Below are 52,689 nucleotides of genomic sequence, written 5' to 3'. Positions count from 1 at the left end.
GTGGTGGTGGGTGCCTGTAATCCCAGCTACTCAGGAGGCTGAGGGAGGAGACTTGCTTGAATCCAGGAGGCAGAGGTTGCACTGAGCCGAGATCGCCATTGCACTGCAGCCTGGGCAACAAGAGAGAAACTCCATCTCAGAAAACAAAACAAAAGAAAACAGTGAGCCCAGCCAGGGGCTCATGTCTGCTTCCAGTGGGGATGAGCAATTAACAGAGGGAGGCCCAGTCTCCATCTGGACCCACGTCACCTCTCAGCCTTCAGGCCCACCTGTGCTACCCATTAAGCTAGCCCTTCCCACATTTGGGGACCTGCAGCCCCCAGATGTGGAATCTTCCTTCATCCCGCCATCCTAGGCCTTGGGATCAGCAGGTGGGTGGCCAAGGACAGAAATTATAAGACCTAGAGCCAGACGTGGTACACATGCCTACAGTCCCTCCCGCCCTAGAGGCTGAGGGGGGAGGATCTCCTGAGCCAGGAGTTTGAAGCCGCTGTGAGCATTAGCTTGGGCTACAAAGCAAGACCCGGTCTCTAAAAAATAAATTTAAAAAATTAATTAAAGAAACAATAAGACCTAGGAGAAAGTGACCTTTAAACCTCCATACTAGTCTGACCATGCACCCTCACCAATAAAAATGATATACGCATCATTACCTTCAGATTCCAAGTGTCCACGACTGTGTGAATACATTACTTGCATTGTAAAACATTCACGTAAGATCGGCATTTAAAAAGAACGGGCTTTAAATGCTAAGTATAAAATTCTCCTCCCCGCTCCAGTGGGTCATCCTGTAGATCCCATTGTCGAGGCCAGTGTCAGCGGGCCAGCGCTCCACTCCCAGCTATGATGGAGCCCCTCCCCTCTGACCCATCCCCCAGCCCCAAGTTCCAAACTTCCTTCGTACCAAAGAACCCCTCCCACTCCCCCCGAGAACTCTCTCACTATGAAGACCATACTTTTCCTGATCCCAGCTGTTTTGGGGTTTTTTTGAGACGGAGTCTCGCTCTTTGTCGCCCAGACTGGAGTGCAGTGGCGGGATCTCAGCTCACTGCAACTCTGCCTCCCGGGTTCAAGCGATTCTCCTGCCTCAGCCTCCTGAGTAGCTGGGATTACAGGTATCTGCCACCATGCCTGGCTAATATTTGCATTTTTATTAGAGACAGGGTTTCACCATGTTGGCCAGACTGTTCTCGAACTCCTGACCTCAAGTGATCAGCCCGCCTCTGCCTCCCAAAGTGCTGGGATTATAGGTGCGAGCCACGGTGTGGCCTGTCTCAGCTCTTCTTCACCAGCTGGGGAGGCAAGCCTGGGGTGCCCAGGGTGCCTCAACAGGGGTCATCTCCCATCCTCTGCAGGGCCACCCTGGGAGAGGAATTGGTCTTGCTTGTAGCACAGGAACAGAGCAGGCTGGCTGAGGACCAGATAGCAGAAGGTCTGGGCTTTGTAGAAGACAAAGCTTCCTTCACGATGCAGAAGGAGAATGAATGCTGCTTCCATGGGCTGGGCGACCTGGGTTTGAATCCGTCTCTGGGATGAGCGACTGACTGCGGGGCGCACAGCAGGTGTTCGACACGCACAGCCCTGACTGCACATACTGCTCCACAACAAGGGGGGCTCTGCCTGGCCCTGGCTGCAGGACCTCGGCAGGGGCTGGGGGGCCACTCTTGCTCACGCCCTGGTGGCCCGAGATGCCATCGCTCCTCAGGGTGGAGAAGGTGGGCAAGCCCTGGGAATTCTACATCTCCAGGGGGAGGTGGAGGTTGCAGTGAGCCGAGATCACACCACCATACTCCAGCCTGGGCAACAGAGTGTGACTCCGTCTCAAAAAGAAAAAGAAAAACCAGGATCTTGTCCCAACTCCTGAGCCTTCCCTGTCCTTTCCCACAAGGGCTCTGGTCCTGGTGGCTGCAGGAGTGGGAGGAGGGGACATGCGGGGGTCTAGGAAAGGCCACCCTCCCTCTGTGACACTCTGCCAAACCAGGAAGGGCATAGGAGAAACCTGGTCTGCATGCTGGACCCTGACTCCAGAGAGCAGAACCCGTAGCTGGCTCAGCCTCGGGTCCCCTGCCTCTGTGAAGCTGGCCCCACTCCAGATGGCCACTGTGCCTGATGCCCGGCATCTGACCCTCTGTCCTCCCTGCCAGGGGCCAGAACAGAGGCCTCAGGAACAGGCAAGGCGCCGTGCACGGAGCTGACCCCGTGCCTCAGTCCGGGCCTCGTAACAGGAAGCGAGAGGCCAATGCCAGTAAATGAGGCCCGAGAGATGAGAGGCCTCAATGCCGCCCGAAGTTGGAGGACAAGTTCCTGGAAGGAGGAGGAAGCTGCCGCAGTAGATAACACCAGACCCCAGCACTCGTCCCAGCTGTCAGGAGCCCATGTGGCTGCAGGCTGGTGGGCCCAGGAGGGAGCAGGTGCGGCAGAAGGCACAAGGGGGTGCCCTGGTCTCAGCCTGAGCTGGAGGCACCTGGAAAGCAGTAGGGGGGGTTCCTGAGGGTCCCCCCAGCTCAATCCTCAAGTCTCCATTCCCCTGTCCACACACACCACAGCCTCCACCCCTCTCTAAAGATAGAAGGGGGTGCTATGCGCGGTGGCTCACGCCTGAAATCCCAGCACTTTGGGAGGCCAAGGTGGATGGATCACTTGAGGTGAGGCGTTCAAGACCAGCCTGAGCAACATGGTGAAATGCTGTCTCTACTAAAAATACAAAAATTAGCTGGGTGTGGTGGCAGGCGCCTAAAATCTCAGCTACTTAGGAGGCTGAGGCAGAGAATCGCTTGAACCCAGGAGGTGGAGGTTGCAGTGAGCCGAGATCGCACCTTTGCACTCCAGCCTGGGTGACACATGTGACTCCATCTCAAAAAAAAAAAAAAGAAAGAAAAAGAAAAGCCGGCCAGCTGCAGTGGCTCATGCCTGTAATCCCAGCACTTTGGGAGGCCAAGTTGGGAGGACTGCTTGAGGACAAGAGTTTGAGACCAGCCTGGGCAACACAGTGAGACCTCATGTCTACAAAAAAATAAAATAAGGCCAGGCGCGGTGGCTCACGCCTATAATCCCAGCACTTTGGGAGGCCGAGGCAGGTGGATCACGAGGTCAAGAGATTGAGAGCATCCTGGTCAACAAGGTGAAACCCCGTCTCTACTAAAAATACAAAAATTGGCTGGGCATGGTGGTGTGTGCCTGTAGACCCAGCTACTTGGGAGGCTGAGGCAGGAGAATTGCTTGAACCCAGGAGGTGGAGGTTGTGGTGAGCTGAGATCATGCCATTACACTCCAGTCTGGGTAACAACAGTGAAACTCCGTCTCCAAAAATAAATAAATAAAATAAAATAAGTTAGCCGAGCATGGTGGCATGTCCCTGCTACTCTGGAGATTGAGGCCAGAGAACTCCTTGAGCCCAGGAGAGGCTGCAATGAGCTGTGATCACTCCACTGCACTCCAGCCTGAGCAAGAGAGTCAGACCCTGTCTCAAATAGCAACCACAACAAAAGACAAACCACAGCAAAGGGGGAAATATATTTTTTTAAAAAGAGTCCCTCTGTTGCCAGGCTGGAGTGCAGTAGTGTGATCTCAGCTCAGTGCAGCCTCTGCCTCCTGGGTTCAAGTGATTCTCCTACCTCATCCTCCCCAGTAGCTGGGATTACAGGCATGTGCCGCCATGCCTGACTAATTTTTGTATTTTTACTAGAGATGGAGTTTTCACCATGTTGGCCAGGCTGCTTTTGAACTCCTGACCTCACGTGATCAGCCTGCCTCAGCCTCCCAAAGTGCTGGGATTATAGGTGTGAGCCACCATGCCTGGCCCTGGGGGGAAACGTTTGCAACACACAGAACCCACAAAGGTCAGTATGCTACACATACAAAGCAGCCTCCCCAGTCAATACGAAAAGACCAGAATGGGCCCTTCACAAAGAGGAATTAAAATGGCTAAAACATAAGAAACAGCACTCTCCTTCGGCAGTTAACAGAACAAGCAGGGTTGGGTGCAGTGGCTCAGGCCTAGAATCCCAGCACCTTGGGAGGCTGAGGCAGGCAGATTGCTTGAGCTCAGGAGTTCAGGCTGCAATGAGCTGTTATTGCATCACTGCATGGCAGCCTGGGTGACAGAGCAAGACTCAGTCTCTTAAAAAAAAAAAAGAGGCCGGCACAGTAGCTCATACTTGTAATCCCACCACTTTGGGAGGCTGAAGGCAGGGAGATCACCTGGGGTCAGGAGTTCAAGACCAGCCTGGCCAACATTGTGAAACTCTCATCTCTACTAAAAATACAAAAATTAGCTGGGCGTGGTGGCAGGTGCCTGTAATGTCAACTACTCAGGAGGCTAATAATTGCTTGAACCCGGGAGACGGAGGTTGCAGTGAGCCAAGATTGCGTCACTACACTCCAGCCTGCGAGACAGAGCAAGAGACTCCATCAAAAAAAAAAGAAAGATCAGATTAAAATTGCCAGTGTGAGGAGATAACGCCACATAACACAGGACAGGTAAGACTGAGAAGCCTGATGACGCCCAATGTCCCTAAGGTGGACAAGTGTGGGAGGGTGGGCGAGGAGGACATTCCCAGCACTTTGGGAAAGGCTTTGGCCCACCTAGTAAGGCCGTCGATGAGTGACCCCAGAGTCAGTGGCCCCCACTGCTAGGCGTCTGCCCTCTGGAAGCAGGCACCTGTGCCCCAGCAGACAGGAATAAGACCGCCCACCAGGACCACTGCCCACGGCCAGACTGGAAACAAAAACCTGAATGTCCCTAAACAGGCAGAATGGAGAAATAAACTGCTCTAGGAACCCGGTGGAAAAGTACCCGGCAGCAGAGAATAAACGACAGCCACCGAGAGGGTGAGACTCACAAACAGTACCGGCCTAAAGAAGCCAGACAAAAGGAGACACCCTGATTCCACTGCTGCAAAGTTCACACACAGCCACACTCAACACTCAACTGCTATCAAGGGGATACACCCATGGTGGCAAAATCAAGAAGAAAAGTAAGTCCTGGTCATAAAAGTCAGGGCAGGCCAAGCCTGCCCTGTAATCCTAGAGCTTTGGGAGGCAGAGGTGGGAAGACCACTTGAGTCCAGGAGTTCGAAACCAGCCTGGGCAACATAGCTAGACTCTGTCTCTAAAAAAAAAAAAAATATATATATATATATATATATATATATATATATAAAGGACAGAGAGAGAGAGAGAGAGGAAGAAAGGAAGGAAGGAAGGGGAGAGAGAGAGAAAGAGAAAGAAAGAGAGAAAGATGTCAGGGCAGCAGTAACTTTTGCAGAGGGAGGGGTTGTGAATAGGAAGGAAGCTTCTGGAATCCTGGCCAATGGTTTTTTTGTGTGATGGAGTCTTGCTCTGTCACTAGGCTGAAGTGCAGTGGCTTGATCTTGGCTCACTGCAACCTCCATCTCCTAGGTTCAAGCAATTCTGCCTCAGCCTCCTGAGTAGCTGGGATTACTCCCAGCTACTGCCCGTAGCTCCCACCACCGTGCCCGGCTAATTTGTTGTATTTTTGGTAGAGACAGGGTTTCACCATGTTGGCCAGGCTGGTCTCGAACACCTGACCTCAGGTGATCCACCTGCCTCAGCCTCCCAAAATGCTGGGATTACAGGGCTTGAACCAGTGTGCCTGGCCCATGGTCAATTTCTTGATCTGAGTGGCTTAGGCATGGGAGTTCATTTTATATGTATTTATTTGTAACACTGTACAAATAAGCTTCATGCACATTTTTGTATGAGTGGTAAATTTCTTATTTTTTTAAACAAGTAAGTGTATTTGAGCAGCCATTGTGTTTGGCACCGGGGATGTGCCACGCACAGCTCCTGCCTGGCCATGGCGAGCTGATGGAGTGCAGGTGAACACCCTGCGGGTGCCCCTTGGGGTCATGCACAGGGTCTCCCCAGCTCTGTAGCCTCCTGCTCTGCACCTGGCTGGGGAACAGCCCCACGCCCCCCTCACTTGCCCAGTCTCATACCCTCCTGGCACCTCAATGGATTTCCCGAGATGGTGCTGAAGGTGAACCTGGAAAGGGACATCTTTCCCACTGTGGGGCTCCCAGCCGGGGAGGGAGTACAGGGGCTTGGAGGAGCTCCCTTCTTTCCCCTCCCACCCTCCCACCATCACACATGATCTTGACACCCAGTGGCCCCCACGTGGGCCAAGTGCATGCCCACTGTGGGCCTGGCCAGGCCCCCAGACCCAGAACCCTGTCCCTTGCCACCTGGCCCCCCAGACTGGGAATGATGATGGCAGTGCCAACAGCTCCCCTCTGGCTTCCAGGCTAGTGGGGCTGAGCCTAGCCTAGGGCCCTATAGATCCTGCAGGCTTAGGGCCAAGAGGATGGGATGGAAAGGACATTTATTTCCCCCCCTTCCCCCCACCTGTTTACCAGGACCCAGGGCTGCTATCTCCAGCTGCGATCTCCTGCCTCCCTTTATCTCGGCGGGGCCAGCCCCCGGTTCCCAGCAGCAGCCTCCCCAGCGCGCACTTCCTGCCAGCAGCCCAGCGTTACAGGAATCCGCACACTGAACTCAGCGTGAGAGTGTGTACCCACACCCCAGCCCTGTGCCTGGGCGGATGCCAGGGAGCCAGGGGCGCCGTGAAAGGCAGCCCACCTGGGGCTTGCTTCTGCGCAGGGGTCTCATGCGATGCGCCCACACTGCCCGGGGTCCCCGGGCAGTGGATGGTAAACCACATGTCCCTCCCGCGTCAGTCATCTGGCTGGTGTTTACTGAGTCCCGTGGGCCCAGCGCTGCCTAGGCCCCCAGCGCACACCAAAGAACGAGGGTGCCCAGGCCCCACACGCACAGCATCGGCCACACGGAGACGTCAGAGGAGTAAACACGCAGCTGTGATCCAACCGTGGGCAGTGGGAAGAAAAGGTGCTCTAGGCACCGCGGGAGGAGGACCACCTCCGTCCTCCACGGGGCTGGGCCAGGAGGGCTTCATGGAGAATGAGGTGTCTCAGCTAAGATCTGAAGACTGAGAACGTCTTCAGGCACCAGGTGCCGGTGGTTGGGGGTTTCCAGGCAGAATGCAGGTGCAGAAGTCATCTTTGGGTAAGAGAGAGGCCAGCACATTCGGGAACAGAAGTGTTGCAAGCCGGCATGGGGCGGGGAGGTGTCTGGGAGACAGAAGGGCTGGATCCCACAGAGGCCAGGGAGGAAGCCCCGCCAACGGGCCCCACTGCACCCTCAGATAGAGGAACTCAGAAGCTTGGGAAGGGCAGGGCTGCAGGGGTCAGTCCTGGAGGACGGGGGCTCAGAAGAGGAGGGAGCAACTGGCGCGTGGGGGCGGGGCCAGCCTGCATTGGGGCAGGAGATGACCCCATGACCTCCAGTGACAGTGACCCTTCTGGTGAGAATGTCAAGAAGAACTGCAGAGAGGGGGAGGGAAGAGGTCAGTGTTGTGACAGGGGTGGGCCAAGTAGAGTTGGCTTAACAGAGAGCTTTGGGCTTCTCATCCCAGCCTGGGAACTGTGGCCTGCCCCAGCTTAACAGCAAGATAACTCAGGTCTCAGTTGCAGCCAGGGTCACACGTACACACACACACACACACGTGCACACATACATATACACACATGCACACACACGTACACACGCGCACAGAGACACACACATACATGTACACACATGCGCGCGCGCACACACGCAGGGGCCCACACCACCCCGTAGAGGCCAAGTGGTGGTCAAGGGGTCCACCCGCCACAGGCCTCACTGCACCTTTCCCTATGAGAACCCACCCCTCCTGCTCCTCCACACCGTCAGCTCCCACTGGGACAAGGCAGGGTTGGCCCAGGTGACCTGGCAGAATGACACTGTTCTGCCTCAGGTTCCCCCAGGGGGAGGCCACCTATCTGGGGAGACAGCTCTGCTTTGGAGGGAGAAAGGCCCTGTGGGTGACCAGCTACGCCTCCTGGGCAGGGTCCTCAGGTCTCTATGACCCCAACCTCCCTGCCCATCCTCCCACTGAAGGCTGCCGGAGCATGACGCGAAGCTGCAGAGGGCAGGCTCTGCGGATGGCAAACAGGAGGTCATTCTGTGATTCTGCCATTGCTGGGAGGGGCTTGGGGTCCATCTGTTTGTCCCCTTTCTCCCCTGAGAGCTGCTATCCCGGCTCCCAGCCCCTGCCCGCCAGCCCATCCACCTCCCTTCCTTCCCACAGAGGCCTCCGTTCCCCGCCCCCTACTTCCCAGCAGAAGTTCTGGAGCCAGACAATGAGATAAGGGGCTTGTTTTCTAAGGGCAGGAATTCTGTGCAGATTGTGGGACAGGCCCAGAAGGACTCTAGGGAGTGGGGGCAGCAAGCCTGTCCGTCAGATGGGGGTCCTTGGGACCACAGACCCTGAGGGGACTTGTGAGTCCCACCCAGCTGAAGGAGGAGAGACGGAGAGCCCCTGAGAGGCCACCCAGCCCCAATGTCGCTCTGGGGCTCCATCCCCACCCCTACTCACTTCCCCAGCCATGCTGGCCCTCAAGGCGGAAAATGTAATAACTCCTCTCTACCCCGAGCCCAGCCCCTGCTATTCCCTTTGTCCAAAGTCGGCTCCATCTTCTAAACTCAGCCTAATCACTGCTTCCTCCAGGAAGCCTGCCCTGCTCCCTCACTGCCATCCTCTCACCGCCAGCATCTCATTCTCCACTCCTGGGACCTGAGCTCTAGAGGGCAGGCCACCTCTGCTTGCCCTAAGTCCCCAGGCCCAACCCGGAGCTGGCCTGTCGTAGAGGCCTGGGCGTGACTGAGGTAGGATGGATGTCCTCCTCACCAAGGGCCACCCTCACCAGATGCTTGGCCCAGCAGCTGTAGCCCCAGAAAGAGGAGCCGAGGAATGGCTGTGCTCCCTGTGTGAGGGAAGGGCACCCCACAGTCCGGGCTGAGTCAGAGTACACCCCAAAGCCCCGGGGCCCTCAGGGTTCCAAGCGGGAATCAGTAACGACAGTGACAGTAACAGCCACAGCTGGGCAGGTTGCCGTGGCTCACGCCTGTAATCCCAGCACTTTGTGGGGCTGAAGAAGGAGAATCACTTGAGTTCAGGAGCTTGAGACCAGCCCGGGCAACGCAGCAAGACCCCGTCTATACCGAAAATACAGAAAAATTAGCCAGGCATAGTAGCACTAGCCTGTAGTCCCAACTATTTGGGAGGCTGAGGCGGAGGTTCCCCCAAGCCCAGGAGGTCAAGACTGCAGTGAGCTGTAATCACACCACTGTACTCCAGCTTGGGGGACAGAGTGACACCCTATCTTAAGAAATTAAAAAGCACCCACAGCTCGGTGACCACACTGGGCTATGGCAAGCCAGGCACTGGGTGAGCACCAAACACATATGAATTCACTGAATCCTCACCACAGCCCACTCCGAGGAAACTGAGGCACAAAGAGGCTATGTGGCTTGTCCAAGGCCATACAGCTGGCAAGTGAAGGGCTTGAACTTCAGCACCACGCCGCCCCCATAAAGGCAGCCAGCTCAGGGGCAGGGGCCTATGGAGGAGGGGCTCTCCATGCACCCTTTTAGCAGTCTCCCGTTAGGCTGGGACCCGGATGGAGCCATCACCCTGTCTCCCTGCTTGGCACTTGGACAATGAATGGCACACCGCAGGTGCTCAACAAATCCATACTGAAAACGGTAAATGGTGGGAAGCTGTGTTTTAGGGGCAGCATGACACGGATTCCGGGATGGCCTCTGGAGACAGCCGCCCCAACCCCAACCAATTCCTACTCACGTGGCCTCTGGCTGTCCAATAGCTCCCGCGTCTCCCGTTCCCCATCTGCAAGGCGGGGATAGCAATAGTACTGTCTCCTAGAGTTGGTGGGAAGTTTCACTGAGCTAAGATTTGCAAAGGGCCTGGGACAGAGTCCGGCACACAGCAAATGCCACATGAGCGCCTTCCCTATAAAAGCTTACCCGGGGCCAGGCGCGGTGGCTCACGCCTGTAATCCCAGCAGTTTGGGAGGCCGAGACAGATGGGTCACCTGAGGTCAGGAGTTCAAAAGCAGCCTGATCAATATGGTGAAACTGCATCTCCACTAAAAATACAAAAATTAGCCGGGCGTCGTGGCGCACGCCTGTAGTCCCCACTACTCGGGAGGCTGAGACAGAATTGCTTATACCGGTGAGGCAGAGGTTGCCATGAGTCAAGATAGCGCCACTGCACTCCAGCCTGGGCGACAGAGCGAGACTCCGTCTCAAAACAAAAACAAAACAGCCAGGTGCGGCGGCTGACGCCTGTAATCCCAGCACTTTGGGAGGCCGAGGCGGGCGGATCACGAGGTCAAGAGATCGAGATTATCCTGGCCAACATGGTGAAACCCCGTCTCTACTAAAAATACAAAAATTAGCCGGGTGCGGTGGCGTGCGCCTGTGGTCCCAGCTACTCGGGAGGCTGAGAGGCGGAAGAATCTCTTGAACCCAGGAGGTGGAGGTTGCTGTGAGCCGAGATTTCTCCACTGCACTCCAGCCTGGCGACAGAGCAAGATTCCGTCTCAAAACAAACAAAAAACACACAAAAAAGCTCGCCTGGCCTCGGTTTCCCTTCAATGAGCAGAACCTTAGGGTCTACGGTTCGACGCAGCGTGAACTACAACTCCCAGTGTGCCACGTAGCCGTTCGCAGATACTCGCGCATGCCCGCCACCGCGAGAGCTCGCAAACTACAACTCCCAGCGTGCTGCAGGGCCGTTCGCAGAGGCTTGCGCATGCCCGCCGCGAGGCAGCACAAACTACAACTCCCAGAGTGCTGCGAACCCAGCTTCCCGGACCCTTGGTCCGGGTCAGCCGCTTCCCAGATCCAGGAATTCTGGCCGCACCCACCGTGCTTTCTGTGGAGTAGAGTTAGCAACTTCTGCCGAGGTAGAGAGCCGGGCGCTGCCTGCTCCATGCTCCGCAGACTGGTCCGAGCGGCGGCCCGGGTACATGGGGCGCTCTGGGCGCGGGCGTCGCGGCCCACGTGGTGGGTGGACCTGCACAGCCACACGGTGGGGGATGACATAGACAGCGAAGACCGGCGTGAAGGCCGGGGGTCGTGGAGGCGACATCACAGCGCTGTCCGTGGTGGCGTAGGACTAGGTGGCTCTGCTGGAGCTTAAAACCCATTTATTCCTGATGTTCCATTTTTGGAAAGCTAAGCATGTAGAAGGTATTTATGTCCTGCTGCTCAAGATCATCGCCAAGGTCTAATGGCAGAAATTCAAAAAACTGCAGCCTCCAGCATAAATGGGTTTAATGAGCTCTTGCCACAGGGTAGCTTGCCCTTTGCGTGTGCGCTGCTCAGTCATCCGATTTAGAAATGCACGGTGGCTCAAGCCTGTAATCTCAGCACTTTGAGAGGCCGAGGTGGGCGGATCACCTGAGGTCAGGAGTTGGAGACCAGCCTAGCCAATATGGTGAAACCCCATCTCTACTAAAAATACAAAATTTAGCTGGGCATGGTGGCAGTTGCCTGTAATCCCAGCTACTGAGAAGGCTGAGGCAGGAGAATCACTTGAACCCGGGAGGCAGAGGTTGCAGTGAGTCAGATCACCCCACTGCACTCCAGCCTGGGCAACAGAGCAAGCCTCCATCTCAAAAAAAAAAAAAGAAAAAAGAAAAGAAATACAGATTCGCAGGTCCCACACAGGGCCCACTGAGGAGAACCTGCATTCCTACAGTCTCGTCAGGTGGTTGGGTGCACCCTGCATTGTCATCCAGCTATCCCCTGCCCCTGAGATGGGTGATGTCCCGTATTGCAGAGGAGGACTCTGAGAGGTGGAGGGAGGCACTCCAGGCCCCATACCTAGTAAATGGCAGAACCCAGGTTTGAACCCGGGTCTACTGAGTGTGAAACCCACAAGGCTGCCTGAGAGCATCAAGCTCAGCCTCTGACGACACTGGGTGGCAGCTGGATACGTGCTCAGTCAAAATGGTTCACTCCCTAGGTTATTAGGGAGTGTTCTCCTGCACTGCACAGAAGGCAAACGGGAAATAGATGTAGAAAGGGGGAGGCCCTACAGGCTGCACCTCGCAGGGAGGGGTTCTCATAACCTAGGGAGTGTCTCAGGGTACAGTGACCCCCAGCCCCAGCCCTGGGTTGTGAGTTGCCGTAGTGAACCACTTTGACTGCAGGGGTGTGCACACCCCTCAGTGGGGCCAGGACAAGCCATGGGGTTGCCAGTGGAGCCCCGAGGGCCTGTCTGCTAAGGGGTTAAGGGATGGCTGGGGCTGAGCATGTATCCAGCTGCCACCCAGTGTTGCCAGAGGCTGAGCTCGATGCTCCCAGGCAGCCTCGAGGGTTAACAAGTCACTGCCACCGAGGAGAGGCTGGGAGGCCCTTGAGTTGATGGAATCTACAGTGGTGCCCTGGGAAGCAGAGGATGGGGAGAGGCCTGTGGCTCATGGGGAAGGTTGAGGAGGAGCCCTCTTGCAGGCTGAGTGGAAGCCCCCCAGGCAGGGAAGGGAGTGCCAGCTCACCAGGCAGGGGACCTTCAGGCTTCAGGAGCAGAAGCTGACTGGTGAGGAAGGTCTTCAGGGTGCAGGTGGGGATGTGGGTGAAGCCTGTGGGAGGCTCTGGGGATGGCAGGGGCAGGGAGGGCAGAGGCCAGGTCCTGCCAGCCCTGAGTGCCATGCCAGGGACTTGATTTCACAGTTGGGGGGGGCTGCAGTGGGCTTTACAGCAAGAGCAGGAGCCCTCCTTGCCCTCCAGTTGTACCCTCATGCCCTGTCCAGCCTTCCAGTCACCCCTCCTGATGAGGAGAGGAAGTCAGCAGAGAAACCACAGGCCCCACCTGCAAAGGGCTGAAAGGAAAGGAAGTGAGACAGGTGTGAGGTCTGCCAGGGACTGGGTCAAACCACAAGAGAGGTTCTTAGGGGGAGTGGGGAGGCAATGGCCCAGGGGCGGTGGGCGCAGAGTTGACTGAGGGGTCTGAGGAGCTGCATGTGTGGTTGCCAAGCCCAGAGTATGCAGCGGAGGACAGGGCTCCAAGCCCACTTGGCTGCTCACTGGAGCTTCAGGCCAGGGGTCTCACCTGGGCTCCGGGTGCGCTCCAGCCCATGTGACACAGGGAAAGCACCGAAGCGTGGATGGATGGTGCTGCTGGCCTGAGTGTGTGAGCACAGCAGCGTCCCTGTCCCTCCGAGGAGCTGCAGAGAAGGCTGCAGAGCTGGAGGGCTGGAGTGGACCCTCTGTGCCCTCCAACACCATGGCCAACCTCATCTCTGGTAAGCACAGGGTGACTTTTGTCTGCCTGGTGAGTCCTCAGTGCACATGTGTGCTGTGACACTCATGGACCACATCCCTGCATTTCTGTCCAGTTCAGCTGGTGGGGAGTCCTGGAAGAAGGGAGTGGGGGCTGCAGCTCTGCTCCTCCCCAGCTCCTCTTCTGAGGGCCCCCAGGGCCTCTGGGCCAGTGCCAGGCACCTCTCCAAACAACCCTGGCTCTGGGTTCCTGCAGCCACACCTTCCTCTCGCCCCTTGGCCTGTCTGGGCTTCCCTGCTCCTGCCTCCTTCTGTAAACCGCCCCAGGATTAAACACTTGCAATTTCCCAGTGTGCGTGTGCGTGTGGTATCTGTTTCCAGCCGGGGCCTGACGACTGCAGGTGCCTCAGCTACTTGTTCCCCAAGAGGCAGCATTGCAGCTTCTCCAGCGGGTGATACTCTGCGGAGGGGCCTCGGGGCTCAGGTGTGCAGGCTGGGTGTGGCCCCGCCATTCCCAGCACAGGGCAGCCATCCTAGACATGTGTGTTTCATGGGATGGTTTTCTGGCACGTGGCACTGAGGTGTCTCGAAGATGCTGTTTCCTCGCTGGCCTCAGGCACTTGTGAGCTGGCCGTGGCCTTAGGGCTTAGCCTGGCCACACTGAGCAGGGGCACGTGGCTTCCAGACTCAGTGCCAAGAACTGCCCTCCTTCTGTCTCAGTGCTGTGTCACTGCTGGCACTGGGGCTCCCAGCTCCTCCTCCCAGGAGTGCCACCTCCACGTCTATGAGCACGATGGGGCGGTTCAGGTCAGGAGCAGGCACCACTCACCTGGGGCCCTGGACATCCTCGCAGGCTGCTCAGGTGCGAACCCACTTCCCAGGCACCAGGCTGGGACCTGCAGAGAGGAGAAAGAGACAGCCACCGAGAAGCTAGTTGGAATGGTGGCCTCTCCAGGGGAGGAGGGAAAGAGACCAGAGCCCCAGATTTGCCACGTGGGGGCGGCAGCGGCTCCGGCTGGCCCCAGGATGGCCGGCAGACATGTGGGAGGGTGCTTGGTCCCTGCTGCCCTCTAGTGGGCACCTGGAGCATTCCCGTGCTCCCGAGGGAGCCAGACAGCAGCATCTGAAGAGTTAACAGGGGAGAGGATCCCAGTGCCCCCCAGCTGAGACGTCTGTCCCAGAACCGAGGAAAGGCTCCAAGGCCCAGGGCTGGGGGGAGTAGGCACAGGACTCAGAATAGGGCTCCTTACTCCAGAGAAGCCCCCCATTCCACCAGGAGGTGCCCCTGGTCCCCTCAGCCCTCATTCCCTCCCCAACCCACAGATCGCAGGGGTGCTCCCACCCCCTCCCAGCCCTGCCCTGCAGCACCCTGGACCTGGCTGAGCCGGAAAGGATGATCACACGGGCATCCGGAGCCCCTGCCAGCAGGTCGGCCAGCTCAGTTGCCTGGAGAACTGACACGGCAGCTGGGGGCTGGGTCCTCTTCATCGACACCTATGCCAGCTAGGCCTGGCCACCACTGTGCACCCCCCACCAGCCTGATCCTCTTCCTGTGCCCCTGGCCCCATCCTGGGGTTCAGCCCCCTCTGATTTGTGCCATGGCACCCATCAGCCGCCAGACCTGTCACAGGAAGGACACGCATGGTCCTAGGCTGAGACACAAAGGGAATTACTGGCCCAGGTGAGAACCCCTAGTCCCTGGACCAGCCCAACAGCAGAGATGCCCCCACCCCCAAGCTCTGAGAACCTCCCAGAGCAGCACCGGAGCCTGCTGGCCTGGCCTGGCCTGGCCTGGAGACATGCGCCCCACAAGGCTCCTGTGAGTCCTTCCACCTGCTCCTTGCCACCTGGGAACCAGGTGAGGAGGCCGCAGCATCAGAGCTCTGCTGTTCGCCAGACACTAGTTAGGCAGCAGCTATCTCTCCAAGCCTTGTGTCCCTCACCAGTGAAATGGGAGCAGTGGCATCTCCTTCATAAATTTGTCATGCAGCCTAAGTGAGGAGACATGTATTTACCCTTGGCCCATGGCCAGCATTTGGCCCATGGTCAGTGCCTGATGAAACTGAGTTAAATATGCACCCCCAGCCCCTCCCAGAGCACGGCACGGAGGCTCCGGCACCACGGCCTGACTACTCGGGGGCCCCAATCTCCAGAGCCAGTCACTAGCCAGGTCTCCTGACCCCTTGTGATTCCCCAGGCAGCCAAGCCCAGACCCCTCCTCCCTCCACACTTCCCTCTATCCTGGCCCCTCTGACTCTGCCTGCACCTCCTCCCCAGGTGCACCTCCTGGTCCAGACCTACGGGGCCCACATCCCGGAGCACTGTGACTCTGTGATAGAGGGAGACCCGTCTCTAAAAGAAATAAATAGCCCAGGTGTGGTGGCTCATGCCTGTAATCCCAGCACTTTGGGAGGCTGAGGTGAGTGAATCACTTGAGATCAGGAGTTTGACACCAGCCTGGCCAAATGTGTATATTAGAAAGGGGAATAAACCCCGTCTCTACTAAAAATACAAAAATTAGCTGGGCATAGTGGCATGCATCTGTAATCCCAGCTATTCTGGAGGCTGAGGGAGAATTGCTTGAACCCGGGAGGCAGAGGTTGCAGTGAGCCAAGATTGTGCCACTGCACTCCAGCCTGGGCAACAGAGTGAGACTGTCTCAAAGTAAATAAATAAAATAAAATATTCTAGGCTGGGTGTGGTGGTTCATGCCTGTAATCCCAGCACTTTGGGAGTTCGAAGTAGGCAGATTGCTTGAACCCAGGAGTTCAAGATCAGCCTGGCAACATAGCAAAACTCTGTTTCTACTAAAAAGTACAAAAATTAGCCAGATGTGGCAGCATGCACCTGTAGACTGAGCTACATGGGAGACTGAGGTGGGAGGATCGCTTGAGCCCAAGAGGTAGAGGTTGCAGTGAGCTGAGATTGTGCCACTGCACTCCAGCCTGGGTGACACAGAGAGACCCCATCTCAAAAAAATAAAAAATAAAATATTCAAGAAATTATAAGGCAAGATAAAAAATTTGTAAGGAAACTTGAAACTATAAGAAGGCCACATAGAAATTCTAGAACTGAAATATATGATAAGAACCTAGTGGCTAGGTTTAATAGTAGACGAGACACAGCTGGAGAGAGAATTAGTGAAGAGGGAGATAAATCAAGAGAAAATATCCAGACAATCAAAAAGTGGTTCTTTGAAAATGGTAATAAAATTGATAAACCACTAATAAGACTGATCAAGAACAAGAGAAAGGAAGTATAAATAATTTGTAATAATATTAAAAAGAATAAAGAGGCTGGGCATGGTGGCTCACACCTATAATCCCAGCACTTTGGCAGGCCAAGGTGGGTGGATCACCTGAGGTCAGAAATTCAACACCAGCCTGGCCAACATGGGAAAACCCTGTTTCTACTAAACATACAAAAATTATCTGGGCCTGGTGGTGTGCACCTGTAATCCCATCTACTCAGGGGGGGACTGAAGCAGGAGAATTGCTTGAACCTGGCGGGTAGAGGTTGCAGTGAACTGAGATTCTGCCACTGCACTCCAGCCTGGGCAACAGCTAGATTCCGTCTCAAAAATAATAACAATAATAAAATAAAAAATAAAAATTACCTGTATTTTTATCATGCCAGAATAACCATTAATATTTTTTTGTTTATTTCATTCTGGATATGTATATATGTATATGAATCTGTGTGTGTATTAAAGACGGGAGATATACAATCACATCAGTGCTTTGGAAAGCCCTTAAGAGGAATCCCAGAAGGAGGATTAATTTTAAAATGGTAAAGTAGAGACTTCAGCTTAAGAGTGTTAACTTTGAGATCCCAGGAAGAGGTGGTTAAGAAGCTGCCAGGAATACAAGCACCGAGCTCAGGAGAGGGCTTGGACTTGTGGCACAGCTGTGAGAAACCACAGCATTGGGGAAATCCTGGACTTCAGTGAGAGTAAGGAGAGAAGAGAAGAGTCCATGTGGCAGACAAACGGGAGCCTCCCTCTGTCCCTCCATCTCTTAGAAGAATCCAGATCCATACTCTGGGAAGATCCAGTATACAGGGGTTCCCCGGACCCCAGAACTGCTCTCCTGTGCTTGAGAAGGTGGTAACTCAGACAATCAAAAGAAAGCCAGCAACTCTAAACCCCTGTAATCCCATGTCTCCCATGTGGCCCTGTCTGCGGCAAGCACCAGCAAAAGTGTACTTTATACACACACACACACACACACTGGGATTACAGGTGTGAGCCACTGCACCGGGCCAAATAGTGCATTATATTGGTTATCCATTGCTGCATAACAAATGACTCCAAAACATAGTACCTTAAAGCAACAGTCATTATTTCCCATAGCATTGTGGGTTAGGAATCGGCGAGTGGGCTGGGTGTGGTGGCTCATGCATATCTGTAGTCAATCCGAGAAACTTGGGAGGCCGAGGCAGGCAGACTGCTGGAGCCCAGAAGTTTGAGACCAGCCTGGCCAACATGGTGAAACTCCATTTCTACTAAAAATACAAAAATTACCTGGTGGTGGCGGCGCTTGTAATCCCAGCTACTCGGGAGGCTGAGGCAGGAGAATCACTTGAACCCAGGAGGTGGAGGTGGCAGTGAGCCAAGATTGCACCACTGCACTCCAGCCTGGGCAACAGAGTGAAAGCTCTGTCTCAAAAAAAAAAAAAAGGTAACCAGGCGTGGTGGCTCATACCTGTGGTCCCAGCTACTGGAGAGGCTCAGGTGGGAAGATCTCTTGAGCCCAGAAGGGCAGTGCCTCAGTGAGCTGAGATCGAGCCACTGCTTTCCAGCTTAGATGACAGAATGAGACCCTGTCTCAAAAAAAATGAAGGTGGGGAGAGGCACAATTTGGGAGTGGCTTACAGCTGGAAAGTTCTGGCATGGAGTTTCTCATGAGGTTGCAGTCAAGACCTCAGCGAGAACAGCATTATCTGCGTTATCTCTTGCAGGTGGTGCGCTCACACAGCTGTAACACTGCTGCTGCTGCTGTTGGCAGAGGCCTCAGTCCTGTCCGTGTGAGCATCTCCTCAGGGCTTCCTGAGTGTCTCCATGGTCTGATGGCTGGCTTCTCCTAGGGTGAGCAGTCTCAGAGACCAAGGCAGGAGCTACCTTTTTATGACCTCCTCACCTGCGCCACTTCCTACTTGACACCCAAGTCAGCTTTGACTCAGTGTGGCAAGGCCTACAGAGGGCTGAACACCAGGAGATGAGGACCAATGGGGGCTCTCCGGGGGGCTGCCTACTACATTTATAAATGCTGGTTGGGCATAGGGCCTGAGCTCATGAGAGGTCCCTGTCCTCACAGAAGTCAGGCCCCTGGTGGGGGCACCCACCAGGTGATGCAGATAAACCTGCCAGAGTGGGCTGCAAGTGGGCCCAGGATCGAGCGGACCTGGGACATCCCTGGAGAAAGGGCTTTGCTGTGGTGAGAGGAGGAAGAGCCTTCAATGCTGGGGACAGGAGCCTCCAAGTCAGGGCTTGTCTCTGGCTTGTCTCGTCTCTTTCTCTGGCACATGCAGTCATGTACACACACTTGCCCAGAACACCTCTGGATGGACAGACGTTCACATAGCTGGTGACAGTGTTTACTCTCCTTTGCACTGTTTGTGACACATGGGCATGTGTTGCCTATTTTGAAAAGTTCTAAGAAAAATCAGAGAAAGAGGCCCACTTGGGCCAGTGAATCCAACTGTGGGAACCACCATTGCAAGGAGATTTGGTGCACAGGCTGTCTCCTCTTACTGTAAATAATGCAGCCCCATTTGAGCCTGATATCATGTTGTCTATTCTCGGTGACCTTGAACCATGCACTGTCTCTTCCCTGGGAGGAAGCATTCATCTGCCTGTTAATCCCAGCTGCAAAGCCTGACACTCAGAGACCTGTGAAAACAGACAGAACCCATGGGCCAATCACTGTGGAAACTAGCCAGAGAGTGAGGGAGTCAACTGGCCAATCAGAGAGTCAGGAACACTGACTGGCCAATCAGAGCATGAGGGGCATCAACTGGCCAATCAGATAGTGGAGTCAATTAGCCAATCAGAGGGTGAGTGACATGGCTGGCCAATCAGAGTGAAATAGTTGACTAGCCCCTCAAGAGTAAGGGAGTCTACTAGCCAACCAGAGAGTGACGGTCAGCCAATCAGAGGATGAGGATGTGGCTGGCCAATCAGGGAGTGAAGGAGTCTCCTGACCTGGCTGAGTTCCACACCCACCAGAACATGTGGAGGCTAGATGGGAGGGTCTGCTCTGGAGGGGAAAGGGCAAGCCGCGCATCCTCCCCCAACACACACTCTCAGGGAACTCTGGTGGTCCCAGCAGCCCCTGGTGTGTCTTCTCCAGTGTCATATCCCCAGAGCCCAAGTCCATCTGCGTGAGAGGCCTGAAGTTAGGCTGTCACCCCTCACTTCCCAGGAAATTCCCAGGAGAAGCCTCCTCAACAGAGGCTGGGAGCCAGGAGGAGAGGAAGAGTCCCCCACACCTTTCCTCCCAAACTGAGAGGACATGCCCACAAAACCAGCCCCCGATTCCAACACGGAGACCCAGGGAAACCCCCATCCCTGTGCTGACCTGGGAATAAGAAGTAGTCCTGCTCTGTTCGCAGATGACTTCACGGTGGACACAAACACGCACGCGATGCTCACGCACACTCGTTCACCGAACACCTCTGGATGGACAGCTGGTGACAGCGTTTGCTCGCCTTTGCGCTGTTTGTGATAGATGGGCATATGTTACCTATTTTTACAAGTTCTAAGAAAAGCCGGGCATGGTGGCTCACGCCTGTAATCCCAGCACTTTGGGAGGTCAAGAGATCGAGACCATCCTGGTCAACGTGGTGAAACCCCGTCTCTACTAAAAATACAAAAAATTAGCTGGGCATGGTGGCGTGTGCCTGTAATCCCAGCTACTCGGGAGGCTGAGGTAGAATTGCCTGAACCCAGGAGGCGGAGAATGCGGTGAGCCGAGATCACGCCATTGCACTCCAGCCTGGGTAACAACAGCGAAACTCTGTCTAAAAAAAAAAAAGTTCTAAGAAAAATAAAAGGCATATATGGCACACAGCACAAGTGATTCATGTAAGGACAAACTGGCACAATGTTCCCACATGGAATGGTAAACTTTAAAACACCAGGAGGAAGAGGAGGCCCCACTCACCCCCCAGCTTTGTCCTCACTGGGCCCCACCAAAACCGTGTCACCCCCTTGAGCCCCCAGGAGCTTCCTTAACCTTTGAATCAATAAAGAGACCTAGGGGCGGGGCAGGGGGGCAGGGAGACCAAGCCAAGAGAGGCTACCACCTTCCCTAGCACACCTCTCAAGACTTGGGAAGGGCCCCCAAACCCCAAACAGGCGGCTGCACAGGCCCTGGGAACCCTTCTCCTGCAGCCACCTCAACTGTCCATCTGCATAACGGTGGGCGTGCCCCAGCCAATAAGCCCCCTCAGCCAGGTCCACTTTGAGGCAGGCAAGGAGTGGTCCCAAACTCCTCCACCATGGAATGACACCCCCACCCCACCCTTCTGGGACTTCCACCTCTGTCAGCTCCACACTTCTCCCAGGTTGCTGCAGAGAGGAAGGGTTGGGGCCAGAAGCAGCAGCAGCCTGTGCCAGGACAAGAACAGAGGTCTGTGCGCCTGCTCTGCCCAGAAGCGCTCAGTGAAAAGTACCTAGCAGGCTTGAAGACACAGGAGGGGGCGGGGGACACATCTGGCTTGGTCCGATCCTTGCCCCCCACACCTGCAAACTGCAGGGGCCTCTCATGCCCTCGTCTCAGCTCTTCCCCACCAAGCCTGCCCTCCCAGGAGAGTGGACAGAACAGAGGCCTCGGAGGCCATGGCCTGAGATGGCATCTGTCTGGCTCCAGGTGATCTGGGTGGGTATCTCTGCCGCTCTGGGCCTCCGTCTCCCCTTCTGTAAAATGGATGAAGGATATCCATTTAGTAGGGCCACTGCGGGACTGGAGAGCGTTTAACAGACACCTCCTTTTCTCCCAGGGACATCCCAGGAATGGAGGCAGCAGTGCTCTTGCGCCTGCTGGGGGCGTGGCGAGTTTAGGCCACACACTTGAGAGGCGCCTCCACCTAACTCTGCCACCCGAGCTGCCTCACCTAGACAACTTACTTCCTCTTTTCTGAACTCTTCTCATCACTAAGGGGCAGTTAAACCAGTTATTCCGGGGCAGGGGAGCCTCCCAAATATCTAGGGACACACACAGGAAGCTGGATTCTTGGCTCTGCCTCCACCCCTTTTTACCCCCAGGGCTCCTTCCTGGCCAGGACCCCAGCCAGGCCCAGGGAAGGGATTTCCAGCCTCTCAAAGGCCCTGGCCCTGACTGCCCAATCCCAGGACGCACAAAGGGAAGCTCAGCCACCTCTCACCTCCCTCCCACCTGCTGAGGACTCAGATGACCACAGAGTGGGAGTCTCAGCTGCTGAGACCAGGAGGGCTCCGCTGAGGGCCTCCAAGGCACAGGAGCCCCAGGCCAGGGCCGGGGACCAGCCAAAGCTGACGCGAACACCCTGTATGTGCTTCGGGCTGCACTGCCGCGCGCAGTGTCTACGAAGGCCAGGTGTGCGCGTACCTGATGTAGATGCTGACCCCTGCCAGGGTCAGGGCACCTGGGGGAGAGATGGGAGGGTGGCTACTCTGTGTCTGCTCTGTGGGCCCAGGCGGTCCTGCAGACATGGCCTCAAGCCCCAACTCCACCGGTATTTAGGCAGAGCTGCAGGCCGCGCACCACCCCTCCTGTGCTGGTTACTCTCCCAGACACCCCTCCTGCTTGGGTCTGGACGGGGCTATGGCTGCTCAACTGCAGGTCGGGGAGTGGAGCTTTAAGAGGCTCCAATTCAGTCCTCAAACCCCAGAGACCTCATCCTGCAAAGCCTCCTTCAAACAGCACCACCTGCCCCTCAACATGGTTCCTGCTCACAGAACTGCCTCCCACACACCCTGCACCCTCCATGGCCCCCAGCACACATGCACACGCACACAGACATACAAGTATATATTTGCACACCTGTACACACATACACACACACCTGTACACATTCCAACACACGCACACATGTACACACCTGTACACATTCACGCATGCACACACACATGCACATGCCTGTACACATTCCCATACACGCACACACGTACACATTCACACAGCTGTAGACATTCACACATGCACACACCTGTACACATTCCAACACAGGCAAATGCACATACACATTTGCACACATACGCACACCTGTACACATTCCAACATGCACACATGTACACATGCACACACCTGTACACATTCCAACGCAGGCACACATGTACACATGCACACACCTGTACACATTCACACATGCACACACGTACACATTTGCACACATGCACACACCTGTACACATTCCAACACAGGCACACACATACACATTTGCGCACACGCCTGTACACATTCCAACACACACACACATGCACACACCTGTATACATTCCAACAGACACATGAACACATGCACACACCTGTACAAATTCACACACCTGTACACATTCCAACACAGGCACACATGAACACATGCACACACCTGTACACATTCGCACACATGCACACACCTGTACACATTACAACACATGCACACATGTACACACCTGTACACATTCACACATGCACATGCACGTACAGACTTGCACACATGCATACACATAAACACACCTGGACATATTCACACACATGCACACACCTGTACACATTCCCACACGCACACACATATACATCATGTACACATGCACACAACTGTACACATTCACACACATGTACACACATAGCCATGGCATCTGTTGGCAGCAGGGCTGCCCAGGGCTCTGACCAGAGTCCCTACCTTGCACCCCCGGCCTCCTCTTCCTGACACCTTCCCTACCTCTGGGGCTAATGTCCCCCTCCCTCTGACTCTCCTTCCAGTGCCCCCTGTCCTCCCAGCTCTGAGTTTGGGCCCTTCCTCAGGGGAGGATGCCAGCCCTGGGCCCTCCTTGCTCCTCCCTTCTGCTCTCCACATGGTCAAAACTGTCGTCAAAGGAATGAAGCCAGCTCTGCACAGGATGGCGGGCGCCAGGTTTCATCCGGCAGTTCAAGGTCCAGCAAAGAGCTGGGCAGGGGCCTTGGCCAGTGCCTCCAGGGTGTATTCCTGTCTATTGGGCTTGGAGGAACCAGCCCGAACTGCCACCCCCTACCCACAGCTTTGGGCTAACGAGAAAGCCTGTCCTTGGTGCCAGCTGTAGGGAATGTTAGCCGGTGGGCAGGTGGCCCTGACTTCCCCCCTGGCACTTCCTGGGTGCACAGGGTCCCCTCTGTGCACTACCCAGCCAAAAGAAGGCCCCAAGCTGACATTCAGGGCCAGATCCAGATCTCACTGATGCCCAGCAAAGGGCCACAGCCCAGCCTGCTCTTCTGCAATTCCTCCTGGAAACCAAACCTGGGAAGAAGATCGGGAGAGAGAGTGGGAAGAGAAGATGGAGGGAGGCCAAGGGACAGAGGACACGCGGCTGCCGGCCCAGCGGGGCAGTGCAGCAACAGAAATGATGGATTTAATTTGGGGAAGAATGTGAAGCCAAATTGAATGAAGTGGGCCCTGGGAGCAGCAGCGGTGGGGTCAGTCCCCAGCAGCAGAGGCTGACCATGCGGTGGGAGGTGCCTGTCCCTGCCTGTTGCACTGGTCTCATCTGCAGCCCAAGGCCCCACTTCCCGGCAGGCCACCCACCAGCTGAGCCCTCTCCAAACACCAGCTGCCTCCTCTAGCCTGGAGGAGGACATGGCCTTTCTCCCAAAATGAAGGTGAAGCATAAGCTGGGACCTGAAGCACCTCCCGACTCCCAGTGACAGGGCCTGGGCTCAGCTCCTGGCAGGCCTCTCTCCCAGCCTCCCGCCTCCTGCCTCCCACCTCCTGAAGGAGGCCTCCCCAGCGGGCGCCTGCAAACTCAACCTGGGCAACTGTAGAGAACTCTGTCACCCCCCAGGCTCTCCATGATCCTGTCTCAGGGTAGGGCGCTCAGTCCATCTGGGAACCCCCACCTCCCTCCCCATCCTTGCACTGCTAATGAGGGGTGAAAGGCGGGCTGACCCGCCTTGGTGTGACACCCTGAGAGCCCTCTGCTTCAGCCCACAGCTGACCCTTATTCTCAGAGTGGAGGCCCCTCTGCCTGGGGAGTCTGGAGTCCCAGTGGAGCCCCCACCCACCCACCAGCTGCCTCCAGACCCTCTGCCCCCTCGCTGGTGCCTTCACTCCCAGGCAAAATAGATACTATGTCCTTCATCACCATCTCCCGGTTATAATCCCAACCCCATCCCTCCCGTCACCATCTCCCGGTTACAATCCCAACCCCATCCCTCCCGTCACCATCTCCCGGTTACAATCCTAACCCCATCCCTCCCGTCACCATCTCCTGGTTATAATCTCAACTCCATCCCTCCCGTCACCATCTCCTGGTTATGACTCCACCCCAATCACTCCTGTCACTGGCTCTCCAAGGTCCTCTTAATTGGATTCTGAAAACTCACAGATGGGCCCAGGGTCAGGTCATTTGAATTCTTCCTGGTTTCATTGTCTAGAGGAGACCTTGGCTTCAATGTTGATCTCCTGTGGCTGTGACCAGCACCAAGGCTGCTGGTTTCCCCAATCTCTGCTCCCAGCTGGGCTTCCTCAGTGACAGAGGCATCCCCAAACGCCCAGATAAGCAGGGAGGGCGCCCCCAGCCCTGGGCAGCCTGCTCTTTGTGGCTACAACCTTGATGGTGGAGCTGGCCTAAGATACCAGGCCTGGCTCAGGCTGGCCCTGGATGACGGGGGCAGCTGAGGACAGGCTGTCAGGAGTCCCCAGTCCATCTTCAGGCACAGTCAGTGCTGGGCAGTTGGTAGAAACTGAGGAGATGGCACCTGGGGGGGGTGGAGGGGAGCCCAGGACCTCATCGGCTTCGGCCCTCTCCAGGCCTCAGATCTCTCACTTGTAGCTGGGACTGGGAGCCTTCGGAGGAGCACGTGGCCCAGCACCTGGCAGGCAGCAGGAGCTGGAGCCATGTCAGCTGATGGGTGGTTACCGGTTACAGTCTCAGTTTATGCTGGGGTCAGTGCTGAAGCCTCTGGTGCCCTGTCCCACCTGCCTTCATTCTTGGCCCTGCCTCGTCTGTGCCAAACCCCTGTGCCCTTGCTCCTCCCAGCAGGACAGTCTGGGAAGGAGAAGGGAGTGATGAGGGGCTTTCTCCAGGACCCCACCATGATCTGATGCAGCAGAGCAGACCCTGGGCTTGCCCTGGAGGTCCTCATGCCCCCCCATGCCAAGAACCTGGGACGCTGGTGCTCCCCCTGCCCCAGGCTCTGACCCAGAAGCCCTGCTCCTATCATGGTGCTATGGTTTGGTGCCCGGCCCAAATCCCATGTTGAAAGGTGATCCCCAGTGTTGAAGGCGGGGCCTAGTGGGAGGTGATTGGATTATGGCAGTGGCTTCTCAGGAATGGGTTAGCACCATTCCTCTTGGCACTGTTCTCTGGATAGTGAGTTCTGAGATCTGGTTGTTTAAAAGTGTGTTGCACCTCCCCACTCTCTCTTCCTCCTGTTCCGGCCATGGGAAATGCTGGCTCCCCACCTTGGCCTTCCACCCACGATTGTCATTTTCCTGAGGCCTCCCCAGAAGCCGAGCAGATGCCAGCATCATGCTTCCCCTACAGCATGCGGAATCATGAGCCACTTAAACCTCTTTTATTTATAAGCCCAGCTAATTTTTGTATTTTTAGTAAAGATGGGGTTTCACCATGTTGGTCAGGCTGGTCTTGAACTCCTGTCCTCAGGTGATCCACCCACCTCAGCCTTCCAAAGCACTGGGATTACAGGCGTGAGCCACCGCGCCGGGCCTAAACCTCTTTTCTTTATAAATTACTCAGTCTCAGGCATTTATTTATAGCAATGGGGGAACAAATACACATGGTTACCTTCTGGGACCACAGGGAGCTGCCTGCCATGGCTCCATCCCCAGCTCAGCACCCGTCCAGAGGGGAGCAGGGGACAAGGGCAGCAGAAGAAGCAGCACCCACTCCCAGGACCTGTGGCCCAGCTCCCATCTTTGAAGCTACTCCCCCAGGGCCCCAGACTCACTCCCCAGCAGGAAGCAGCAGCGGGTGAAGAGCAGCAGAGGCACTCTCTGGGCCAGGGAGCTGAGCAGGCCGCAGATCCAGCCTCACACAAGAAGGAGCAGCTCAGGGGCAGGACCACCATGACTGCACGGTGCAGCGCTGAGGGAGAGGGGGCTCACGTGAGAGTGTCCCCGTGGGCCCTTCAGCACCTGTGTTCCGGAGGACAGCGACCTGCTGTTCCACCTTCTAGGAAAAGCAGCTGGCACTCCTCTCTGTGAAAGCCAGTGGACCCTCCCAGTGGCCCCCTCTCACCCTGGTAGGGGCTTCCTGAGGCGAGGAGAGGGAGTTGTCCCCAGCATCCTCCCAACCCCCATCCGGGAGCCTCACATGCCCCCCAACGTGACAGGTGGGAGGCGCCAGCCAGATAGACAACAGCCTATCTCGAAGAGTCCTAAATGGGGAGCCGGGAGACTGCAGGGCCACGCTTGGAACTGCCTGGTTCCCACTGAGAGGGAAGCTGAGATAGGGGAAGAACAGGACAGGCTGGGAGCCGAGCCCCTGTGGTTAGGGACAGCAGCACAGCACCGAGAGAGGAAACGTCCTCAGGGAAATGTAGGGGCAGGTGGAAGCAGTGCTGTGGGGTGGGGATGGGGATGGCTGGGATCCAGACTGCCTGAATATTTGGGAAGGAAGGGAAGGTGGCCCCACCCAGGACTCACAGATGAGGTGCTGCACTGAGGTGGAGGCGTCCAGGCTCTCGCTGGCGAAGGTATGTAGCTGTTCTGCCCTGGGAAGCAGAAGACTCAAAGCTTGGGGCCCGAACGCCAGGAGCACCCAGCAGCCCACCCAAGCCCAGGGGACTCCCCCCCACCCCCCCCACCCCCCGCACCACAGGGCCCTGCCATATTCTTTCTCCTGCTGAAACTCTGAGCTGAGACTCCAAGTGAGATGAAAGGCCTGAGACCTTTCGTCTTTTTTATTTTCACATGCATGTGACACCTGCACAGATGCATGTTTACAATTTCAAACACTCCATGGAGGCCCCTCAGGGTCCCTCAGACAGGGGTCCCTGTAATGCATTTGTGTGTGGAAGCCAGGCTTTCCCTGAAAGGAAAAAGGTGTGTGTGAAACAGGCTCACTGGGCAGTCTCCCCGGAATCTTCGTGAGTCCTGTCTCATGGGCATACATGCTGATTCTTACACGTGTGCAGAGCCACTGGCCTACACATGCATGTCAGGAGGTATTTTTTTACTTTTTTGAGACAGAGTCTAGCTCTGTTGCCCAAGCTGGAGTGCAGTGGCGCAATCTTGGCTCACTGCAACCTCCACCTCTCAAGTTCAAGCAATTCTCCAGCCTCAGCCTCTCAAGTAGCTGGATTATAGCCGTGCACCACCACACCGCCCCGCTAATTTTTGTATACTTAGTAGAGACGGGGTTTCACCATGTTAGCCAGGCTGGTCTCCAATTCCTGGCCTCAAGTGATCCACCCGCCTAGGTCTCCCAAAGTGCTGGGATTACAGGCATGAGACACCGAGCCTGGCCCTGTAAGGTCTTTGGAGAACAGCTAGGCAGTCTGTGGGATGGATGAACATGCGGCTCCTAACTCCTCCCCAGTTGCACCTAGGAAGCCACAGCACATGCACACCACCCACGCATGCACTCACATACAAGCTCACACTCACATGCACACTGACATGGTCACACACACTCATTCACATGCACACACAATTGCACACGCTCACACAGACATTAATATTTACAAACAGCTGGGTGCTTACACATGTTCATGTTCAGCACATGCACAGACACCATATTCATATGCACATGTAGGCACACTCACACACATGCACACTCACACACATCCCTGCCGTGCCAGCGCTCGCCCTATGCAGGGGAAGCTCCCCAGGTTAGCCCCAGCTCCGGAGGAGGGAGCCAGGGGGAATGGAGGGGGCCCTGTGGACCCTCCAGTCTGCTGGAATCCCCTCCTCTCTCGCCTCTGCACACATTTGGAACCCCTGCCCCGACCCCTGCGGCCTCCGGTGTGTGGAGAGCAGCTCTGACGGTGCCTGCCAGGGAGAGGGACAAGGGGCTGCCAAGCCCACACCCTTAGGAGGGTGATCAAGAAACAACCCGTGGTCACTTGGATGAGCCCCCTCCCCTCCAGCTATACACATGGGGCTTCACCCTGCCACAGCCCGCTCCTCCGGCTGTGAGGGGCCCTAATCAGGGCTCCCTCCCTCCTGTAGCCCCCAGGCTGTCATCGCAGCAGCTATGGGGGGAGACGCTGGTTGATGAGGAGGGAACTGAGAGACCCCTTGGGGCAGAGCAGGATGCGAGGGAGGGGTCCTGGGAGAGGTCTGGAGGAGCGAAGCGGGAAGGGGCGGGGGCAGGGGTCAGAGGGAAGAGGTTCCGGAGGGAGGAGGGCGGGCGGGGAGGCCGGTTACCTTCACAGATGCGCCAGAGTCCGAGTGCGAGGAGAGCTGCGGTTGCCTGCGTCTGCCACCTCCAGGATGTACCAGTGGTCTCTGGCGACCGCCGCTGGCAGGAGCGCGAAGCGAGGGGCAGCGGGGCCGGGGGACCGCGGGGGATGTGCAGAGCCGGGGGCGGGGGGGTAGCGGGGGGGGGCGGGTGCGAGGGAGCTGGGGGGAGGTGCGGGAGCGGGGGATGGGGGTGCGGAAGTCGGGGGGGGGGTGCAGGGGGCAGGCGTTTCCCTCAAGGCTCTTCTGGGCCCGTCCCCACTCCCGCCCGCACGCTGGCCTCGCGGGCCCCCTAGGGTCGCAGGGAGATAAGATCCACCTCACCTCTCTGCAGTGGCCGATCTCCCCCCTGGGCGAAAGGAGAGGAAGTCGGGAGCCGCGCGGCGAACCTGGGACCTGGGCTCCAATCCCAGCGCCCCCACTGGCTGGCCCTGTCTCTCAATCTCTCTGTGAACTCTCGGCGCTTCAGCAGCCAAACGGGAAGCACCTGCTGCCTCTGCTGTGCAGGGCTGGGAAGGAGGAGGAAGGGTCCGCCAGAGGCCGACCACAGGAGGATGGCGGGGGGCAGCAGGACCCCACGCTGCTAGAAGCATAGGAGCCTGCCGGGGCTGGCCCTGGGTCCTGGTCTGTATCAGTCCTGAGGACCAAGCAGAAGGCAGCCGGTAACGTGCAGTGGGTGAGCCCCACGGCTGGGCCCGGGGCTGCGGAAGGGAAAGACCCTGCTTTGGATTCGCTCCTAATCACGAACGCGCCCTCCAGCAAGGCCGGCCTCTGCCTCTCCAGCCACTCACCGAGCAAACAGGCAGAAAGAACCTTCTAGGACAGGCGTTGGGTGCCAGTGGGGGTGGGAGGCCGGAGAGCCTCTCATCCGGAGTAGCCGGATGAGCAATTCCCCCCGTGGGCAGCCATCGCGGGACGAAGGGACAGGCGGCGGCCATCGCGGGACGTCTGAGGTTAAATCTTAAACGAAGGAGAGGCTTCCTTTGGGTCGCCACACAGGGCTGGGCAGAGCAGAGAGGGGGTCAGAGGTTTGAGGACATCCTCCCCGATGGTGGCCCTTTGAGGTCAAGCAAAGACTCTCCTCTGGGGGTGTTTTGGCCACGTTTTCCTCTGCTGGGCTCTTGTTGGTTTGAGGATTATAGTCTGGAAGGAAAAACCATCCTAGCAGTTACTGAAACAATATTTCAAACGGAGTTCAGACCGAGTGACAGAATGGCTCAGGTATTTTGTAGCTGTCCTCACCTGCAGCACCAAAGACTGTTGCTGCAGTCGGTGGCTCTGGGGTTTTCCTGCCTCCCTTGGAGCAGGGGCTTCCCTGACAACAGCCCCTCTCTGGGAGCTGTGTGGCATCCAGCAGCCCTGCTCTCTAGGGGTGTGGGAGAGCATGTTAGACCTGGAAGGTGAAAGAACTAAACGGGTACTCACAGAGTAGCAGCCGCTAGGAAGGCAGGAGGAATAGGGATGGGGGGGTAGGGCCTCTTTCCCTCCCTAAACTGACTACAGCTGGGGAAAGAACGGTGGCTAATGAAAACTCATGGTACTCTAACACTGACCCCAACAATAAAGCTATATAACAAGAATCAATATTGCTTTGGTTGGGTCGACACCTTCTTTGTGCATGTGCAAGGTAGGAACTAACTGTGGGAAGAACAGAGGAGCCCCGTTTGGGCTGCATGCCCCACCTGCATCCTCCCAGTGACTTCCCTTCTCTCTTTTATTTTTTTAGAGACACAGTCTCCTTTTGTTGCCCAGGCTGGTCTCGAACTCCAGGGTTCAAGTGATCCTCTTGCCTTGGCTTCCCAAAGTGCTGGAATTACAGGCTTGAGCCATCAAGCCTGGCCTCTGTTTTTCTTTTTAGAGACGGGGCGGCAGTCTCCCTATGTTGCCCAGGGTGGTCTCAAATTCCTGGGTTCAAGTGGTTCTCTCGCCTTGGCATCCCAAAGTGCTAGGATTATAGGCGTGAGCCATTGCACCTGGCTTCCCCTTCTCTTGAGCTGAGAGCTGGTTTCAGAAGATCTGTTATTGCACCTACATAAAGCTTAAATAGGGCCAGATGTGGTGGCTCGTACCTGTGGTCTCAGCTACTTGGGAGGCCAAGGTGAGAGGATCGATTGAACCCAGGCAGGAGCTTGAGGCTGCAGTGAGCTGTGGTTGTGATCAAAAGAGTGAGACCCTGTCTTATAAAAAAGAAAAAAAAAAGGCCAGGTTGGGTGGCTCATACCTATAATCTCAGCACTTTGGGAGACCGAGGTGGGCAGAACACTTGAGCTCAGGAGTTCAAGACCAGCCTGGCCAACACGGTGAAACCCTGTCTCTACTAACAATACAAAAATTAGCCAGGTGTGGTGGCTCATGCCTGTAATCCCAGCTACTCAGGAGGCTGAGGCAGGAGAATCGCTTGAACCTCAGAGGTGGAGGTTGCAGTGAGCAAAGATCACACCACCGCACTCCAGCCTGGTTGACAGAGCAAGACTCTATCTCAAAAAAAAAGAAAAAGAAAAAAGAAAAAGGAGAAAACAGCTTAATGCCACTGTTATCTAGAAGGAGTTTTCAGCACCACAGAGCCACATCTCTGTAGAATAGATGTGTATTTCACTCATGCTGCAGGGCTGCGAGACAGCCACATTAGCATCTATGCCCCATCTACTTGAGAAAGCCTGGGTTCAGTGTTTCCAACCCTAGATGTGCAGCTGGAACCGCTGATTAAATTGTCCCCTAGGCATTAGGCACCAGTCTTCGAGGGGCTACTCTGATGAATTCTGCTAGTATATTTCCCTCGAAATGGACCCAAATTATACCTTGGCCCAGTGTGAAAAGGCACTGCTTGAGAACCCATTATTTTTCACTATTCATCTTTCTTTCATCAACTTAGAACGCCAAGCCTGTCCCTAGGCTGTCAGGCCCTCTTCAAAGCCAGCGTCAGACCACTACCGCTGCAGTTGGGCACAATAGGCTTTTGATAGACAAAATTCCAGTTATAAGTGACAAAAAACAATGCTGCATCCAAGCCTCCTTTAAAAAAGATGAAATCTTGCTCTGTTGCCCAGGCTAGAATGGTGCAGTGGTGTGATCATGGCTCACTTCAGCCTCAACCTCCTAGGTATGAGCGATTCTCTCACCTCAGCCTCCAGAGTAGCTGGGACCACAGACACATCACACCATGCCAGGATAATTTTTTAAATTATTTTGGTAGACACAGGGTCTTGCTTTGTTACCCAGGCTGGTCTCAAACTCCTGGCCTCAAGCAATCCTCCTAGCTTGGCTTCCCAAAGTGCTGGGATTACAAGTGTGAGCCACCACACCCTGCCTCTCTTATTTTTAATTAATTAATTTATTTTAGACAGTGTCTCACTCTGTTGCCCAGGCTGGGGTGCGACTCATTGTAACCTCTGCCTCCCAGGTTCAAGCAATTCTCCTGCCTCAGCTTCCCAAATAACTGGGACTACAGGCACCCACCACCACTCCTGGCTTTTTTTTTTTTGTATTTTTAGTAGAGGCAGAGTTTCACCACGTTGGCCAGGCTGGTCTTGAACTCCTGACCTCAAGTGATCACCCACCTCGGCCTCCTAAAGTGTTGGGATTACAAGCATAAGCCACTGCACCCAGCCCTGGTTCTCTTCTTTTAAACTCATATTTAACTACCTGGAGCCAGCAGCTGGAGGACCAGCAGGTCTGGCCCTTGTGATGCCAGTGGGCAGAGCCCTCTGCTCCAGGCTGATGACATCATCTGCCACCTCCACCACAGGGCTGGGGAAGCAGCTGAAGCTGAGGCTGAGTCACTGTCAGAGTAGCTCAGCATCAACTGATTTCACTGCATTTGGCAAATGTGCCCCCACAGAAAATGAACCTGTTTCCCTGTCCAACAGGTCAGTTCATTCACTCAGGACATCAGGAAGCGAATCCCCTCGGTAGACTCAAAGCCACTGTCTGAGTCAAAGCCCAGCATTCTAAGGCCTTTTATGTGGGTCGGGCCATAGGTTGGAATCACGCACCTTTTCATTTCTTGTGGATACTGGTATCATTTGTGAGATGTGGCCATGATTGGGAGGCAGCCGAAGAGCTGGGAGGTCTCACCCCCAAGCACAACTCCAAGGCCTAGGAAGGGCTCAGCACCACCACCCAGACTTCCCCAGCACCTGCCTAGCCAGTCTGGCAGCCTGACAGGGACAGGGTTCCGCTCTCAGGGAGGCAGGCCTGCGCCTCCAAGCCCACATGGGGTTTCTGAGGGACAAACTCCTCGGGCAGCCGTGCTTTGGGCACTGAAGCACCTTCTCCGCATCCTGGGTGGTAGTTGGAAATGATATCCTGGAGAAATAACTTCCTCAAAGGGAAATGAGTTCGTGTTTTCTAGAGTGAAAGTTCCTCCCCGGACAAAGCTGGGACCTGCACTGGCTTTGAGTGACTAAATGTCTTTCTGGGAGACTCTGACTCACTGGGTAATGTGGAACAGGCAGTGCCCTCGGCTGCAAGGCCTCACTGACATCTCCCCGGAACCAGCCTGTGCGTCCCACTGCAGAGTGCACCTGCAGTGCCCGGGACATGCACTTCCATTTCCTCCAGCCTGTGCATCTTCCTGTTCCCACTCACAGCCTGCTACATGTGCCAGGACCAACAGCTGTGCAGGAATGCCCTTTCCTGTGGCATCCAGGGCGGAGCTCACTGTCTTCTCAGTACTTCTGCACACACCAGCCACACGTGTACAGATGTGCATGGCTATCTGCTGACCCGTCTTCCCACCGTTCAGAAAACAAAACCCCTGGGAGCTCACTGCAAGAGTTGTTCCAGCTTTGATTCTAGGACTTGGCACCCGGCACACAGCAGGAACACTCACAAATACCTGAGTGGACAAACAGATGTCACCCCTTTGTTTTGGGGATAATATGGAAATTCTGGAAGTCAAGGCCCCATTTCGTCCCATCCAGCTGAAAACAGGTGCAAATAATGTAGGCCAATCCCAGTGGAGAGAAAATCTGCAGCTTAGTTGGTCCTTTGCTTTGTTGAGGTAGATTCATCTGAGTTAGGAAATGCTTCGTGGTGGCAAGACAGGCTTGGGGCAGGCTGGGCTGCACAACTCATCCTCTCAACACAGACCTTGGGTGTCGAAAGTGAACACAGTGTAGTCCTTACAATGGGGAAAAGGAGGGGAATGGTATGCGAGACCCCCTGTACTAGCCTTACAACTCCCTGCAAACTTCCATTTCAAAATAAAAGATTAAAATGTACAGTGAGGATCTATGGAAGCCTTGGGGAGGTCTCAGCTCCATATGGCAGCCTTTTGGACAAAGCTGTCTGAAAATGGAACGGGGTGCTTTAAAGATAGCAGGGCACAGCCACACCCCCAAGCTGGCAGCGTCCTTCAGCAGTGAGGGCCCAGCTCTGGGGCCAGATTGCCTGGATTCAAATCCCAACCCTAAAACTTACTTGTTCTATTGTCTTGGACAAGTTATTTCACCTCTACAAAATCTACATTTCTGCATTAAAAAAAAAATGGCAGCTAGGCCAGGTGCAGTGGCTCATGCCTGTAATATCAACAATTTGGATGCTGAAGCAGGGTGATCACTTGAGCCCAGGAGTTTGAGACCAGTCTGGGCAACAAAGTGAGATCCAATATATATAAAAAAAATTGCTTTCAATTAGCCGGGTGTGATGGCGTGCGCCTGTAGTCCCAGCTTCTTGGGAGGCTGAGGTGGGAGGTTTGCTTGAACCCAAGAATTTGAGGTTGCAGTGAGCTATGGTCATGCCACTGCACTCCAGCCTGGGAGGGCAAGGCCTTGTCTCCCAGAAAAAAAAAATAGATAAAACCACATTAGACTTACTGGCAATCGTGAATTATTCCTTCCACATGATGGCAGCCTGCAATGGGGGCTCCAATTTGGCTTGCAGTCTCTTCTGGGCAGTGGGCACGGCCATTTCTACTTTCCAGGGTGGCAGGTGGCCCGAAGGGTTCTAACCTGCCATTGGAACCTCATCTACAGTCCTGAACCCTCCATTCACAACCCTTCCCAGACTCCACTCCGACTTAAAGAACCTGAATAATGGACACATGGACACATACCTGAAAGAAAGCCTAGGCAGTTGCCATTAGACGAGGGCCTACGGCTTTATTAACAGATATCGATGAAGCTTTCAGGTGCTGGCAGCTATGAGGGTCTGGTTTTAAATGGCCTTTAAGGAAAAGCCGTGGCAGGCGGGCTGAGAGGGGCAGCTCCAGCTCAGCCCTGCCCACAGCACAGGCTGGCAGAAGCTGAGGTCCACATCACCTCCTGGCATGCAAAGGAGTTGAAGATAAAACCATTATTTTCCAGTTTCTCCACAAAGCCAATTTCTTTCCTTTTTTTTTTTTTTTTTGAGACGGAGTTTCGCTGGAGTGCAATGGTGCGATCTCGGCTCACCGGAACCTCTGCCTTCTGGGTTCAAGCAATTGTCCTGCCTCAGCCTCCCGAGTAGCTGGGACTACAGGCACACGCCACCATGCCCAGCTAATTTTTGTATTTTTAGTAGAGACGGGGTTTCACCTTGTTTACCAGGATGGTTTCGATCTCTTGACCTTGTGATCCACCCACCTCGGCCTCCCAAAGTGCTGGGATTATAGGAGTGAGCCACCGCGCCCGGCCCACAAAGCCAATTTCTAAGCAGTTATTATCCATTTACAGACTGGCACAAATATAAAAAATAAGCAGCTTAGGTGAGTACAGAGGCTGGAGTGCATTTTCTGCCAATACAAACCACTGTGATATTCTCTAAGCTCAGAGGGAAAAATATATCTCAGGCCCTGACTCAGATGTGGCAGAAATAAGTGAGTCTGAGGTGCATTTTCACAGCTGTTTCTACCCGGAAGGAGCCTGGGTGATACAAACAGGTCTGGGGTTCATGGCTCTGGTGAGCTCCCAGGGCCAACTGCATTTTTGCCAGGACGCTCATCCTCACTGCGGTTGTCTGGGGAGATGGCTGTTGGCAGGCTAGAGACCACAATGAAAAAACTGACAAAATTAAAAAAAAAACCCAGTAGGGTCTGCAGCAGTGTTTGAAATGACACGCTTTTTATTTCTCAGAAACAGCTGAGATGACCTCCAGAGATTTCCAACGAAGCTGTAACAGTCCACCCTGCAGCTCTACCACAGGGAGGAGGTGAAATCAAATCCATCAACTTATGCCAGGCTTCAGCCCTGCAGGAGCTGCTGCCTCTGAAGAAAGCGGGGACCTGGGCAGAGTACGTCCTTCCCCCATGTGGAGATCATGACAGATGTGAAGGTTGGGCTGACAGACACACAGCCTGCAGCTGCCCAGCCAGTCCCCAACAGCACCGAGCCAAGTCATTTAAAAAGGATTCAGGCCACTGCCTTTTTCTCAGGGAGGAACAGCCAGCATATGCCCCGAGGCTCACTGTCTAATCACACAGCAGTTGCCTAAAGGAGTTTCTGCTAGAGGCTTCCTGTCACCTTATTCTGTCTCCGCATCCACCCGAAATGGATTTCCCCAATCACTTAGAATAGCTTTGTGCTGAGTTTTAATTGCAGTTTGTGCTATTCTGTGAATTAGGAATTCAAACAAAAGAAAACCACGTTGAGAAACTATAGAGGAGCTGGGGGCTCTGTCTCCATTGCCCTCCTCATCATACACAAGTCATGCTTCTACCAAAAAAAAAAAAAAAAAGGCCACTGAGGCAGCACAGAAGTGACAGTTGAGGAACCTGCAGCTCAGATTCAACAGGCACCTGCCAAGTCCACACTCAGGACTGAGTGACAGCCAGTCCACAACATGAGGTCCAGATACATTCACTGCCAAGGCTCTGCCCACGAAAACAAAGCCATCAGCTCTAGCAAAAGGACACAGCCTTCTTCCTCCCTCACTTCTCACCTGGTAAGTCCAGGAATCAAGAAAGCAAAAATGGCTGGGCGTGGTGGCTCACATCTGTAATCCCAGCACTCTGGGAGGCCGAGGTGGGTGGATCACATGAAGTCAGGAGTTCAAGACCAGCCTGACCAACATGGTGAAACCCTGTCTCTTAAAAAAAGAAAGAGAGAGAGAGAGAGAGAAAGAAAGAGAGAGAGAGAGAGAGAGAGAGAGAGAGAGAAGCAGTCACTGTTATAAGCAGCACCAGCTGCACAAGTAGAAGCACCTCTGGCGCCACTTTCAAGACAAGACAAGAGTATAGTCGAAATATCTGATTTGAAAATGTTGACCTCCTTTCCTACGGCATTGCAAGGGTCCCACAGGAACGTTGGTGGCACCAGGGAACAAACCCTGGAAGTGGTGCAGCCACTCTGGGACCAGGTAGCTCCGGCCAGAGGCCTCACTCCATGGCAGCCAGCTGCTCGATGGCACGGCGCACTTTCTTTGCAGTTTCTTCAAATTCTTTCTTCTTATTGTTGGTTTCCTTTGCCTGGAAATAAAGAATAGACACATGACACTGAAACCAGAGCTTCCCATTCATATCCTGTAGATAAGATGACAAAGGAAAAAACAATCAGGGAACAATGACCGAGTACCTGAATAAGCTGGGCCCCGGCTGGGGCAGACTCCCAGCTACATGGGACGAACATCCTGATTCAACTCAACGCCTTCTAGTTTAAGCTGCCTCCTAATCATTGAATAACAGAAAACACCGATGGAGGGGTTGGTATGTACCCAGCACCATTCTACCTGCTTGGCCCATTAACTGATTTATGTTCGCAGTGGTCCCGCGGTGGGTGCTCCCATGCCTCTATCACACAGATGAGGAAACCAAGGTCCAGCGGAAGCAGCCACTCAGGGTTCCGCAGCTAGTCTGTAGAGCTCTGCTCTTAACCACCACCCTACCTTGTCCTGAAACTAGTAGAGTCCAGAGACTACTTCTTCATGTCTAATTAAGCAGACCCTGGTAAACCTCAGGCTCTTCCTCAAACAGAAATTCTTTTTGCTTCCAGTCCCTTCCTGAATCTGTCTCCCAGTTTTTTCATTCTGCTAACAGAGCTCTCTCCTAAGGGGCAAATGACAATCACATTAGCAAACCCAGGGATCCTCTTCCCTATCATATTTTTTATTCATCCTAACTCCTCTGCTACCTTAAAAAACAAAGACCGCTATTGGATTATATTTGTTTTCTGATAGAAGCTAACTTAAAAAAATTATCTTTCAATATGTACTTAAATTTTTTATTTTTATTTTTTTAAAGATGCGGTTTCACCATATTGGTCAGGCTGGCCTTGAACTCCTGACCTCAGGTGTTCCACCCACCTCAGCCTCCCAAAGTGCTGGGATTACAGGCGTGAGCCACCGTGCCCGGCTTTTATTTTTTTAAGAGATGGGGTCTCACTGAGTTGCCCAGGCTGGAGTGCAGTGGCTATTCACAGGCACAATCCCACTACTGATCAGCATGGGAGTTTTGACCTGCTCCGTTTCCGATGTGGGCCAGTTCACCCCTCCTTAGTCAATCTGATGGTCCCCCGCTCCCAGGAGTTCACCATATTGATGCTGAACTAGTGCGGACACCTGATCAGCATAGCACACTACAGCCCAGAACTCGTGGGCTCAAGAGATCCTTCCACTTCCGCCTCCTGAGGAGCTGGGACTACAGGCATGTGCCACTAAGCCCAACTAAATATGTAGTTTATATATTCTAATATAGCCTACGTTTTACCTCATGTATAAGTCTTATTGTATATTATGAAAAGAAAATTTAATTTTAAAATAATAAAAAAATAACAGTGCACTTTTTGTTTTGTTTTAGAGACAGGGTCTCACTCTGTCACCCGGGCTGGAATTCAGTGGCAAGATCATGGCTCACTGCAGCTTTGACCCCCAGGGCTTAAGTGATCCTCCCACCTCAGCCTCCTGAGTAGTTGAGACTATAGGCATGTGCCACCATGCCTGGCTAATTCTTTTGTGTATTTTATGAAGAGATGCAGTCTGGCCACGTTGCCCCGGCTGGCCTCAAAACTCCTGGGCTCAAATAATCCTCCTGCCTTGGCCTCCCACAGTGCTGGGATTCAGGCACAAGCCAGTGCACCTGGCCCAACAGTGCACCTTGCAATGGACTGTAACAGACATCTCTGCAGTCCCGGGAGCCTCACCTCTCCTGAAATGGAAAGATAACCATGGCTTTAAAAACACACATACACACATTATTCAGTTTCTTCTTCTCTTTCAAAAAAGCCTAAAATTAAGCTCCTTTGCATACATGCTGTAATTTAACCACCCCAATGTGGAGGGCAATATCTCCATTTTATACATTTTTACAATAAAGAGGGGGCAAAGCTAACAGAAGAACTCTCACTATTGAAAAATAAAACAGGTGTGGTGGCTCACACCTGTAATCCCAGCACTTTGGGAAGCCAAGGCAGGTGGATCACCTGAGGTCAGGAGTTTGAGACCAGCCTGGCCAATATGAAGAAATCCTGTCTCTACTAAAAATACAAAAAATTAGCCAGGAATGATAGTGTGCACCTGTAATCCCAGCTACCTGGGAGGCTGAGGCAGGAGAATCGCTTGAACCCGGGAGGTGGAGGTTGCAGTGAGCCAAGATCATGCCACTGTACTGCAGCCTGGGTGACAGAACGAGAATCTGTCTCAAAAAAGAAAGAAAAGAAAAAAACTCACTGGCAAAACTTATAGTTGGATGTGGTGGCTCATACCTATAACCCCAGCACTTTTGGAAGCCAAAGCAGGAGGCTCAGTTGAGCATAGGAATACAAGAAGACCCTGGCCAACATAGCAAGACCCCTGTCTCTACAAAAAAATTAAAATTGGGCCAGGCACGGTGGCTCATGCTTGTTTTCAGCACTTTGGGAGGCTGAGGCAGGCAGATCACCTGAGGCCAAGAGTGCAAGACCTGCCTGGCCAACATGGTGAAACCCCATCTCTATTAAAAATACAAAAAAAATTAGCCAAGTGTGGTGGAAGGCGACTTAATCCCAGCTACTTGGGAGGCTGAGGCAGGAGAATCGCTTGAACTTGAAAGGTGGAGGCTGCAGTGAGCCATGAATGTGCCATTGCACTCAAGTCTGGGCGACAATGGTGAAACTCTGTCTCAAAAAAAAAAAAAAAAGTTAGCCAGGCATGGTGGTATGTGACTGTCATCCCAACTACTGGGGAGGCTGAGGCAGGAGGATCGCTTGAACTTGAAAGGTGGAGGCTGCAGTGAGCCATGAATGTGCCATTGCACTCAAGTCTGGGCGACAATGGTGAAACTCTGTCTCAAAAAAAAAAAAAAAGTTAGCCAGGCATGGTGGCATGTGACTGTCATCCCAACTACTGGGGAGGCTGAGGCAGGAGGATCGCTTGATTCCAAGAGACTGAGGCTATAGTGAGCTGTGACTGCACCATTGTACTCCAGCCTGGGCAACAGAGCAAGACCCTGTCTCTGAAAACAAACTTTAAAAAACTCCTGCCACCCAGGTCTACAACTCACCTCTCCTTCTAGTGCCTCCTTTTGTCCCCATCGCAAGTATTTACAAAGTAAACTCTGATGAAGAACTAAGTTGCTCTGTTTATTGCCACATCAAATTTATTCCCTAAACTGGTGGATTTTCACATTGGTTCTAATGTTTCATTGTTTCAAAAGCTGAAGCAGTGAGGCAGCAGTAGAACAAGAATCAGCGTCCAGCACCTTGCCCGGGGTGGCCAGACCTCAGCTTCCACAGCAGTGCCCTGCCCTCCTGGCACGCTGGCAAGGCGGCAGACAGGGGAGTCCTGCCGTCAAATCTGGATCTTGGGAATCCCCAGCATCACCAGCAATAGCATCCCTCCTTGTCTTCAGGGTTTGTATAGCGCATCACACGGGCCTGTGGTCCTAGCTACTGGGGAGGCTGAGGTGTGATCATTTGAGCCCAGGAGGTCAAGGCTGCAGTGAGCCAAGATCGCAGCACTGCACTCAGCCTGAGTGACAGAGTAAGAGCCTATCTTAAAAAAAAAAAAAAAAAAAATTATATTGTTTCACAATTAAACAAAGTAATAAAAACAAATCCATAATTTAAAAGCATTCTGTATTCCAAATTGGGGAGAACAAAAAACAGTTCAAAATAAAAGCCAGTTTTTTAAATCTCCCCGCATTTCTTGCAGGCTGGGATGTCTCCCCTGATTCCAGTCTGGCTGGGTCCGACTGCAGTGCACCAGGACATGGAGACCAAGCGGGTGTCCTGCAGGGGATGATGCCTCTACTTCTGCCTCCTGCCCCTTCAGCTCATACATCCCAAAAGTCTACTTTTCTTAGTCACATCTTCCAAAAGGTGACTTGACTTTCCCTTACCAGAGCACATCTTCATCCCTGTAATGTAACCCTGGAGCGCAGCACCCCCAGCACCCACCAGCGCTTCAGGGCTTTCTGTAACTGGTCTGTGTCAGATTTCAGTGCTCTGTTTGCAACGGCAACAACCCTGTCTTTCTCAGTGCTCTGGAACCCGGCCTCCAGCTCACAACACCACATCCACTGCTCCTCCCCCGTGCTCATGCAGGTTCCAGGCACACAAGCGAGGGCCTGCTGGCCAAATCCATCCAGACCATCACGGCCTTTTATTGTCCAGCACACAGGCTAAGAATGCTTTTTATGTTTCTAAAATGTTGTGAAAAGCTACAACAAAAAGACAATATGCAGCAGAGACTCTGACCCACCAAGGCTAAGAGATGGTCTACGGCACATTACAGAAAGTTGGCTGACCCCTGACCTGGAAAAAGATGCTCCCCAGCCCATTTTCCAGTTCCCACGCTGCAGTTCCCACAACCTCAACTGGTGACAAGCTCTCCCACAGCCTGCTGCACCTACCACTGGCGTCTTCCCTCTTCCTGACAAAACGCAATATTAAAAGCCACTATACTGAGGCCAGGCACGGTGGTTCGCACCTGTAATCCCAGCACTTTGGGAGGCCAAGGCAGGCAGATCTCTTGAGGCCAGGAGTTTGAGACCAGCCTGGCCATCATGGCAAAACCCCATCTCTACTAAAAATACCAAAATTAGCTAGGCCTGGTGATGTACACCTGTAACCCCAGCTACTTGAGAGCCTGAGGCATGGAATCACTTGAACCTGGGAGACGGAGGTTGCAGTGAGCCAAGATCGCACCATTGCACCCCAGCCTGGGTAACAAGAGTGAAACTCCATCTCAAAAAAAAAAAAATTAAAACAAAACAAAACAAAAAAACCCACGCTGGTCAGGCACAGTGGCTCACGCCCTGATCCCAGCGCTTTGGGAGGCCGAGGTGGGTGGATCATGAGGTCAGGAGTTTGAGACCAGCCTGGCCAACATGGTGAAACCCCATCTCTACTAAAGATACAAAAACTTAGCCAGACATGGTGGCACACACCTGTAATCCCAGCTACTCGGGAGGCTGAGGCAGGAGAATCACTTGAACCTGTGAGGTGGAGGTTGCAGTGAGCTGAGATCATGCCATTGCCCTCCAGCTTGGGTGTCAGGGAGAGAGACTGTCTCAAAAAAAAAAAAAAAAAGCCATTATATTCGACAGAACTATTTTACACTTATCTCTAAAAAGGAACACAATTGCTGGGCGCCGTGGCTCAAGCCTGTAATCCCAGCACTTTGGGAGGCTGAGGCGTGTGGATCACGAGGTCAAGAGATGGAGACCATCCTGGTCAACATGACGAAACCCCGTCTCTACTAAAAATGCAAAAAATTAGCTGGGCATGGTGGCGCATGCCTGTAATCCCAGCTACTCAGGAGGCTGAGGCAGGAGAATTGCCTGAACCCAGGAGGCGGAGGTTGTGGTGAGCCGAGATTGTGCCATTGCACTCCAGCCTGGGTAACAAGAGCGAAACTTCATCTCAAAAAAAAAAGAAACACAATTTTCAAGCTGAAAAGGGACCTCAGAAACCACTGGATGGGGCAGGGGGGTCTAACCTCTATTTAGCAAGGAAAGTGTGACCACGACTGGCTTAAATACGCTAAGTCTGCAAGTGGCAGAGACGGAACTATGACATCTCCTGACTCTCCACCCAGAGCTTTGCTACAAGGATATGAAATCCCCCAGTACTTATTCTGTGTGGGGCTGCCAGACTTAGCAAATAAGAATATATGATGCCCAGGCCGGGCGTGGTGGCTCATGCCTATAATATCAGCACTCTAGGAGGCCAAGGTGGGCAGATCACCTGAGGTCAGCAGTTTAAGACAAGCCTGGCCAACATGGCAAAACCCCGTCTCTACCAAAAACACAAAAATTAGCAGGCATGGTGGGGCATGCCTGTAATCCCGGCTACTTAGGAGGCTGAGGCAGGAGAATCTCTTGAACCCAGGAGGCGGAGGTTGCAGTGAGCCAAGATCACACCATCCCACTCTAGCCTGGCCAACAGAGTGAAACTCTGTTTCAAAAAAAAAAGAAAAAAAAAAAGCTTCCTGAGGAAAAACAGGGGTCCCTTTGACAGACTAGTTTAGTGCTAAAGACAATGAACAGGGTTTGAACAGTTCTTATTCCCAATACATACAATTTTGTTCTTGGCTCTTTCTCTGTCCAGTTTCAGAAATTCACCAAGGGTTAATTCTTCAAACTGCTTCTTGACAGAAAGGAAAGCGCAACCAGATGAATGCTTTTTATGTTCCTCTCTAGAAAAATCAGAACAACAGCGGAAAGACAGCTGAAGGAATGAAAGCAGCAGTCTACTCCTCATGGGTCACCTTCCCGCCCTCCACCAGCACACCCTGCTCTGCCTCAGGAGCAAAACATCAAGTCTGATGTTGATGGAATCAGTGCTGGGTCCAAGCCACATTCCCTTATGGCCCCTCTTAGCACCTTCTCTCTCACTGTGGACCTCTCTCCCTACGTCCATGTGACTAACATATCCATTTTACCTGGACTTCTTTAGCAATTAGGTGAGAAAGTGTTATACAGTGTAAGTCCGAAAGAATCACGTGTCAAATCCCTCTAACATTCTCAAGGAACTGTTTGAAGTAATTTCATTTCACTGGAATTGTTATGAAATCCACTGTAAGGATTAAGAGCAAATAGGGGCATTTTCCACCAGGGTTCCCCAAGGGAAACTCTAGCTCAGATTCTCATTTGCTGCTAGTCTCCCTGCATAACTGATTATTGCCGTTACCAGAGCAGTGTTACAATGAAAACATAGCCACACAAAGTACAAAAGGACAGCCAGTAGTTAGCTCTAATCTGAAAACGTGAATACCACTGATATTTTCCCAGTGATCACAGGATGCAGTATAACCACCACAGTGAACATAGTAAGAAAAAAACAGCTACACTCTTCTGATCAGGAAGAAAAACAGCTGGGGTGATTCTCAAGGGGAAAAAATTAAAGTTGTGGAAGCAACTGATTCTAACAGAAAAAACAGGTGAGAAAAGAGTATGGCATTACAGTGTGGAAGACAAGTATCATCCAAGTATGGGACTTCATTTTAATTAACTAGGCATCTTGAAGAACAAAATCCAAAACAACACTGAAGTGTACACTTCCTTTTTTTCTTTTTAAATGTTTAAGACGGAGTCTCGCTCTATCGCCCAGACTGGAGCGCAGTGGTGTTATTCTAGCTCAACCTCCGCCTCCCAGGTTCAAGCAATTCTCCTGTCTCAGCCTCCAGAGTAGGTAGAATTACAGGCGCTTGCTACCATGCCCGGCTAATTTTTGTATTTTTAGTAGAGATAGGGTTTCACCATGTTGGCCAGGCTGGTCTCAAACTCCTGATCTCAGGTGATCCGCTGGCCTCAGCCTCCCAAAGTGTGAAAAACTACCCTTTCAAAGGGTAATTATTGTGTCCTGTGGGTTATATTTCAATTAAACTTTAAAAAAAAAAATCTCAAGGAAAGTGCTTGGACATTCCGGGGAGCTCACAGCAGCAGGGTCTGCTAATGTATTCTGTTGAACCTGAAATGCATCAGGCATCAGGCATCTTTAAGTGAATGAGACTTTCACATCCACCCTAAGGGCATTTTGGTCAAATGAGATTTAATTACGCTGTAAGCATCACCAAGGCACCAGCATTTAGAGACGTATCTGTTCACAATAGCTGTTTAAGAAACAATGAGGTGGCAGGGCACGGTGGCTCACGCCTGTAATCTCAACACTTTGGGAGGCTGAGGCGGGTGAATCACGAGGTCAAGAGATCGAGACCATCCTGGTCAATAAGGTGAAACCCCCGTATCTACTAAAAATACAAAAATTAGCTGGGCATGGTGGTGCGCACCTGTAGTCCCAGCTACTCGGGGCGCTGAGGCAGGAGAATTACTTGAACCCAGGAGGCGGAGGTTGCGGTGAGCCGAGACCGTGCCATTGCACTCAAGCCTGGGTAACAACAGCGAAACTCCGTCTCAAAAAAAAGAAAGAAAGAAACAATGAGGCTGGAAAGCAACCCTCCCAGTATTAAGCGTCTTCACAATTTAAATCTGACAGCTAAAACCCATCGAGACTGGCCAGAGGGGACTTACATGGGGTCGTCATCTGGCTCCCAGCCTTCCAGCTCCTTGAAGCAGAAGAAACACTGGGCCAAGTCCGGCTCGTTCTCAGTCGGGCAGTGGATGAAGCCCGCCTCGGCCATCTGCAAGGGACAGCACAGCTCGTGAGTGGACACGGCAGCCCGGAACCCAGAGGCCCAGCCACAAAGGCCTTGATGGGGACAGAGCAGTGAGGGGAGGGCGGCCCGGACCCGCGGTGCCCAGCCACAGCGGCCTCGCTGGGGACAGGACGGGGAGGGGAGGGCGGCTCGTACCGCCGGGGCCCAGTCACAGTGGCCTCGCTAGGGACAGGGAAAGGCGGGCCTGGGGGACCCCGAGAGTCCCGGCAGTCTCACCCGCTCCGGGGTGCAGGCGCAGCCCTCCAAGAAGGGCCAGTTCTTGAATGTAGAGATGCGGTGGTCCTTGAGAAAGGGCTGCCAGGCAGGGGGCAACATCGGGGCACCCATACCGCCGCCGCCACCTCTGCCAAACCGTCCGGCGACTCAAATCTGGCGGTTAATGGCGCGCCGCGGGGCATATCGGGAGCACACGCCTACTTAGGCGGTCCCCCGCGAGGCCGTCTGGGAGTAGAGGCGGGGCGGCGCGAGGCGGGCCGGGAGTTGTAGTCCGCCCGCCACGTTGCTCAGCCCCGGGGGACTGTGCACCAGGCCACCAAGCGCCAGCTCGCCCCTGCCCACACCTAGCGCCTCCTCGACTTCTTTCAAAGAACGCGTGCAGGTCGGGCGCAGTGGCTTACGTCTGTAATCCCAACACTTTGGGAGGCTGAGGCGGAAGGATCACTTGAGGCCAGGAGTTCGAGACCAGCCTGGCCATCAAGACGAAACCTTGTCCTTACTAAAAATACAAAAATTAGCGGCGCGTAGTGGCGTACTCCCAGTTACTACTCGAGAAGCTCTTGAACCTAGGAGGCAGAGGTTGCAGTGAGCTGAGATTGCGCCACTGCTCTCCAGCCTGGGCGACAGAATGAGACTGTTTCCAAAAAATTAAATAAATAAGTAAATAAATAAGACTCTCAAAATAAATAAAAATAAAGAAAAGTAAAAAACAAAGAGTGCGTGCAAAAAACAGCTGAGGACGGACTGAAGTGCCCATAGTGGGCTCAAGGAGCAGCCAGCCCCTGTCCAGCACACTTGTGCTAAGCCCTTAGCCTGCAAACTCCTTATTCGTTTTTGTTTTTTTGTGTTCCCCACTCTTGAAACCGCTTCGAGCCAGCTTTCCCTCTCCTTGTACCTGACCTGTTAGAAATGCTTGCAGATGGGCATCACCCTGAGGTCCTGCACCTGCTGGGGAAAAGACGTCAGGTTAAATGAATCCACAGTTAATTCCACTGTTTCGTGAGCTATTAACTGGTCCCCGACCCCCACCCCCTGTTTTCTTGAGACAGTGTCTTGCTCTGTTGCCCAGGCTAGAGTACAGTTGTGCCTCCAACTGGAGTGTGCACCGCACTCCAGCCTGGGCAACACAGTAAGGCATTGTCTCAAAAAAGAAAAAAAACAAAAAGAATTAGTAGCTCGAATTTATTTCTTAGCTTAATTCACAAAATTGTGAGCAGTTTTGTGAAGCAAGGTTGAGAGGGAAAATGAGGGCAAGAAAAACACAAAGAGAGACCCAAACGGGACAAGAGGGAGGTGTGAGGTTGAACTGGTTCTATTGGTTGCTGAATTTTCAGAGTCAAAGGTCTCCCTGGTCATCATGAAAAGATCAAGTCCATACCTGAGAGGTCTTCAAAATATTTTGATCGTTGCCAGTCTGAGAGTACAAAACAACCTGTGTTTAACTTGTTTCTCTTTATTTAAAAGGGAGGCTGGTCACCTCTTCTCAAGTTCATCGGTCACTTAATTACTGTGAATTGCCCATTCCTGGGGGTCCCTTGCCTCCCTTTCTGTTGGATTACTAATGGTTTTCCTATTGCTTCGTATGGGTTTTTATACAGAAGGGAGTTAGCTTTACTTGTCCCCCTCAGCCCCACCCCGCTGTGCTGGTTTTTTATTTGCCTTTTGACTTTGTGGTGTGGTTTCTTTCCTGCAAAAGTTTAAAAATTTTTTTTTTTAATCGGAGTCTCATTCTGTCACCCAGGCTGGAGTGCAGTGGTGCGATCTCAGCTCACTGCAACCTCCGCCTCCTGGGTTCAAGCGATTCTTCCACCTCAGCCTCCTGAGTAGTGGACTACAGGCATGCACCACCATGCCCGGCTAATTTTTGCATTTTTAGTAGAAACAGGGTTTCACCATGTTGACCAGGCTGGTCTCGAACTCCTGATTTTGTGGTCTGCCTGCCTCGGCCTCCCAACGTGCTGGGATTACACGTGAACCACCGTGCCTGGTCTTTTAGGGTTTTTTTTTTTTTTTGAGACAGAGTCTCACTCTGTCACCCAGGCTGGAGTACAGAGGCATGATCTTGGTCCACTGCAACCTCCGCCTCCCGGATTCAAGCGATTCTTCCACCTCAGCCTCCCAAGTAGCTGGGGTTATAGTCACCCACCATCATGCTCAGCTAATTTTTATATTTTTGTAGAGATGGGGTTTCATCATGTTCACCAGGCTGGTCTTGAACTCCTGACCTCAGGTGATCTGCACACCTCAGCCTCTGAAAGTGCTGGGATTACAGGTGTGAGCCACCTTCCCCAGTCAAAAGTTTTAAATCTTTATGCTGTCATATTTATCACTGTTTCTTTCTGATTTTCGTTTTCTATTTCTGGTCAGTGTCTTGTTTTTATCTTGCTTTAAAAGGCTTTGTCCAATCCAAAATGCTTTATAAAAGATACTGAGGGCGGGCACGGTGGCTCACGCCTGTAATCCCAATACCTTGAGAGGCCAAGGTGGATCACTTGAGGTCAAGAGTTTGATACCAACCTGGCCAACATGGTGAAACTTGTCTCTACTAAAAATACAAAAATTAGCTGAGTGTGGTGGGCGGTGCCTGTAATCCCAGCTACTGGGAGGCTGAGGCAGAAGAATTGCTTGAACCCCAGAGGCAGAGGTTACAGTAAGCAGAGCTTGTGCCACTGCACCGTAACCTAGGCCACAGAGTGGGACTCTGTCTCAAAAAAGAAAGAAAGAGAGAGAGAGAGAGAAAGAAAAAAGAAAGAGAGAGAAAGAAGGAAGAAAAAGGAAGGAAGGAAGAAGAAAGAAAGAGAAAGAAAAGAAAGGAAGGAAGGAAGGAAGGAAGGAAGGAAGGAAGGAAGGAAGGAAGGAAGGAAGGAAGGAAGGAAGGGACTGAGGCAATGAAGATTCCTTCTGGTTTTTCCTGGTTTTGGTTTTTTTTTTTTTTTTTTTTTTTTGAGACGGAGTTTCGCTCTTGTTACCCAGGCTGGAATGCAATGGTGCAATCTTGGCTCACCGCAACCTCTGCCTCCTGGGTTCAGGCAATTCTCCTGCCTCAGCCTCCTGAGTAGCTGGGATTACAGGCATGCGCCGCCATGCCCAGCCAATTTTTTTGTATTTTTAGTAGAGACGGGGTTTCACCATGTTGACCGTGATGGTCTCGATCTCTTGATTCACCCGCCTCGGGCTCCCAAAGTGCTGGGATTACAGGCGTGAGCCACCGCACCCAGCTGGTTTTGTTTTTTATGTTGAGAACTTGACCCCTCTGGAAAGAGTGTCAATGACGGCAGTAAAAAAAAAGGTTCATATTTATGTTTTCCAAGCTCTTGCAGTTCATTCAATAGCCAGCTTTGTACAATGGGTTTTGTTTCTGTTTTTGTTTTTTGAGACAGGATCTCCCTCTGTTGCCCAGGCTGTAGTGATGTGGTGTGATCTCGGCTCACTGCAACCTCCACCTCCACCTCCCGGCCTCAAGTGACTCTTCCACCTCAGTCTCCTGAGCAGCTGGGACCACAAGCTTGCATGGTCACACTTGGCTAAATTTTGTATTTTTTGTAGCGGCAGGATTTTGCCACGTTGCCCAGGCTGGTCTCAAACTCCTGGGCTCAAGTGATCTGCCGTCTTGGCCTTTCAAAGGGCTGGGATTAAAGGCATGAGCTGCCCTGTCCGGCCTGTATAACAGGTTTGAAACACTGCCTTGGTGGATCGCCTGAGGTCAGGAGTTCACGACCAGCCTGACCAACATGGTAAAACCCTGTCTGTACTAAAAATACAAAAATTAGCCAGGCATGGTGGCACATGCCTATAATCCCACCTACTCGGGAGGCTGAGGCAGGAGAATCGATTGAACCCAGGAGGTGGAGGTTGCAGTGAGCTGAGATTGTGCTATTGCACTCCAGTTTGGGCTACAGAACAAGATTCTATCTCAGAAAAAAATTAAATAAATACATAAATAAATAAAAGAAAAAAGAAAAAGAAAAGAAACACCGCGTCTGTCACTTCCAAAGTTCCCTCATGGGTTGGGACCTGTTTCAGCAATCTGGGTTCTGTCCATCAGTCTGTCCACTCCTGCCCCAGACAGTTATTTTTTGCGGGGATAAACAGAGCGGAGCCCCTGGCAGGAACCTGGAAGGCACAGGAGCCAGAGAGTGAAATCAGGTGCAAGGAACAGACCCACATGTTGCTTCCGGTGTTAGAGAACCAGAGAGGGCCATGACAGGGCTGCCCAGCACAAGTCAGACGGGAGGGCTTTACAGGGCACCACCTCTGTAAAAAGCAACCACCCCAGACAGGCATGAGGACAACCGGACAGGGAAGGGTGGGGGTGCAGCTGACATTGCTGTCCTGGCAGACGCCACTGACCGCATGACCTGGGTTTCCAGAAGGGCCGCCTTCCGGAGCCAGGGGCCAGGGACTGGGCTACCACCGTGGTGAGAAGACAAGGGAGCCAGGGAAGGCTCAGTGGAGGGTGGAGGCCGGTGCTGATGGCAAATCCTCCTTTCCCTCTGCAAAGCAGGGGGTCCCTCCAACAGTAAGTCCTGCAGCCTATTTAAAAAAAAATTGTTAACAGCCAAAAGAAAAAAAAAAATCAGCGTGTCCTCTGCTTTGGAACAGGGTATTCTGAGTCACTTCCGGAGCTGGCCATTAGAGGTGGGACCTTTCACGTCCGCTCCCTTCTCTGATTTTCTGGCCAGAGATAAGAGGCCTGGCCCTATTAGACCTCCAGCCCACACAGGCCTGGTGTCTCCACCCTCTTTTTCATTCTCTCCACCCCCCATATATCCCCATTCTTTAATATAGTAACTTTTTTGTAACTTTATTTTGATGTTTATTTATTTGAAACTGAGTTTCACTCTGTGGTGCAGGCTGGAGTGCAGTGGTGCGATCTCCCTCCGCTTCCCAGTTTCAAGTGATTCTCCTGCTTCAGCTTCCCAAGTAGCTGAGTCTACAGGTGTATGCCACCATGCCCAGCTAAGTTTTGTAGTTTTAGTAGAGATGGGGTTTCACCATGTTGGTCAGGCTGGTCTGAAACTCCTGACCTCAGGTGATCTGCCTGCCTTGGCCTCCCAAAGTGTTGCCATTACAGGCATGAGCACCATGCCTGGCCTGATGACAACTTAAATAAAAGAAAATTGTAAGAAGAGTACAGAGAATACTCATCCACCCTCCACCCAGATTTTCTGTTTATGTTTGACTAGTTCCTTTAGCATTCAGTCTCTCCTTCCTCCTCCCTCTCTCCCTTCCCTCTCTCTACTCCCCACTCTCTTGCTGTCTCCTTCTGTCTCCTGTCTTCCTTTCTCTCTGCCTCTCCCCGCTTTTCTCTCCCTCGCTCTCCCTCTCCGTCCATGTATGTAAACATACACACATCCCTGTATGTGTATATATCCTATGCAAGTGTATGTACATTTACGGGTGGTTTACCTGAACCATTTGTAAGTTGAAGGCATCATCACACTTTACCCTGAAATGCCTCATTCTCTTACATAACCACAGCACAATCATCAAAATCAGGAAACTTAACTTCGCTACAGTTATCAAAGTCATTTGACTTGGCAGGTGGCTCCTAGGTCCCGCTGGTTGGCTTGCCAACTGGGCTGGCACCACCATGGCCTCTGCTGGGGAGGCCACCAGGCACAGACTGAGGGATGCCTCACCTTCACTGTCAACCACAGCAGCTGCCTGCCCTCAGGAGGGAGGAAGGGGACAACTCCTTTTCACTTCTGCGCACAACGTCATCAAACACATAGACAAGGAGGGCCCTGGTGTCCACCTGGACCTGAACACCCTCAAAACCGAGTTCCAGGAGCTTCAAAAGCTCATGGGCACTGGGCCCCCGCACCCTCCCCAGCCTGAGCAGCAGCCACAGCCCCATAGCCTCCGGGAGCAAGTCAGGACCAGAACAAGCTTCTGCAAAAATTTGAGTCTCTGTGCATTTGAAATCCCTGAGAAGCAGAGTGAGGCTGACTTCAAAGATGGGGGTCGGGAAGCAGTGGCCTGTGTGCCTCGACCCCACGCAGCCCCTCAGGGTGTGGTCCCTTCGGACCCCAGCTCTGACCAAGCCGCCTGGGGTGTGGCTGCTGCACTGCGCCCAGCTTGAATATATCCACATGTCTAGATGCATCATAACTTGAGTGCCTAAAGGTGGGGGTCAGGGTGGTTCTGGAGCCTGGGGAATGGGTGGAGGATCCTCTCCTGTCTCTGGGAAGGAGGCCATCTGCAGTGAGTCTGGGCCCCAGGGGCATCTGAAGGCACAGCAGGAAAGGAGGGACTGTTCTTTGCTTCTTTTCCCCTTCTCCTTCCACCCCAAGGTAAGATCAGTGCTTACCAAGTACACACCATTCCTGTGATCCACAGGTGCATGAAATATTTGCATATCATCCACTGGACAAATTATGCCTACAGTGGGGACTTCATATATAAGCGAAGGCTGTGAGGGAACGAACATTGTTTTGAAAGGGCAGAGGGATCTTTTCTTCCCACAACAGCTGGGTTCCTCTTATGTTTGAGTCCCAGTGAACAGAATTGTATCTGTGGGGGTGTCAACCCCGAGCCCTGCTAGGCAGCCCATCTCCAGGTTCCCCACCTTCTAGATTCTCCTTACCTTCAGCTCACCCCTCCACCTCCTGCCACCTTTAGAGAGTGGCCAAGCTTCTTCCCATCCGCAGCGCTTCCCAGGTTAGCAGGTTCTGTCCTGTCACCCAGGATCAAACAAGACGTCAGGCAAACAGATCTTTCCTCGATTGGCATTTCACATTCACATTGCCCTGGTTTAAAAAAGTATTTCCCAGCCCAGGGCGGTGGCTCACACCTGTAACCTCAGCACCTTGGGAGACCAAGGAGGGAAGATCACTTGAACCTAGGAGTTCAACGTCAGCCTGTGCAACACAGTGAGACCCCATCTCTATAAAACATTTTAAAAATTAGCCAGGCAGGCTAGGCACGGTGGCTCATGCCTGTAATCCCAGCACTTTGGGAGGCTGAGGCAGGTAGATCACCTGAGGTCAGGAGTTCAAGACCTGGCCAACATAGTGAAACCCTATCTCTACCAAAAATACAAAAAACTAGCCAGAGGTGGTGGTGGGCGTCTGTAATCCCAGCTACACGGCAGGCTGAGGCATGAGAATTAATCAAACCCTAGGATGCAGAGGTTGCAGTGAGCTGAGATCCTGCCATTGCATTCTAGCCAGGGCAACAAGAGTGAAACTCCATCTCAAAAAAAAAAAAAAAAAAAAAAAAATTAGCCAGGTATGCA

General features: G+C 53.3%; 2 protein-coding genes and 1 long non-coding RNA gene across 10 annotated transcripts; 1 reads left to right on the top strand and 2 right to left on the bottom strand.

The window, feature by feature from the left end:
- Positions 1–5,663: 5,663 nt before the first annotated feature.
- TMEM235 (transmembrane protein 235) lies at positions 5,664–29,734 on the bottom strand. 7 transcript variants are annotated; one of them, XM_078374779.1, is made up of 9 exons: positions 29,519–29,734; positions 29,052–29,236; positions 26,970–27,037; positions 26,273–26,409; positions 19,728–19,864; positions 13,979–14,045; positions 12,980–13,283; positions 10,791–12,749; positions 5,664–9,748 (listed from the first exon to the last, which is right to left on the bottom strand). In XM_078374779.1, exons 1-7 carry the CDS (start codon positions 29,663–29,665, stop codon positions 13,164–13,166), a joined length of 861 nt encoding a protein of 286 aa, XP_078230905.1. In that variant the 5' UTR covers positions 29,666–29,734; the 3' UTR covers positions 5,664–9,748; positions 10,791–12,749; positions 12,980–13,163. The 7 variants fall into 7 exon arrangements, with proteins under 7 accessions (XP_078230905.1, XP_078230904.1, XP_078230906.1 ...); XM_078374778.1 differs by having other exon boundaries at positions 10,791–13,283; XM_078374780.1 differs by lacking the exon at positions 12,980–13,283.
- Positions 26,755–30,307, top strand: LOC128932188 (uncharacterized). Its single transcript, XR_008481727.2, has 2 exons — positions 26,755–27,019; positions 29,062–30,307. It is a non-coding gene; the product is annotated as an uncharacterized LOC128932188 (long non-coding RNA).
- A 4,495-nt stretch (positions 30,308–34,802) lies between these two features.
- BIRC5 (baculoviral IAP repeat containing 5) lies at positions 34,803–45,624 on the bottom strand. Of its 2 annotated transcripts, XM_002748795.6 has the most exons (4): positions 45,450–45,624; positions 45,088–45,197; positions 43,136–43,253; positions 34,803–37,110 (listed from the first exon to the last, which is right to left on the bottom strand). In XM_002748795.6, the coding sequence occupies exons 1-4, from the start codon at positions 45,558–45,560 to the stop codon at positions 37,021–37,023; spliced, it is 429 nt and encodes a 142-aa protein (XP_002748841.1). In that variant the 5' UTR covers positions 45,561–45,624; the 3' UTR covers positions 34,803–37,020. The 2 variants fall into 2 exon arrangements, with proteins under 2 accessions (XP_002748841.1, XP_017828378.1); XM_017972889.4 differs by lacking the exon at positions 43,136–43,253.
- Between the last annotated feature and the right edge of the window lie 7,065 nt (positions 45,625–52,689).

Source organism: Callithrix jacchus, chromosome 5, assembly GCF_049354715.1.
Source record: "Callithrix jacchus isolate 240 chromosome 5, calJac240_pri, whole genome shotgun sequence".
Taxonomy (NCBI): domain Eukaryota; kingdom Metazoa; phylum Chordata; class Mammalia; order Primates; family Cebidae; genus Callithrix; species Callithrix jacchus.
Note: the sequence above shows the minus strand (reverse complement) of the source record. Positions and strands in the feature narration are given on the sequence as shown.

What these genes read in the sequence shown, in the direction of transcription:
- TMEM235 (XM_078374777.1), bottom strand. Translation starts at nt 29,665, where the DNA reads ATGGCCGCCGCCTGTCCCTTCGTCCCGCGATGGCTGCCCACGGGGGGA. An exon ending in TCTTTCTGCCTGTTTGCTCG is followed by an intron (nt 29,237 to 29,518) that starts GTGAGTGGCTGG and finishes CCTCCTTCCCAG; the next exon opens with CCCTGCACAGCAGAGGCAGC. An exon ending in CTGCTGCTTCCTGCTGGGGA is followed by an intron (nt 19,865 to 26,272) that starts GTGAGTCTGGGG and finishes TATCACAAACAG; the next exon opens with CGCAAAGGCGAGCAAACGCT.
- BIRC5 (XM_017972889.4), bottom strand. Translation starts at nt 45,560, where the DNA reads ATGGGTGCCCCGATGTTGCCCCCTGCCTGGCAGCCCTTTCTCAAGGAC. An exon ending in GCGCCTGCACCCCGGAGCGG is followed by an intron (nt 45,198 to 45,449) that starts GTGAGACTGCCG and finishes TGTCCCTTGCAG; the next exon opens with ATGGCCGAGGCGGGCTTCAT. An exon ending in GAGCCAGATGACGACCCCAT is followed by an intron (nt 37,111 to 45,087) that starts GTAAGTCCCCTC and finishes CTTTATTTCCAG; the next exon opens with GCAAAGGAAACCAACAATAA.